Source organism: Lygodium microphyllum, chromosome 7, assembly GCF_053477565.2.
Source record: "Lygodium microphyllum isolate KBCC chromosome 7, Lygodium_microphyllum_v1.1.10, whole genome shotgun sequence".
NCBI lineage: Eukaryota > Viridiplantae > Streptophyta > Polypodiopsida > Schizaeales > Lygodiaceae > Lygodium > Lygodium microphyllum.
Genome location: NC_141141.1, coordinates 90,879,681 through 90,950,354, shown reverse-complemented (window position 1 = coordinate 90,950,354; position 70,674 = coordinate 90,879,681). Strand labels below are relative to the sequence as shown.

At 41.6% G+C, this 70,674-nt stretch overlaps 1 protein-coding gene across 3 annotated transcripts; it reads left to right on the top strand.

Annotated features, from left to right (window-relative positions):
• Window positions 1-22,900: 22,900 nt before the first annotated feature.
• Window positions 22,901-59,291, top strand: LOC148033686 (cilia- and flagella-associated protein 73-like). Of its 3 annotated transcripts, none has more exons than XM_087682347.1 (6): window positions 22,901-23,246; window positions 36,851-36,944; window positions 37,040-37,108; window positions 44,741-44,901; window positions 57,634-57,886; window positions 58,023-58,931. In XM_087682347.1, the coding sequence occupies exons 1-6, from the start codon at window positions 23,110-23,112 to the stop codon at window positions 58,104-58,106; spliced, it is 798 nt and encodes a 265-aa protein (XP_087538473.1). In that variant the 5' UTR covers window positions 22,901-23,109; the 3' UTR covers window positions 58,107-58,931. The 3 variants fall into 3 exon arrangements, with proteins under 3 accessions (XP_087538473.1, XP_087538472.1, XP_087538474.1); XM_087682346.1 differs by lacking the exon at window positions 58,023-58,931 and adding an exon at window positions 58,948-59,291 and having other exon boundaries at window positions 22,902-23,246; XM_087682348.1 differs by having other exon boundaries at window positions 22,902-23,246; window positions 58,031-58,931.
• The last annotated feature ends 11,383 nt before the right edge of the window (window positions 59,292-70,674 follow it).

Sequence of the window (70,674 nt, the reverse complement as noted above, 5' to 3'; positions counted from 1 at the left end):
TCTAAGGACGCAAGAGCGGACGAACAACGAAAACTACATGACCTCCCTAAGAGATTTACAAGGTTCAAAAAGGACGATAGGGTAGTGAACCTGCTGGGTGCTAAATGTGAAGGGCAAACAAGTGAACCCATTGAGGGACCCACCAAGGTCAATGAGGTGAACCTAGCCCAGGAAGGGGAGAAACCTTGACCTGTCTTTATTGCTGATGACCTGACGGAGGAGTAGGAGACACATCTCATTGTCCTCTTATGAGAGTATATAGACGTATTCGCTTGGTCCTTGGAAGAACTCAAGGGGGTAGATCCAAGTCTAGTGACTCACAACATACCCATGACGCCAGATGCAATGTCGGCCAAGCAGCGACCGTACCCCATGAATCCAAAACACGCTCATGTGGTCAAGGAAGAGATCGACAAGCTGATGAGAGTGGGATTCATCTACGAAATTGAGCACACAGACTGGGTATCACCCATAGTCATTGTAATGAAGAAGAACTGTAAGGGTATGCATCAATTACAACAAGGTGAATGCTACAACTAAGAGGGACAATTACCCATTGCCATACACCGAGCACATGCTTGAGAGAGTGGCAGGCAAGGAGGCCTACAGTTTTCTAGATGGCTTCTCTGGATATAATCAAGTACAGGTGCATCCTAATGATAGGCATAAGACTGCATTTGCTATTGAGTGGGGTGTCTTTGCCTACATAGTCATGCCTTTCGAGTTGACAAATGCTCCAGCCACCTTTCAACACCTTATGTGCACTATATTTAAAGACATGCTCAAGAAAAAGTTGGAGGTCTTCGTAGATGACTTGTGTGTTCACTTGACCTGGAGAGAACATTTAGACAGACTGCGAGTGGTCTTTGAACAGTGTCGTCTATATCGCCTCTCTCTGAATCCCTTAAAGTGCCAGTTTTGGGTAAAGCATGGATGTATCCTAGGGCACGTGGTGTCAAAAAACGGCATCACCATGGACTTTTCAAAAGTCAGGGTCATTATTGATCTTCCACCCCTGACCAACTATAAGGGGAGTGTAATGCTTCTTAGGCCATACGGGGTATATCGACGGTTTGTGCTGAATTATGCATTGATTGCTAGACCTTTGTACAATCTATTGATTATATTTGAATGGACTGAAGAGTATCAACACGCATATGAGGAACTAAAAAAAGCTTTGACCACAGCACCGATTCTACGAGCCCCAGATTGGACCATTACCTTCCACGTGCATATTGATGCTTCGAAATTCGCTATAGGGGCAATGTTGTGCAAACCGAGCGAACACAATCTCAACTATCTAGTGAGCTTTGCCAGCAAACAACTCACTGAGACCAAGATGAACTAATCAACAATAGAAAGAGAAGGTCTAGCCATGGTATTTGCTGTGAAGAAATTTCGGCATTATTTGTTGGCCACTCCTTTCACCTTCTTTGTGGATCATCAAGCCTTGCTATATTTAGTAAACAAACCTTGTGTTATAGGCCACATAGCTCAATGGCTCATTCTGCTTTTAGAATTTGACTTCTCCGTGGTTGTACAAAAAGGAAAACAACACTACATAGCCAACCACATGTTGTGCATCCCCACGGGAGAGGTCGTTGGACAAGGCATCGTAGATGATTTGCCAGATGCGCACTTGTTTAGCTTGTCAAGCGAGAGAGAATATTTTCGAGCTGACTTGACGCCATACTAGGCAGATGACATAGTGCAAGTGCTTGAGCATGGACTACTTGAACGACCAATGGAGAAAGCCTGACTTAGATGGCTCATCCTTAAGATCCAACCCTATCAGTTGATAGCAGGTGAGCTATATAGGCTAGGGCAAGATGGCTTGTTGCACAGCTGTATATGCGAATATGAGATGCACAAAGTGCTCTCAGAAGCACATAGTGGAATCGTGGGAGGATACTTTAGCGAAGAAACAACAGCCCGCAAGGTGTTGCAGTCTCAACTGTGGTGGCCCACGCTTTTCTTCGATGTGGCACGATTTGTTAATCACTGTGACAAATGTCAACAAACAAAGGTCCCGATTTGCAAGGATCAAATGGAGCTGACCCTGGTAATTGCACGACAACCCTTGGAGAAGTGGGGAATTGACTTCATAGGACCCATTAGTCCTGTGGCACAATACTCTCAAGCCAAGTATATCATTGTAGCCACTGACTATCTAACGAAATGGGCAGAAGCACGAGCTACGCGAAAGAATGACGCGAGAATGATTGCCAAGTTCCTATGGGAGCAAGTGATCTCACAATTTGGTTGGCCCATCGAATTGGTTAGTGACCAAGGCACACACTTCATTAATGAAGTGATCGCGTATCTTCTATCCACCTTTTTAATTATCCATCAAAAATCCTCACCATACTACCCTAAGGCAAATGGCCAGGCACAATTCACTAATAAAATTCTAGTAAACATCCTGACCAAGGTGGTCTGTGCTTTGCGCAGTGACTGGGATAACAAGCTGATGGCAACCTTGTGGGCTTACCGCACAGCCTACAAAAATGAATGTAGACCGCCAGACACACTTTAGGTTGACCTATGAAATAGAAGCAATTCTACCTGTAGAGTTCTTTGTTCCTAGACTAAGGATTGCACTTCATGAAAGATGGGAAGGGAAGGAAGCATGGACGAAATGCCTAATTGAACTCGAACGCCTCTCGAAAACTCGCCTCCTAGCTACCCATGCGCTCATATGCGAGAAAGCACGACACAAAAGCTGGTTTAACAAGCATGTCAAGCAGTCTGACTTCAAACAAGGTGACTTATTGCTCCTATACTCCGTTAAGGGGCATAAACAAAAAATGAAGTTTAAAGGTCTAGGGCCCTTCAAGGTTCATGTCATTAGCTGAATCGGTAATGTCAATCTCGAGACTTTGGAAGGCAAGGGTATAGGCTTCTTCAATGGCAGTCGCATCAAGAAGTATTATCCCTCCACACACCCCTTGCACGAACCACCTATGTTAGAACCACTAGTCAAAGTACGGGTACCCACAATCACGGGGATTGATGAGGAAAATGAGGAAATCGTAGAACCTATCTACCACCATATCACAATCACTGCCAAGCAAACATGCACTGTCAGCACCTTAGTCGATGAGGGAGCAAACTTCAATGTCTTAACCCATGATCATTGGACCCATATTGGCAAACCACAACTACAGCCCACTACTACCAAACTGAGCCCATATGGGGGGCGATCATACACACTCCTAGGAAAATGCAGGGTTGCAGTTTCTATCGAGTCTGTGAGCATACCAATGACATTTTATGTGTTGCCGAACACTAAAAATGCAGGCATCAAATTGCTACTGGGTCAAATCTTTAAAAAGCAAGGTCACTGCAATGTCGAATATGAGTTGCAACGTATCCACTTAGCCATTGGCAATGTCCGCACAGTGGCGGCTTTCAGCAAGGTCTGCGCGACTCCCCACCAGACCCGCAACGCCACTAGTAAACATGCATTCAGCCAAGTCCAAGGAGGAGGGTTGTGATTTGTTACACCCTCCCAAGCCTCTATGCCAGCAACCTACTGAAACCAAGGTCAATGCCCATGAACACCACTTAAGGTGGGTGCCTAGACATCAGAACCTACTGCCCAAAAGCAATCGGCCATGCCTTCTCAAGGCTAACAACACAACCTCAAGACCTAGAAGGCCGAAACAAAGCTACAAACAACGATGGGTGGTCAAGCCGCAACGGGTTCCTAAGACCCTATTGCAAGCATAATGTTATTATGAGGGTAATGCCTAGATATGGATCCCTAAGTCTAAAGCAGCCAAGAGAACCAAGCAAGTGCTACCTCCACATGTAGTCTATCCCACCATGCAATGGATCAAGGCCTAACGCTGCAAAAGACTCGAGTCACCAAGCACATTGACTCGCAATTGATTATGCACATGAAGACTGACTAGGTCTACCGGCCCAAACTTTAGCCTACTGTTCCCGAACTAGTCTCATGCAACTAAATCAAGACTCAGGAGGCCGCATGCACAAGTAGTGACGCCCCATTCGCAGTCCAATCATCCAAGCCTGCCGGGCAAGCGACCCAACTGCAATCTTAGAAACAACCGAGCTTGCAACTATCTGCTGCCCAACTCTTTAGTTTTGTCAAACCTCAACCACCCGCGGGCCTTAAACCCTCCTATGAGCGAAAATAATTCTTGCACTGGCCGTGGATCTAGCCAAAGACACGGGGGAGGACGTCATTGCTTGCCTCAGACTCTTAGATGCCACATTCATGTCGCTGGCTCTAAGCTACAACCGCTTGGACTTGGACCTATTGCAAGAGCCCTTTGTGATAGAAGTTCGTACAATGCCTTATTCATGGGACACACTAGAATTTGCATTTGTCAAAGCACCCCACTTAGCTACAGAGTTGCTCCACATTGAGATATCTACAGAGCAAGCCATCAAACAGCGGCTCATCATGTCATACAATAAGTGAGCCTCTTCTACTATCACTGATCGAGAATTAGAGGAGTTAAAAAGGCTTGCTGAAACCGAATCCCCATTCTTACGGAGTTGGTACGCCCTTCGATTGCAATGGGAACTCAAGGGATGCCAAATAATGACCAACTCTGAGCAGCGACGAGCCATCAAGCCATCGGAATATGACTCAACTTATGTCACTCCAACCTCGTATAGGGTGTTAACCACTATTCGTGGACCGACCCCTAGAAGAGCACATCAAAGGACACCCTTACTTTGATCGCCTCTTGACAGAGGAAGAGCTACATATTGCTAGTCGCATTGATTCTAGTGACGTCCTGACAGATATCCTTACTCACATCACATACATAGGTACCCAACCCTTCGATCTGGACTGCAATGCTTAGTTGGAGTAAATCCAGACTTCTATGCTTGGCTTATGCAAAAGTAAACACTCGACTGTAAGCTGACAACCTTGGGCCTGCTAGCTTTCAATCTTAGGAAGGATTCTCCCCAAATCCGGAAGGGGAAGGGATAAGGTAAGGTAGGTGAGTCAAATTGGAACCAATCAAAATCAAGCAGACGTATAAACACGTGAGAAAAAAACACACCGCTGTGAAAACCTCAGTCGACATTTAAATGCAGGAAGAAAAGAAACATATTAATTTGTGAGTGAGGAAAAATGTCACCAAAAAGTTGAATTAAAGGGTGGAAAATTCTGAAAGGAAAGTTTATGTTGGAGCTTAAATGTCTTCATTCAACAAACACGAAGCCTTTCTTTTCAACAAACTCTTTCGCAAGCACTAATGGGAATGATGGTTCATGACAGGAACGAAAGATGTCGTAGCAAGATCGCGCTCACCAACTCCCTTTCACGGAGGATGAGAGAATGCAGTACGTCATCAGCTTAGAAACCCGGGCTTATAGTTAGCTGAAATTCTGCAGCATTCACAACCTTGAGAAGGTGGTAGCCAAGGAGCAAGCCACAGGGAGAGTAGTGGAATAGTGTAACCTCTACAAGTACCTAGAGAAGTTTGCATAGGAACCTGACCACACGAAGTGTGTAGAATTTTTTAGAACGTACAACCCCGACCAAGAATGCCGAATGGTGACTATGGGAAGAGGGGACAATGCTCGACAGGTGCAGGTGCCATTAAACCAAGCCTTGGTGGAGAAGGCACTGGGACTAGAAGGTGGAGAAAAAATGTAAGAGAGATGTGTATGCTATGTTGAAGATGAAGAGGGAAGATGTTTTGACAAATGACAGCATCAGTATATATGATATCCTCGATGCTGAGATTAGCATGCATGCAAAGTTGGTGTACTCGCTTTTCTCCAGCCAACGCTATAACTCTCTCATGCACTGGATCAATGTACATGTGCTAAAGAATGTGGTTGCCCGCACCCTGGATGAGGTGGACTAGAATGGCTATGTGCGCAAGACGATAGACCAAGCAACCAAAGCACTAGGCCTAGGCAACAGGCATGCAGGTGGAGAATCCCCAGCCTCTAAAAATACGAAGAGGAAGAAACCTTCCTTGAAAGCCTCCTTCATCAGGTATGAAAGTGTGCTGACGGCCATCATCCATGAGGCTGTAAAAGAAGCCCAACAAGGAAATGAAGGAGTGGATGAGACCCTAGATAGTTTGCTGATCCACCAAGGGGAAGAGCAATCGAGCAATAAGATAGAAACTGAGATAGGGAAGGAGGAGCATGAGGCTCAACCCAGAAGAAAAAAAAACAAAGAAGCCCACTGGAAAGGCAGCTCAGATGAAAAAACAAAATGGGGGAAGGAAAAAGGAAAAAGAAGATGTAGAGAGAGGCAAAAGGGAATCCCTAAGAGAGGCAGCGGAGAGGAAAAAGAAGGAGAAGGAAGAAGCTAAAAAGTTGGCAAAGAAATCAAGGAAAACAAAAGAAGAGAGAGAAAGAAGAGCTATGGACGGTCCATAGAACAACAGAGCCAACTCGATGGCCTAGGGGCTTTAAGTTCACCTAGGGAAGATAGGCCCGTCTCAAGTGCTCAAGTACCCGAAGCCATTCCGCCCATGGTCATCGAAGGCAAGAGTAAGGATCCCATCCATCCCATCCCGCCCCTCTTGGTGCTTGCCAGCGAAGCAACCACTATCACCCCAAGCATCCCGGCCAGCACTGATGTGAACAATTTTGTGGCCTGGATACAGTACTTTTTCAATAAGGAACTAGCACAAGGAAAGAGCAGGGAGACCACGGCCATTGGGCAAAAAGGCTAACCACCACAGATGTCGAGTCTAGGCACGAAATGCCAAAAGATGGAAGCTTCGACCACCCCAATCCCTACCACTATGACGCCACTAGCAAACCATGACGAATATGTTGATGAATTGCTCTCTCAATTAGAGAAGGCAAGGGAGGAAAGAAGGATAGCAATGGCCAAATTGGAAGTGGAAAAGGAGTCAGTAGCAGCCTTCCAGCTCAAAAAGGTGAGGCAAAAGGCTACGCAACAAAAGGAAATCCTTGACCTGAAACGGGAACTAAAAGCCAAAGAAGAAAAGGAGCAAAGCTGGCGGCGACAACTCATAGATGAAAATCAAGAGCTAGAGAAAATACAGGGAGAGTATAAGCTTCTAATAATGTAACACGAGGATTTGGAAACAAAAATAGGTCGGATCGAACGGGGCATGAAAGAGTTTGCTGCAGAGGAAGAAGGAAGGAAGCGAAAAGAGGAACAACACCATCGAGAAATGGAAACCATGACTGAAAAGCTAAGCCCTGAAAGAGAGGAGCAGGAGAGAATGAGCAAGGAATTGGAAGACTAGAAGCGGAGGCTCATGGCCCTAGTGCAAAGACATGGAGAAGGTATGGAGTAAATGAAAAGGAGAGCCGAAGAGTGGGCAGGCCAAAATGAATGGAGTGAAGACCTTGGCGCATCACCTGGCTCTCTTGGAAAAAGAGAAAGTTCTAGCAGAAGGTAGAGCAGAGGCAGCCCAAGTGGCTTTCAATACTCAACAACGAATCTTCTTGAATACCTTGATGGATGCCACTCATGCGGAGGAAGGGGAGTCCTTGGAGGCAGTAAAGAAGAAGTTGAGCATAGTGCACAGAGCTCTGCGAGCAGAGCTACACATGCCCTCCCAACACATTGCAATTGGGATGAACCCTTATGAACAACGTAGGTACCTGCTATGAGCCGGCCTAACCCCCCAGGAAATTGATGCTTTGGGGTTCGTAGAAGAAGTGATGCTCTAGGGTTCGTAGGTACCTGCTATCGGCCGGCCTAACCCCCCAAGAAATTGATGCTTTGCGGATTTGAAGAAGAAGTGATCCCACAACCCCCTTCACCCCATTTTGAAGGGCAGGGGCAGCTACTAGCAGACGCATCTACGAAAAGAAAAACCACCCTGAGGGAGAAGAGAAGGAAATTGGTGAAAGAAGCCAGATGAAGATTGAGGGCTAACCCTATGGCACAACCGTCTATACCCCTCCCACCATGCCCAAATGACCTATTGGCCAATTTTCATGTGAAACTCATAATTTGGAAGAGACAAGAAAAGGAGAAGCAACCCTTCAACTTTAGCTTCCTCATCCCCAATGCCCTATGTAGAGTCCTTCCCCCTAAAATAGTGGACGAGGTGATCAACGTTGGAAGCTAGCTAAGCCAACAGTGGCTGAAAGAAAGAGAGAAGAATCCCACCCGCTAGGGCACTGAGGATGCGGAATATTAGCAAAATAAAGTTTTTGAAGTGTCTTGGTCCATGCCCAGATACGTGTGCGAGCCATTGTTGCGGAGACGCATCTGCAACGACAACATGTTCGCATGGATGGCCTTCTGTAACACTCTCCCTTCTGAGAGGAACAACCCCACCTACATGGCGTACCCTCATAGAGTAGGAGTAGACTTCAATGCAAACACCCATGGCCGTTACGACTTCCTTGTCATATATAACCCTTGTACTACCACTTTAGCCCAAGCCCTCACCTTCACCTCCGACAGCTTAGATGCCACCATGACACGCTTTATTACTGACTTCCCCTGTCCAGATCCCGCCTTTATTACCACTTGCAACTATCTTAGGCTATTAAAAATCCTACTTAGGCAGAACCTCACCCCGACAGAACGTGGCCTCCCCCCACTCTTTTTTGATCCTAACGCCATTGATAGCTACACGATGACCGGCCTAATGATGCAAGCCAGCCTCCTCCCTTCCTTCTGCCTTGTTGTTCTTGAAGAAATGAGTGACAGCTAGTTCACCCGCTGCAGCCATCCATTCCTCTCCACCACCCCTCTCCAAGTCTACTTGAACCTTAAGAATTTCATGCAAAACTGGAAAATTTTTAGTCACTCCATTAAATCTCCTTCACCACCACCTTCTCAGGATGAGGACTAACAATTACCTACTACCGAACCCTATACCTCAGCAAGGCCTTTTATAAAAAAAGTGACATATCCGCATGCAAGTCGCAGCACATAGCTCATAGTCACTACACTTAGGGGTCCTCAAGTTAGGCACGTTCGGTGACCTCGGTCGGCCGCGGTCCCATTCCTAACCCCCTAGCCCTTTTTGCCTCCCCACTTCATGCTTAGGGCATCCCAAGGGGGGCAGGACACACCTAAGGAGATAACACTCGCCTATGGTTAGACGTGTCACCCTAAGCTACACACACCGCACCTCCCCTTACACGAACATGGTTCTCAAGTGTGGGACATCACCCAGGCTTACCTAGGGTTAGACCCAACTCCCTGTTCCAACAGCACGAGCACCAAGCACTACAGGGTGAGGTAGACACTCCCCTTAAGTCGAGCACTTTCTCCTCCTAAGTACAATAAGATGCTGCAAAGCACCAACTTCAGAGGCCCCCATCATCCACTCGACACACCTTTAATTCTCCAGCCAAATCATTCTCGAAGCTTCCCAATCAAATGAGTCCCCTAGCCGTGGCCCAAAATCCACCCTTCCACAAGAGAGACCTTGAAGTGCCATGGGACTGGCACCCGTCTCGGAGGGGGGTAATGTTAACCTCAGTTCAAGATGGTAGAAAAATGAAGCAAAAAGTGAAAAAAGAACAAAAAAAGAGCAAAGAGGCAAATGTGGCCCCTAAAATCTAAGCTAAGGCGAAAGCACAATTTTAAATAGAAGACACCTCAAAAACTCTAAAAACTCTTGTAAAAGAGCGCCAAGCTTCCTCTTGTGCCATTTGTAAAGGAATAGATGGGTGTAGGATTAAGGCATGAGGCAAGAAAAGGGAAATAAGAAAAAGGACCTTGCCACAAAGGCCGGTCATGTAAAAAAGGATGGGCACCCATGGAATTTTAGGGCTTGTATATAAAGTTCAAAAAGTGAATGGAACCTCATTCTTTGGTGTGTGGCTAACAAGAGGCCTCTTTTCTTCCCTTCTTCTCTTCTCTTTGCTTGTGGGTGTGCTCTTGAGAGAGGGAGTGTGAGAGTGTGAGGGAGTGAGTGTGTAGGAGTGAGGGATCAAGAGGGTGAAGCTCTTCACCATCTCTACTTCTCTTCTTCTCTTCTCTTCTCTTTGCTCGCGTGTGCACGACTATGGTGGATGGAGCTTGATGGAGGAGGCTTGAGGGTGCTTGAGCTAGCATCAAGGATTGTGAAGCTATCGGTGTGTGCGAAGGAGGAGGCAACTCATTTTGGCATCGAGGTAAGCTCACTACATTCGTAGGTTTGAAGGCACGACGGCTATGTGAGAGGTAGCCATTAGAGCTCGCTTGGAATGGTTGAAACAATAAGCGGTCCGTGGGTCTTGGCGGCTAAGCGAGAGCTCCCACATGGAGCTTCCCTTTATTCAAATGTCATTGAAAGAATAAAGAATAAAGTGATAGTGATGAGCACCTTCCCCCCCCCCCCCCCCCTCCCCCTCCATAATGTGCAGGCAAAAAGGGTACTGTCAGTGTAGTAATACACGTGCAGCTAGACAGAGGTGCCTTTAGCCCCAACACACATCTTAGGGCACTGTGGCCTTATATGACCATGCTACCCACAATAATGACAAGTGAGAGAGGACTTAGGACCATGAGACTTACTGCATGATTGCCCATGAGACTTAGACTTGTCCTTGTTGGTGGGATCTGAATCTCTACCACGATTATTATTCCCATTAACACCTTGTCTATCTCTCATTGTACATCAAAAGTATGGGTTGCATCAACATTCTTCCTGTTTACTTTCTTTGTAAGCAAAGGACCCTCTACATCCTTGAGTTGAAAGCCACCCTCAAGAGGGTTTGCACTCATAGCACTGTGTAAAATGTATTCCAAGTGTTAGGCAATATAATAAGCAAAAAAAGAGACTTTACATTCTCCTCAAGCTTGAAGCGATGCGAAGTAAGCTGACTTAAATGGGATGAAACTCATTTAAGTGAGAAGACATAGACATTCCTTCCTTCATAACAAGGTTCATGAGTTTCCTAAGTCAATACAGCTAAGTTGTATGACTTTGCTTATCATAGAGATCACAAATATTTTTTCATAATGTATATGCACCACCAATCTTAATGACATTGAATTGCACATGCTTTGACAATGACAAACTAATAGTAGACTTGCAAAGCTCATCAAGCTCTTCCCAAGCTGCTACATCATAAAGTTCTACCTTTATGAATTCCAAAAGCATGGTCACACTATATCAACATTGTAATTATCACATAAAATCACCATCATGGATAATAGTGCCAACTTACTTTTCACATTGAAGTGCTCAGCGATCCATGCTTTTGTTGCTGCATGTATTTCAATGTTGCACTGCTCTTTTACATACAAAAACAATAGGTATTGAGAACTCAAGTGAAGCAAAGGGGGTGGTATTAATGCTTGCACTCAAGCATGAAGTTTCCCACAACATGTGTCAATTCCAATGACTCCCTACATGCAATACAAATGCCACGCACACGGATGGTCCTATCTTGTCTACAATATGTGGCATAGGAAAGAGGGTGAACCTCTTTCCCTTCTTCACGTGAGTGATCACCTGGTTGGCAAAGTCCATATGGATCTTTTCGTACTTATTATAACCGACCTCTAGCTTGTCATACAATAATTGTCAAGTGAAGTAAACAAAGAGGATTAAACTCGGGGGAAAAAACATCACAAAAGATGACTACTAAACATAATTCAACCTACGACATGAAAATAGTCTACTATCAAACATTATTTGACCTATCATGAGTGAAAAACAATTTACTCCCAAATAACATTTAGGAAACAAACCACATGTGCACGAAGATTGCACTGTGCAACCTTACACTTCAACCTTGATGATGCAAATGTATGCAAACCGTAATGGCAATGTTATGAGCAATGCATTGCTAAATTAACAATTATTCCATTGTTGAAGCGTAAATAGAGACATGACCAATGAAAATCAAAGAATGTTTAAGAAGAAGACAATTTCTTACTCATTTTGAGATCTTTATGGGGTAGCAAGGTTTCTTATTGAATGCACTTTGAACTTGTTGTTGTAGGGTCTAGAGAAATAGTCAGAAATAGGTGGTCTCCATGTTTGTCAACATGAAGTGATTGATGTTTAGTGAGGATAGAACATTAATGGGGTGTTGAAGAATTGGTATCATTTACTTTGCAAAGTATACATATGGATGGAAACGTATGTGCAAAGTTTGTTTCATTGAATGGCATAATGGAAAAGTGAAGATGTAAGTACATCATGTGGATTCAAAAGAAGGGGTTATTTAAGTGTCATTTTTACACAATTCACACATAAAAGGGTCCCATATAAAGGGGTTACTCATAGATTGAAAAGAAAAGGGGTGTGTTTCATTTAGAGAAATTTCATGGATAAGAGTATTTTTAAAATAGGCCTTGAGAATGCACATGATATAGAGGGTTTACATGTTGTGAACCCCTCGAGACAAATACATCAAGTCTTTTGACATGAAACATGATGTCCATTGAATGAAAATCAACAGATAAGTTACACCATAAGTCTATCCATCTAGGTTTTGCTATCTATGCGCAATTGTATATAGCATCCAAAATTGTAATGCCTCTCCATAATGCAGAATGATTCAAGAAAATATAGCATTCAAGATTCCTTTCTAAGTGCACCATTGCATGGAGCACTTCTTGTACATTATAATTTTTGAATTGCAAATTGAATATAAAGGTGCTCCGACGATGGTTCTACAGACGATTTACAAGTGATACGATTTTAAAGCACATGTCAATATATATACTATGTAATTGAGTAAGGGGAGTATGTGATGAGTAGCTCACTTTATCAAGATTCAAAGAAAATTGATAATTTTATATCGAGACTCCTAGCATTGAAGGGTAGAAACAAATTACATTTGTGACAATAAGTACAAATCACACTAAAATCGAAGCTTCAAAGATAATAAACACAGACTAACATGATGTATACACATGAATAATCCACTATCAATGCATATATGCATTTAAATGTAACTACTAAAAATCATTATCTTCCCTCATAAGGTTGACATACTCCATCAAGTTGTTTCTAGCCAATTGTTCCTCCCTACACTACGTCTCCACAATAATCTCATTACCCTAGTCAAAGTAGTATAGATGGGCATTATTTGTAGAAATTACATGGGACAACATACACAATTTGAGCAAGGAGTAGAGAACACACAACGAACATGAGAAGAATAGAGAAGACTGCTTTAATTTCAAACAAACTGATACAAAGATGGCTCTGTCCACCTAAGCGCTTCCATTGTGAAGCTTAGATTGCGATTGAGATAGACGATAGGCGAAGAGCTTAGGGTAGTTGGAAGAACTCTGAGATAGATTGACGGTGGCTCTAGAGGGGTATTCCTTTTATAGCCTAAGAAGGTGGTCTTGTTAGCAAGTTTGACCATATTGTGAATGTTCCCTAGTCGACCAAGGAATATCCCTTTCCCGTCGGACCCCACAATAGGGATCTCTGATAACTCTCACACCCTACAACTTGATGCATTGTGCCTCAAGTTGCTACTAGCATAACTACTCTATCTAACCCAAAGGCTAGATCCACAAAGATCACAATTTTGCCATTTGGTCACATAGACCTCATTTGACATACAAGTCAGGACCCACCCAATGTCCATGCTCACACATGGCTTCTCCTCATAGTAGGGACCTTACAACTTCGAGCACCATGGATCATTGGTGGCACCTTATGAGGGTGGGGCATTGAGCATATCTAACACCCCCCCCTCAATGTCCACCCATAGGTGAACTACATTCTCAACCCAATGTTAAGTCTTTGAAGATGGATTCTAAGGAGATCCTTATGAGGGTGGGGCATTGAGCATATCTAACACCCCCCCCTCAATGTCCACCCACAGGTAAACTACATTCTCAACCCAATGTCAAGTCTTTGAAGATTAATTCTAAGGAGATCCTTCGTGTAAGATCTTTGGTGAAAATATATACTCCATTCTCCTTCGTTGGATAGTAGGCCAACTCTACTATCCCATCCTCAATCAAGTCACACACATAGTGATACTGGATCTCAATATGTTTGGTGCGTGCATGAAAAACTAGATTTATGGCAATGGCGATGCAGCTTTGATTGTCACATCTTAGCATTGTTGGATCTTCATCCTGTACTCTCATGTACCATAGGATTCTCCTTAACCATTTTGCTTCACATGCCGCAAAGCAAGCTGCCTTCTTGTACTTTGCTTCAACAGAAGACAATGCCATAGTTGGTTGCTTTTAACTGATCCAAGAGAAATTTCTTGAACCTAAAGAGAAACAATACACAGAAACTAATTTTTGGGAATCACTTTTACCTGCCCAATCTGAGTCACAGTTTCCCATAAGAGCACCTCGTCAAGAGTTCCCATAGTCAAGAGTTCCTTCAAGTATCATTTGAGCACCTACATCCTAGCTTTCCATTGACTTTCTCGTGGTTTGTTTGAGAACCTGATTGAAACACCAAAAGCAAAACTAATATCTAGCTTGGTGTTACACAAGTAGATGAGGCTGCCAATCAACCTCCTATATCTCTCAATGCCTGCTAGTTCTAATCTATCCTTAATGGATAACTTCACATTGACCTCCATAGGTGTAGTTATCTCCTTACACTCGGTCATGCCAAATGCTTTTAAGATCTCCCATGCATATTCTTTTGAGAGATGAAGATTTTGCTAGGCTCTTGCTAGACTTCAATCCCCAAACAATAATGCAACTGCCATTTCAAACAAAGAGCTCAAAGCCTTTCGAGTTTGATGGATCATATCTTCATAGTCACCTGTAGTAAGGTCATCCATATATAGGACAATCACTACATATTTTTCACTATCCATGTAAACATACACGTTAGCATTTGAGGCTTATCTTTTGAAATTCAAACCTAGAAAAAAAATGTATATCCCCCTGGGTACTGTGCTCTAGGGGCTTGTTTCAGCCCATACAATGCCTTCCTTAGCTTACTCAACATGTTCGTAGAATGGGGGGCCTCAAACCCTAGTGGTTGAGCCACATACACCACCTCCTTGAGATCACCATTCAAGAATGTTGATTTGACATCCATTTGGTAAACTGGCTACTTCTTATGAGCAACCACTACAAGTACTGTGCAAATAGTGGTCATTCTTACAATTGGAGCAAATGATTCTTGAAAATGAAATCCGTCAACTTGTGAAAATCCATATGCAACTAATCTATCTTTGTACTTTTCTAAGTTGCCATCAGCCTTGTACTTTACCTTTGAGATCCACTTGATGCCAATAATCTTCCTCTTTTCTGGCCGATCCACTAGCTACCAAGTGTCATTCTTCATGATGCTATCATACTCAGCTTACATAGCTGCTCTCCATGCTGGTAATGCAGCAAGCACTTACAATTTTAAGCAATGGCCACAAGTCAAGATTTTGAATGGTCTTACTAAGGTAAAGCTAGGATTGATTTAGCCTATCAAAAGCAAGCCCCACCATGATCCTTATGGAAAATTTCATATAGTTATAGTTGCACCCTTCATTGGTAGTGAGCTCATCACATTGAAACCCTAAACTAGTTGTGGAAGATTGAATATAGTTGTAGTTGCACCTTTCATTGATAGGGAGCTCGTCACGTTGAAAAGGTGTTATCTCCCATGACAAAAGAGGGAAACCTATGTCACCAAAAATCAACTCTTTGATATGGAGATCCCCAAGTTTAAAGGGAGTGTTGATTGGTCTCCTTTAGCTATGGCAAAGCTTGAAGAAAGTGGAGTTCTGCAACACTCATGTCATGAGCAGAACCAATACCATCAATGTTAACATCAAGAAAATGCATGCTAGCATCCATCATTCCTTTTACAGTCATCCTATAGTAATCATATTGATTACACCAATCAACACTACTCTCAAGTGGAGGAGGGTCTAGCTTCAAGTGTGCCGCATCAATGACTCCATAGCAATTAAGAAAGAAATGGAGCTTGGAGATTTTCCCTTGGCACAAATCACTGTGAACTAGGCGACATACTAGCTTAAATAGAGAAAGTGGAAGCCAAAAAACCTCAGAAAATCTTACATCATTCACATGTGTGAACGACACATAATGATTTTGCTAGCTGATTGATGATCCAACTTTACATACCATGACACAAGAGGTTGTTGGAAGTGATGGTGTTTTGTGGCATGTGCAACTACCCATAGAGAAGTTACTTGTTGTAATATGAAGGCCTTGTGATTGTCACTATGCTTGTCTTCAAAGAAGATTGCATTGTGGATGTGTATCTCGAGAGCTCGCCCAAGAATAGATAACATGGTCAATAAGATTTGCACTAGTGTCAAAAGCATGAAGCTTGTAGATTGTGCCCTAGATGAAAGTTGTGGTTTGACCTCAATTGATTGCATTGTTGTGTCATTGGAAGAGCTAGTAGAGTTGAGGGAAAATGGAAAAATGCTATCCATTGCAAATAGTTTTGAATTTCTGGTTATGGGTGATTAGAATGTAGTGGGAGACACATAGTAAATTCGTGTCATGAATGGAAGAGAGAGAGGTTGTATGGGATGCTTCTTATGGACATTTTGGAGGAGCACTATTCCTATGCATTATTTGTATTGATAGCACTACATGTCACTCTTGTGTGCGTGTGTGCGCACGCGTGCACACCCACGCACACATGCATGCACGTGCACGTGCATGCATGCGCACGCGCACGCACACACGCGCGCGCGCGCACACACACACACACACACACACACACACACACACACACACACACACACACACACACACACACACACACACACACACACACACACACACACACACACACACACACACACACACACAGATATACACCCATATATACACACATAGAAGCACTCACATTGAGTGGTAGATAAGAGAGGCATGCTTCTGAGGACATTCTAGAGGAGCACTATTGCTATGCATTACCTGTACTAACAACACTGCATATCACTCTAATATATATATATATATATATATATATATAGAGAGAGAGAGAGAGAGAGAGAGAGAGAGAGAGAAGTGCTGATGCCAAGTGCCAGAGAGGAGAGGCACAGTGGGCACTATTCATTGGGGAAATTTCTTTGAATGCAACAAAAAACAAAGAGAGTATGTGTTGGCATCTCTTGATTGCAAAATATTTAATTGACAATAAATTATTTGGGTGTGGCTGCATAGCTTTCAAAATCTCCCACGCTAGGTCAAGATAATAACCTAGGTACAATGTGTCTCTTAGACCACATGTCATATTGACAACCATCTCATAAGGGAACTCAAGCTATCCTCTTTTATTTTTTCTCTTCATTGCATGTTCTTTGTTTGGTTTTACCATATATTTGAGCTATACACAATGAATCTTTCAATAGTGATTCTAGGAGAACCTTCAAAAGACAATCAACTAATCATAACTTCTTAGGGATTTTCAATTTAGGCTTTCACAATGAGATTGTATTATGGTAATTATCACACATAGCTTGGAGCCGTTATAAAGCTCATTGAAGTCTATATCTTGCTCATGATATACTTCAATGATCACAGCTTACAACTCATCATATCTTAGCCTCTTATGTGCATACTTTTGTCAATCTCATACATTCACTAGACTAATAATGCACCTAGTTCTCATTAAAACGGGGGACTACTTGTATTTGCACTTATGTGTATAGTGAAATCCAAATTTTTGGGAATGGCACAATCCTCTACTACATCAAGAGGAGATATATTTTTCTACCTCACCTTTGAGGATCGACTTGATGGTTTTAACCATTCTCTTTGGATATTTATGTTGAAGAATTTGTTAATTGCAAGGGCCTTTAGGATATGCTTATGAGGCAAGAGCCTCGTCTAAGAACCACAATTGCATCCAACTCTTCTACATTGACCATCATTCTTATTAGGTGGATGTATGAATGTCCAAGTAGTAGCATGGACTTTGGCATCGATACCCCAATCATCACCTCCAAGTGAATAGTAATGGTGATGGAATTCCCATGATGCCCAAACCATGTCAATGATTGCTTTGATAGTAAAGAGATCTATTATTTCCCATTTGTGTTTGATACATGAGGTTGATTATGTGAGTATGAATGAGGGGGATGACATTTTCAAGCATCTCATAAGGATTAAAGACCTAAAAAAGAAACTTGTTAACATGGATGAAATTGTTGATGAAAAGAAGTTGATTTCCACCACCCTCAACTCCTTGCCTCCTTATCAAATTTTTCACATCTTAAATCTTTCCATGAGAGGTGATAGATAACCCCTCTCCTTTGACGAACTTGTGGGTTTGTTATTATAGAAGGAACACACAAGGAAGAATCATTCAAAGGGAGACTTTAGCATTGAAGGATCAACCTTTCTTTTAAAATGTAAAGTGCCCTTGTCACAAATAATTCTAAAAAGAAAAAAAGGAAGTGTCACTACCCCATCACTATTGCCATAAGCCTAGGCACTAAATTGAAAAGTGCTAAAAAAGACTTACCAAATTGAAGACAAGGAAATAGAAGTAAAAAAGAGAGAGACTAACATTGTTGCCATCCATTCTACTTCGAAGGAGGGCAAGAAGCAAATTTAGTCCATGACGAGTGGGCATTCTAAGAGTTCCACAAATTAGCACTAAAGGGGAATTGCTAAATTAGTGGTGATAATTTGTGAAATTAGTAATAAATAAAGTATGCTAGGTAGTTGTGTAAAACTAGCACGGTTACCTATCATTAAAATAAAGTGGTTTTAGGTGTGCAAATAATAACTATTGTAAAAGAATTCTTTTGTATCAAATCTCCTTTGCATGGATTATTCTAGCCAATATGACACCTACGAGTATATTTGGAATTTGTATCAGTGACACATAGGAAGGTGCAATGACATCACATTTTTTACTCATGTAAAAGAAGGTTCTCCTATAAAAGGACCAATGTCTAATAGAAGAATGTGTGTGCACACCTACAATCTCGTGCCTAATCTTGTACATTCACTTCTTTTTTCTCTCTCCTCCCCCATTGCACCGATAATCATTATTCATCAAAGCCTTTCATTATCCTTCTAACATCATCATTCCCCACCTTTGCTCACCCTCTTCCTCCATTCTTTTGTAAAGTTGATCATATTTGTTGGTATAACCTCCTCATATATCTTTTAGAATGCTTATCATTATTATTCAATCACATAGGCATCTTGTCTTTTCCTCATCACCATAGAAAACTCCAAAGACCCTTGAAAGCTCTAAAGACGAGTAATTGGAAATCAAATACTACTAAAAATCAATAAGGATGGTATCAAAGCTACATCACCTCCTAGAAACCCTTCAAGAAGCCAACTATAGCATGTTGCTCCTACAAGCTACTCATTAATTCCAAATATGATATATTAGTTGAATGAATGGCTACATTTGATCATTCAAATTTGAGTCACAAAGCTTACTAGGATAAGGGAGACTAGAATCTTTATTATTAACTAAGTAAGTTGATATATAATTTTCTTAATAAGTAGTTTTGTAGAGGCACACAATAACAAAAGGGAGAGCAATAGATCTTGTCAAGTTCCATAGTAAAGGGTGAAGCAATAGATCTCTCCAGGTTTGAGAGCAAACAAGTAGATGCTTTTCTCAAGATGGCATTGGAAAATATCAATGTTACTCAAGGGGCATCTTGATAAATCTAAGGACCACTAGCCTTAGATTATTTAGAAGAAAAGCATCAACATCACCTAAGCATAGGCGACTATATAACTCATGTACATATCAAGGTTATCTAAGGAAAGGCCTAATTAGCTAAGTAGCTTGTGCTTGCAAGGTTATGGTAATAAAAGAGGCTATTTAGTTAGAAAGGTTGCTATGAGTCTTACAAGGCAAAAAGGAAAGTTAAGGGGATATTGAGGACAATACACATTCTTCAATTGACTCTAGCAATCCTAGCAAGTTAAATCAACAAAACCTAAACTAAACCAATACCTAAAAATTCTAGACAACTTCTAGAACCCAATATGGGATTAGATCACCATATACGATAACAAAGAATTAAAGTGACTTACAAGGAAACTAAAATAAGAGATAATTCAGAAACAACAAGGTTCTTACAATTCAATAAGGAAACCTAAACATGATCTTAAACCTTGTTAAGAGTACACCTTAGGAGATGTATGCTAAGCCCAAGTCACAAAGTTGTTACTTAGGGACCTTAAGGTTGTCTTTAAGAACAATATGATTATCCTTATTATAGTACAACTACAAAGAAGATGGAACATGTCTCACTAAAAGGATCTTGAGACCCCAAAAGTGTCGAAGAAGATGAAGTTAAAATGGGGAAATTAAATAAGAGATGACAAAATCCCCAAGCATGACTCAATGAGGGCCCTTGAAGCAAGGTCATAAATGTTAGAAAATTTTTAATTGAGTTGATCCTTAATCTAAACACAAATGTTAGAAGCATTTTAATTGAGATGATCCTTAATCCAAGTGCAAGAATCTTGGTAAAAAGGATACTTAAGGAGTTCATAGATGATATTATGCATTCCTTGTGAATAGCAAAAATGTGATGTTGTTTTGATTAGCATCTATTGCTTGTGTGAATGCATTATGGTGAAATGTTTGAAATTATGAAGCTATTTCACCTTGGAGGTAGATAAATGCTTTCAAAGGATTGTTTTGTACATTAGCTTGGTTGTTATTGGTGGTTGCTTGTTTTGGTCAAAGATATTACTACTAGAGTTTGTGCATTCAAGCTCAAATTGGATGATTTAGTGATGTATCTCCTCAAGGTTCTCACTACGGCTCTCTCACAAAGAGACAATTCTACCTAGAGCACTAATATGGATGATTGGGCAAGAGGTTACCTTGACAATTAATAGTTGAGAAAACTAAAGACATTCGTTCCATACGTGAGAGTGGATAGATTGTGCTACTAACAACCCTATCCTAAGGATAGGTGGACTTAATTGGTTATTTAGAGTTCAAGATGATTGATTGAGACTGCCTAAGTAGTGGGCTAGAAATCAAATTAACATTGTTTGAGGGGAACAATGTGTGGTAGAGTATGGGTATGGAAAATTAGAAGATTCTGATACTCTTTATGAACCAAGTGCAATGTTGATTACTCCTACTTTAGAGTTGCAAAGCAATGTCTTTAGGATGGTTGTTAGATTATTATTTTAGAAGGACTATAGATGTATAGGGATCCTCAAGTTTATTCTTTTCGATTGAGGCCTCAATATATATTGCGAGATAGACTCAAATACCACTTGGCCAACCAAGTCCATGAATCCTATGGGATCTAGATGGTTCTGCTTGTGGAAAGGTATTTAAGTGACTACTAAACATTACCTCCTCTAGCTAGGCACGTGTACATTACATCATGAAGCTAACAATTTGAACATAATTAGAGAGCTAGTCATGCTTCCTCGAACCAAAGATGTTGTGTACATCTGCAAGGGAGTTGGATCCCTTTCATAGTCATCGGCATGACTACATGAGCTTGAGTTCTACCACGAAAGCCCTTTGCTTGATTAAGATGAGACTACGGTTATTATGTCAAGGGTGATCTTTCAACTTGACTTGGCAATCCTTCTCTAAGTGACCTTGTTTCTTGTAGCAATTGCAAGTTTGGTAGTAATGAAGGTTGTTTATTTTGTTAGAGATCTTAGGACCATTCTTGTAATGAAAAAAAAAAGGTGTTAGGCTTATTGAAGGATTGGGGTGATTGATTCTTTAGATGAATTCCATCTTTCTTGTGAGAATGGTCCTTCAATGAATTAGCAAGAGCCATTGATTTGGAGGAGTTCCCCATGAGGACATCCTTTCTTTGGAAATTGGCCACAAGTTCTCTAACAAAGTGAGATGAACTCAAAATAGTTGCTAATGAAAGCACATCAAGAGTGTGATCAGGAGAAGAGGAAATGGAAGGATTGGAGCTTCTCTAAGATCTTGAGCTTGTTCAATAATGCCTTAGCTAGGAGGGCTTGCCATTTATAGCAAACTAGGTTGCTCACTCGAGTTTGCATTTATCACGTTCTTGGATAGGAAGGGTGAGTGTGAAGTCTGAAGTGTATTACACTTATAAGGAGCATCTCTACATATGCAAGAAGGACCATCATTAGTGGGCTTTGAGTAGATCCACTGGTAGGTGAGTTATACTTGGGATTAATTACTTTTTAAGATTGCATAACAAACAATGCTTCTTAGAGCCACTCATCACCCAAGACTAATGGGGGGAAAGGGCTATGAAATATGTGGCTCAACGAGGAGGCCATCCCACTCAATGCTTGTGGGTTGGGGCTTCAAGCATCCACTAGATTCTTGATATATTCTCCTCTTTATTGTGGTCTCATTGGTTTCCTATTGCAAAATTTCGAACGAATCCCTTAAAAAACGGACCCTTTTGTATACATCAATAGGGTTTAGATATTCTCATGGAAAAAGGTGTTATCCTCTACTTTTGAGAGATTTCAAGTTGTCGTAATGCTCGTAGCTATTGGGTGGTATGGGGATGTTACTAGATGGGGCATGGTGTGCTTGTAGGGCTTATCCCCTTTGCCAAGCTTCATTGCCCCCAATTCTAGCAAAGAGTGGCCCAGCAAAGAGTGGACTTGATCCATTGTCCCCAATTTTAACGAAGGTAGGTTTAGCCAAATCAAGTAGATAGTGCACCAATTTTGTGCTGCTTAGTTGAAAGCGAACAAAGCACTTTGTGAAACCTTGAATTTGGAGCTGGCACAACATTGTGAAGTGTTAGAGAATGGACCCACTAAGGGAACATGGTGGACGAAATGTTTCAACTCAGACACATTTTTGAATTATCCAGCACTTGACAAATCAACCATACGACCCTGTCCTTGAATCTAGTCCAGATTGACATGTCACTCATCTTAGTATTATCCAGCGCTTGACAAATCAGCCATACGACCCTGTCCTTGAATCTACTCCAGATTGACATGTAACTCGTCTTAGTAAGGGGGATTGGGTATCTCTATCCGGCCTTTTAGGCATGACTATTAAGGCTCCAGGTATTCGGAGCCGTGTGAACGCATCTCATGGGTGAGGGATTTAGAAAGGATTCGGAAAGCAGATGATATATGTTGTATCTGGATATCAACTCACGTGAGAGAATGGATGTCTAATGATGAGAAGGGCGAGCGCAGAGAGTTCTCTCTCTCTCTCTCTCTCTCTCTCTGTTTGTCGGTTGATCCATCGATGCGCGTAAACCCGTAAAGAAGAAGAAGACGACGACGACGACGAAGAAGAAGCAGCAGAACAAGAAGAGGAGATGGCGGGGACGGGTCCTCTGCACATGACATCCGGCATGCTCGACAAAGCGCTGCCCGCCACACGCCTTCTCGAGAAATGCCGTCTCATGTTCCAAGTCCAAGAGGCTCTAGAAAATCAGAAAATCGAATTCGCCAAGTACTTCTCCCTTCCTGTGAATCCTTTTCCTTCATTTTTGGGTTTCGCATCAGCACGTCCCAATTTTATCTTGCTTTATTTCAGCCGTACCTCCTCGGAGACCTTTCTGATGATGCATTAGGGATTCAGAATGCTCCCCTAAATGCTCTTGTCTTTTACTTGTCATATGGAACGTAGGAATTAAACAACGGCGGAGTATGTCTTTTCTGTATCCACGAATCAGGAGAAGCGTTTTTGACAATGTACATTCTCATTCCTGTTGTCACGTAAGAACGAAGCTTAGTCCTAGGTCCAAAAGCTGTAGACTGAGGATTAAATGCAAAGGTGGATGCTTACTAATGCCAGAGTTTATTTGATAGGAAATATGGCCATATTCGAGTCTAAAGAGAAGGGTTGTAATGTTAGAGTATGTGTCTGGCGAGATGCCATTTTGAAACCATTCTTTACCAAGCTTTTGTGGCTGACCTACTAGGCACTCAGTGGTATAAAGGCTGACAGGTGCCATTTTGAAACTATTCTTTTACTTGACTTTTAGAGTGGCTGACCTACTAGGCACTCAGTGGTATAAAGGCTGACAGGTGCCATTTTGAAACTATTCTTTACTTGACTTTTACAGTGACTGAAGGGGGTCATTTGAGAGATTGTTGTAGTTGGGCACTGGTTGAGGATGTACATTGAAGTGTTAATAGCCTTGACCTAAAAGTTGTGTGAAGAGGTTTGCTTCAAATAACATAGAGCATGCCATATTCATCACAGTCTCGTATCCTCTATGACTTAATTCTAAGAGAGGGAGTTGTTAGAGGTGAGCTAGTGGGAAATGCTACGCTTTTGCAAAAACTTGGTAAACTCGTGGAAGATAAACTCACCACCACTATCACTTCTCATACAACCTACACGATGACCGGTCTGGTTATGTACCAACATGACCCATGATGAGAAGTAGGTGAATGTGCCAGGTTGATGCTTTAGAAAATGCACACCCATGTGTCTAGGAAAATCATCCACTATCAAAAAGAAGTATAGTGCACCATTCAAAGTGACAATGGATGCTGGCCCACAAAGATCAAGGTGAATCAATCTCATAGGCACCTCAGCTCTATGTGTAGTTTGATGAGGGAATGGAGTGTGGTGTTGTTTTCCAAGTTGACAAGCTGGACCAACATCCTTGGATAGTTTAAGGTGTGGAAGGCCATCAATCATTTGACGGCGTGATAGCTCAAAGAGCGAGTCATACCCAAAGTGTCTGAAGTGATAATGCCAAAGGCACTCCTTGTTTGTAGGCTTTAGTGTGGTGGGTAAAGCCTAGAAGTGGTGAAAATCTAAGTCCTCGACTGTCAACTAGCAAAGAAACTAAGTCATCATGTAGAGGCCATTAGGCCGCGTGTGTCATGAGCAATCACTAAACTACTTTGAGAGTCTATGACCTCGATTGTGGTCATAGTAAAGAAAATTGTTTGCCTCAATCGACAAAGATGTTGAATGGACAAAAGGTTCAACCTAACTTGAGAGATATACTATATTATTCAGCGAAGTGAGATCTCAGCCCTTGTTCGTATCAAACTTGATGTGACCTAGACCATGGATCTTGATTGAGGAGTTGTTCCAAGGAAGTGCTGCCAGTGGTGCCAAAGAAGGCATTTGGGGTTGCAATGGAATAGAGGCTAGGCAACATGCAAAGGTGGCCTCTTAAACCTAAGTAGAAGAGGGTGGGGAAAGATGTAGCTTATGTGGAGCCACGGGTGGCAACATCCCTATGCCTCTCGGTGGAGTGGATTGTGGAGCCAAAGGAGTGTAAGGAGTTGAAAAGCCTCTATCTCTCAAAGGAGTGGAGTGCCGAGTAGGCAATACCCAACAACCACTGCATCTCACAAGAGCAGATTACAAGTGGAAGCCACTAGACTCAAAAATAGGCAGAGAAAACCTTTGTAGGGCATTGTAGTAGTCTCTAGGAGGACTTATCGCCTCATGAGGTCTTAGAGCCTCCTTTTGCTTGCAACAAGGACTTAGTGTGCAATGCATGCATCTTATTGCTTGGAGCATAAAACTTTGATAACCGATGCAAAACAAATTTTGTGGCCCAAAATGATGAGGTGGCATAAAGAGTGCTAGGGGATAGATGCACACACCTTGGCGGGCTAGGGAGTAAAGGTTGATGAGACGATATGTGTAGTGGAATTACCGTTCCTCCGCAGGAGGAGCACCTAGTAGTATGCCTTTCCCTCCGTGGAGAAGCCATAGCACTAGTAAGGCAAACCTATAAAAGGATGGTGGGAGGGAGAAGAAGATAAGGGTATCTCTTGATGATGCATCAGAAATAAGTGATATTGAATCTAAGAGTGTTTCTGATCCTACAACCTTTCTTTGCCTTCCCTAATGAAGAGGATCTTTAGCTCTTTGAGCACCTCTGCTTTGATACCATGTAAAAAGATGGGATGGTATGCACTAATACCATATCAAGAGATGGTAGGTTTTGTGGGGAGAAACATAGTGTGTATGGCAAACACTGAGACAAAGAAACTTAGAGACACTACAGAAAATGATGAATGAAGAAAAATGAATATTGAATCATGTTGATACAATGGAGCTGAGCTCTAAGCTGACTGCGCTGTCCTAGTTGATCAAGCGCAACACCTAAAGGGAATCTGCACTTTGAAGGGAGCGAAATGCAGTCCTCTGCGTAGTTGGATATCAAAGAAGATGTTGTAGGAGGAAGGACCTAGGGGTTGTTGGAGTGAAGAAGATGATAACCAGCAAGTACCCCAGAAAAACACAGATCCGGCCAAGAGGAAATAGTGACCAGCAACTACAGTCAGCTCCAGGTGATTGTCAAACAGTAGGGTGGCCTGCTGGGATGTAAAATGCAGGTGTTGCTGATGATGGCAAGAGCATCCAGATGATCTTTGAGAGCAGAGCAGCCATTCTGGGCAGCAAATGCAGGAGAAATCTACATTGAAGATGAAAATGCAGGTGGGCAGCAACCTTTCACAATGTGGCAGGCTAGGCGATAGCCAGCTGATGATGGTAACAGTTCTAAAAGGCAGTGGGTGGCAGCAAACAACAGATAGCTTGAATCGGCAGCACTGGAGCCACTCTTGCCAGAAGCATCCACACTAGGCATAGGAGAGATGGAGAGAGCTGATGTGAAAAAGAATTAGGATGATGAATGAAAACGTGTGTCTAATGATGAATGTCTTGTGCCCTATTTATAGAAGGCATTGAACCGTCTAGGGTAGCACCAAGAATATGGGGTGGCTAGCCTTTTTTGGGGCTGTAAGTGGAAGCCAAATGGGAATTAAGGAAATCTAATGCACTTAATGATTGGGGTGTCTCAACACAATGTAGCCCATAGGAAGTTCCACATCAGAGAGCATAGCTGGACCATGCATGGCGAAGAGAAACACCAATAGGAAGCGAGCTGTCACCAAAAGAACCTAGTTGACACCTAGGGCCCTGCCTACCAAGGAGAGGCAGACCATGCTTCAGTAGGCCAGCTTTTTCCGGGATGGAATCCAGCATCGAGAAGAAATGTTGGGTTGCTATGATGTCAAGTCCCAATGGAAACCCTTGAGGTGGTAGGGCAATAGAAGGTGATGGTGACAGTCTAGAAATGAAGGGTGGCAACTAGCCAGCATGGGGCAGTAGCCAAGTGTAAGAAGAAGGAGATGATGATGTTGAATTGGTGGTGGGATGTGAGACAAAAGTGGGAGTCCATGCGAAGTCCCCTTTCATACAACATTTTGAGCTGATTGTCCTACTAAAAATTCTCAAGTGGTATCTAAAACAAAAAAATGTTTTTTGGGGTTGATTTAAGAGCTAGAAGAATGCCCAAAATGTATGATAAGATTTTAGGTAGCTTAGCCGCCCTTCTCAAGCCCAAAAAGGGTGATTGAAGAGAGTGAAAACAAGGCACTATCCACAAAAGGTCCCATCCCAAAGAGACCAAGGCATTAGGTGAAGAGTGTTGCTCTGCAGTACCTAAGGGCCTACCAAGGTTGCAAAGGTGATGGATATCTTCTTTTGAGTCACCCAAGAGTGACCCTAGTGAAATCAAGACATTAGACCGAGGGTGTTGCAATGGATTGCCCAAGGGCCTGTAATAGTTGCAACATTGAGGAAGACTGCTATGGGGCTTAACCTTTTTTTTTGGATGTTTGTTTGTTTGACCAGGGTCAATATTTTATGCAAAAGTGAGACCCAAAGTACAAAAACCAAGGCATTCCTTTATTGAGCAAGTAAAATTAAAGGCCTCAATTACTAAGAAATTATCATGCACACTTCAGGTCCGAAAAGAATTATTAAAGAAAAGAGATTTTTATTGGTGCTAGGACAAATGCTCAAAAAATCTCCTATAAAAGGACAGGTCGTGGGCGGTCATCCCTATTCACTATTTCATTAGTGCCATCCCTCATGCTTGCCATTGCCAACATTTGATGGCACCTTTCCAGCCATCGCCAACAGCCCAGGTTGCTGTGTTTGTCAGCCTTGTGAGTGACCATCAGCCTGCTGTCGCCATCATTATCTTGCTGCTTGGTGGGAAGATTAACATCATGAAAACTTCAATCCCATCACTCATGATGAATACATGGATGTCCTAAGATGGATTTGTAGAACAATTAAAAGAATCAAGCCTTTCTTTTGCATAAAATTCTTTTTGTTATACTCCATTACCTTCGGCACATCTACCCAGGACCCCAATCTATAGTGTGGAGAGAGTTGCACAATGGTTAGGGGTATATGCTAGTGAGAATCCAAAATTTCTAGCTGCTAGAAGAGGACACATTGATTTGGGGACGTGAGCTATTTGATTTCCTCGTTACCACCATGTTTAGTGGAAAGTATGCAAAGCTCATGTTTTGTTAGTCCTTCCTTTGTTACTTTGGTTACCCCACCATGAAGGATCACTTCAATATAATGGAGGAGATTCATGATGAGTTAGCATCCCTTGGGAAGATCATCTAGTCTCAAAGGACATGGCTGTGACACTCTTGCACATTTTCTAGAATGATGAATAAATGTGACCGTCGATACATTTTTCTAAATATACCATTGAGGACTTGATGTGGGCAAGTGGTCCCTCCATTTGTTTGGGTGGGCTGAATTAGAGCCTAAAATACTCCTTTCCTAGGGCTACCACTCTAGTGATCTTTGCTAGGGTGCTAATAAGAGCTACTTGAATGGAGTCCTTCAAAATGCCATTGGGGGGTGACCTCCAACTAGTCTAAGCTAGAGAAGATGTCTCAAGGGCCATCACTCTATCTCTAAGGCCACACTTTGTGTCTCAAGCAAAGAGTATTGGCAAGGAGGAAGAAGAGATGGTGGGAGTGTAGGCTCAGATGGAAGAGGCAGTGGGGATTGTCAAGATTTTGTAAGTAGAGATGGTGAAAGTGGGGGTAAGAGTTCAGGGTAGTCGAGCAAGGTGGTGGACCAAGTTGAGGGAATGACATGCTTTTTGTGTTCAAGTCTATCAGCTCAACTCCTTGAGACATGGAGGTCGGAGGCTTCTTTGTATCATTATCATTCTTCTATACACCCTTCCTTTATTGAGCATTCATTATATTATGTTATTCTGTGTGATGTACACTGTCATGAGGACATGTATTTTTGAGACCTCACTTAACATGTGGATTAATTTTTAATCACATGGTTGAGTAAATGTTGCACATGTGAGGTGTAATTGGGGTTAGAGTAAATTTACGAGCCCGGGACCTGAGGAAATCACGGGATGTCAAAGGCAAAAGTTGCTATAAGTTATGCCGCACAGGTACTTGGTGGTATTTGGTGCTAGTTGTTGGCCTAGGTCATTCATTTGGCCATAAGTGTCAGTTGTTTGGTGACACTAGAGAAGTTGTGTTTAATGGTTCCTAACACCAATTTGATGGTCAAAGATGACATAGAGACACTCGGAAATGAATGTTGCCTAGTCAATTTAATTATTGGCCAATCGGATTATTTTTTAGGGCTTTGAAATAATTATTAGATTAATTTTTAGTATTTAAAGACTGAAAATTAATATTTAATTACGGATAATGCTGGAAAAACCTTTTGGGAAGGCTGCTACTTGTCAAAAATGCCCATGCAAGACTGAACGTCTTTAGAGGTTGGAGAGAGGCATTTTTTGGTATTCGACATGCAAGAGAGAGGGAAGAGATGCTACTTGTTTGATTTGCAGCCATTGGAGGACCTTTTGAGGTAGCTAGGGGCAGGAGAAGACTAATCATCAGCAGGTGACAACATCTACAAGTTCTTGAGAGAGGGCAGCAATAGTAAATGACTGATTTTCTTCAGTTCTTTGCATCTACAAGCTGTTCTGGCACGACAGCAGCTGCATTTAATTGATTTTCAATCATTCTTCGAGACAAAACTCTGAATTTTCTCTCTCTACAGCTTTCTCTCTCATCTTCCAGCCATTTCACAGCTTTGCTTTGAAGATCTCAGCATTTGGACCCTTGAAGGCTGAGAAATTACAAATTTCTTTGCTGTAAACCCTAATTTACAGCATTGGAGGACCTTTTGAGGCAGCCAGGGACAGGAGAAGACCAATCATCAGCAGGTGACAGCATCTGCAAGTTGTTGAGAGAGGGCAGCAACAGTAAATGACTGATTTTCTTCAGTTCTTTGCATCTACAAGCTGTTGTGGCACGGCAGCAGCTGCATTTAACTGATTTTGAATCATTCTTCGAGACAAAACTCTGAATTTTCTCTCTCTACAGCTTTCTCTCTCATCTTCCAGCCATTTCACAGCTTTGCTCTGAAGATCTCAGCATTTGGACCCTTGGAGGCTGAGAAATTACAAATTTCTTTGCTGTAAACCCTAATTTAGAGTAGAAATTAGGGTTTAGCAATAGCCTTGGGAAGCGTGCTAAAAATTGGAAGCTCGAAGACTTGGATTCAACAGGGTTGAAGGTGAATTTTAGCTAAATTCAAGTGGAGGACTAGCCAGCCATTGAATTTGGGGCATTTTCATCGTCTATGAAGTGGGTGAAGGCCAATTAAGTGCTCGAATCAAGGGGAAAAATAGATTGACTTGGGGTTACTTTGGACAGCAAGGGGAGTTTGGATTGCAAAGGGGATCAGGAGAATCCCATTGTAAATTAACTTTTTCTTCAATAAAGCTAAAAAAATACCGAAAGGGGTATCAAATTTGGGGCCAATCGGGTGTGCATTGTCCAAGATCAGTAGGTAAATTTGTATTTTTAGATTTGCATTAATTGTTTTCTACTGTAATTAAGTTGTAATCAAGGATTTACCACCCCTCCACGGAGGAACTATACACTGTGCTGTTGTAAGCAAACTCAACGAAAGGCAAATACTGCTCCCACTGTGTCTTGTGGTATGAAACATAGCACCTCAAAAGATCTAACATTGGAATTTGCTTCCTCAAACTGACCATTTGTCTACGGATGGAAGGATGATGAGAATTTCAGGGTGGTACCCATATTCTTAAACAAGTCCTTTTAAAATAAACTGGTCATCCGGAGGTCTCTATCACTAATGATCGACTCTGGCATACCATATACTTAAAGATGTGCTACAAAAACAATCGTGTCATATGATCAGCCTTAATTTTCATCCTTATCGGAATGTAATGGGCCTGTTTGCTAAACCTGCAAATGATAGTCCATATCCCATCATTCCCTGTAGGTGTCTTAGGAGGCTCAAAAATAAGGTCCCTTGCAATGCTCTGCCAAGGCCTGGTTTGGAATAGGAAAGGGTTGCAACAAAACCAGCATCTTTTGCCTATCATGCTTTACCTTCTGCCATACGATGTATGTCTTAACAAGTGTTCTATATCATGCCTCAAAGCTGGCCAATAAAAGAAAAGCTCCACTGCCTTGACCGTGGCATCAATGCCTCTATGTTCTGTATACGGAGGAGCATGACTTTCAGTGATAACTCTAGGCCTTAATTGCTTTGTAACACAGAGTCATCCATGCATCATCAGAAATCCATCTCTTAGTACTAAGTGTCCATGCCTTTGGCCATTGCAAATCTGATCATAAGCATTAGCAAAGTCTGAATCAACAATATATTGCTCTTACATGGCATCCAACTTAGTGTGATAAACCATGTTGACAGCTAAAATTTGTGGCTTACGTGACAGCTCATCAGCCACAACATTCTTTTTACCATCAATATGTACAATCTAAAAATGAAACATAGAGAGAAAATTTGCCCATCTCTCATGCTTCTCTGACAACTTTGTTTGCATCAGAAAGTACCTCAAAGTTTGATGGTCTGTCTACATTGTAAAATCCACCGGAGGTTGAAAAGCTCGATGAAATACTGGTACTAGAGTAGATTTTGGCACACAAAGAGAGGAAGATCAAGGGTAAGGGTTCTAGAAGGTACTTGGTGAAGTTTCAAAATTATTCACCAATGGATGCCAAATGGATGGAGGAGGATGACTTGGCAGACCATCCTCAGTTGTTGCAGCTTTATCTTGATGCTTTCTAGTTAGAGCCGACTTTAGTTCCCGACTTTAGTTCAGGCTTAATTAGGTTCAGCAGAGCAGAGGTCAAGAGTATTACCTGATGCTTGCGAGGGAGCTAGCACCTCCGCTCCTTTAGTAATGGACAGCTCTAGAAGTAGTGGATCTTGAATGTATTCAGCATACATTCAGGGTATTGTAGCTAAAAAGTATGTTTGCCAGGGGATCACTATTCAGTGTACTAGTCACTATGTTTGGTATGCAGATGGGTATGGTTTTCATTGCAGCTCTGAAACTGTACATTTGCATCCGTTATGCTCGGTGTATAATCAGTTATGCTTGGTGTCACGAGGACGTGAAAATTTGATGCTTTGCTTATGTTTAATTGATATTTGATTAAAGGATTAATCAAATGTGCAATTAAAAGATGCACATGTGAGGTGCAAGCTACTTTTTCACAGTTGAAGGCCGAAGGACCCTGTGAAAAGATGGGCGTCAAAGGCAAAAGTTGTAACAAGTTACACTTGTTAGATTCTAGGTGAATTTTGGTGTCAGTTTGCTCCTAGGACCATTAATTGGCCATTAAGTGTCAATGGTGACACTAGAGACTAGGCATTAATTAATGGATTAATGCTTGTCCAAGGGTCAATTAATGCATGGGACCACTTTGGGTTGCAAATGGCCTAGCCAATTAATTTTTTGGATGGGCAAGGTCAATTTTCTGGGCATGGATTAAGAGTTGAATTAATTTTCAGAATTAATTAATTCTGAAAATTAATTAAATGGTTGGAAATTGCTGAAAATTGATTAAGAAAGCTGCCACTTGGCAAAACTTTCCCATGCAAGTGGGGGAAAGGCTAAATAGGGCTGAAGGGAGAGAGAAATCTCGTTTTTTCATTTTGGAGTTGTTGGAAAGAGGTGTTGGACTGTTGCTGCCAGTTTTGGGGCCATTCCCAACCATTGGAGACCATTTTGGTGATGGAGATTGCATATTCTTGACCTTGGGAAGGTGGCAATTGCTGCTGATGCACTTTCTCCTGAAGATCACAGTCTCTGATGCTCCTATTGTTGTTGGTGCATCCATTTGGGGCTGGTACGATGGGGTAGCAACTGATTTTGATCAGTTCTTCGCGACAAATCTCAAAATTTTCTCTCTTTACGGCATTTTCTCATCTCCTGCAGCCTATGCTCAGCCATTCTCAGCAATTCTCAGCCATTTGGAGGAGATTTCAGCCATTTTTTGTGGGCCGATCTGTAATTTCTGCAGTAAACCCTAATTTACAGCAGAAATTAGGGTTTAGCAGCCACCTTGGGATCCGTGCTAGAGATTGAATGCTCAAGGGATTGAAATCAACAGCTGATAATTGAAGATTATCAAGGGAATTTAGGAGCCAGCCCATCCCAAATTGATTTGGGCAGCATTTGGCCAGCAAGGGTCAAATTGGAGAAGAAGTCCTGGGTGAATCAAGGGGCAAATGACCTAAAGGCTTGCTGGTCATTTATGACAGCAAGAGCAATTGGTTAGCAAGAGGAGATTGAAGAATCCCGAGTTGTACTCCTTCCAATTGAATGAAAGCTAAAGAAATACCACAAGGGGCGCCAATTTTGGGGCCAACAGGGTGTCTATTGTCTAAGAATGTTATGGTAAAGTGTGTATCTCATTTTATGTGCATTTATTTATTGCTGTAATTAACTCTTAAATCAGATTATCACCACCCATTCCAAGAAGGAAGGCTGGTTTCACTTGGTATGGCATTGGTTACGCTTGGTGTTGCATCAGTTAATGATCATCAGGGGCTGATTATCGAATGTTGGTTTTCATCGTATGATCATTAATATTCAGTGGTATTCAGCTCAGTTTTTTATCAGCTTGAGAACTATTTATGGTCACTTTTTGGATCAGTTTTGATCAAATTTTACATTGATTGCTAGTCAGTTTTTGCAATGAGTTTGTGATCAGTTTTTGGGGGTCACATTTGCAACAGTTTGTGATTAGTTCTCAGATCAGCAAGTGATCAGTTTATGATCAAATTAAGCTCCGTTTTCAATGGTTTACATCTAATTCCAAGGACAACAGCATATGTTATGATGCCATTGATGTTTTAGCCATGGTTTATGCTTGGTTATGCTATGCTATGGTTTGGTTTTGCCACATGAGTTGAGCTCATGAGAAATGAATATGCCACATGATAATTTGGCAATGTTTTTGAGATTCTTTGTGAGTTTTCTGTTATGTTGGCTGATAATTTTCAGCGTATGTTGGGCATATGGAATGGTTGAATAGCAGTGTGCAGTGTTGTGTTGACTATGATGCCCTATAAAAAATTCTAGTGTAGTACTTTGCTTTTGATGCATTTGGCAATGCAATCGAGGACGATTGCAAGGATTTCAAGGGGGAGGACTGTCATGAGGACATGTATTTTTGAAACCTCGCTTAACATGTGGATTAATTTTTAATCACATGGTTAAGTAAATGTTGCACATGTGAGGTGTAATTGGGGTTAGAGTAAATTTATGAGCTTGGGACTCGAGAAAATCACGGGATGTTAAAGGCAAAAAATGCTATAAGTTATGCTGCAGAGGTACTTGGTGGTATTTGGTGCCAATTGTTGGCCTAGGTCATTCATTTGGCCATAAGTGTTAGTCAATGCCATTAGAGAAGTGGTGTTTAATGGTGCCTAACACGAATTTGATGGTCAAAGATTACACAAAGACACTCGAGAATGGAAGTTTCCTAGCCAATTTAATTATTGGCCAGTCAGATTATTTTTTAGGGCACTGAAATAATTATTAGATTAATTTTCAGTATTTAAAGACTGAAAATTAATATTTAATTATGGATAATGCTGGAAAAACCTTTTGGGAAAGCTGCCACTTGTCAAAAATGCCTATGTAAGACTGAACAATGTCTTTAGAGGCTAGAGAGAGGCATTTTTAGGTATTCAACTTGCAAGAGAGAGGGAGGAGATGCTACTTGTTTGATTTGCAGCCATTGGAGGACCTTCTGAGGCAGCCAGGGGCAGGAGAAGACCAATCAATAGTAGGTGACAGCATCTACAAGCTGTTGAGACAGGGCCGTAGCAGTAAATGACTGATTTTCTTCAGTTCTTTGCATCTATAAGCTGTTGTAGCAAGGCAGTAGTTGCATTTGACTGATTTTCAATCATTCTTCGCGACAAAACTCTAAATTTTCTCTCTCTACAGCTTTCTCTTTCATCTCCCAGCCATTTCATAGTCTTGCTTTGAAAATCTCAGCATTTGGATTCTTGGAAGCTGAGAAATTGCAAATTTCTCTACCGTAAACCCTAATTTACAGCATAAATTAGGGTTTAGCAACAGTCTTGGGAAGTGTGCCAGAAATTGGAAGCTCCAAGACTTGGATTCAGCAGGGCTGAAGGTGAATTTTAGCTGAATTCAAGTGGAGGACTAGCCAACCATTGAATTTGGGGCATTTCCATTTCCATCATCTATGAAGTGGGTGAAGGCCAATTATGTGCTCGAATCAAGGGGCAAAATAGATTGAAGACTTGCTGGTCACTTTGGACAACAAGGGGAGTTTGGATTGCAAAGGGAATCGGGAGAATCCCATTGTAAATCAACTTTTTCTTCAATAAAGCTAAAGAAATACCGAAAGGGGCGCCAATTTCGGGGCTAATCGGATGTGCATTGTCCAAGATTAGTAGGTAAATTTGTATTCTCAGATTTGCAATAATTGTTTTCTGCTGCAATTAAGTTGTAATCAGGGATTTACAACCCATCCACGGAAGGAAGGCTGGTTACATACACTCTGTGCCTTCCCTATTGCCTTAGCATTCTCTCACACTAAAGGGGTTTTTGCCAAAGTTGATGACGTTAGACGATGGATGCGGGGTGGAAGACGCAAAGGATTTTGTAGTTTGTAGCTCTTGGAGTAGGCTGTTGACATGCTTTTCCACTTACATTGATGCTGGGATTGGTCCAGGGGGATCTAGGTTTGATGTTTTGTCCCCCTGCACTTTGCTGCCTTGACTGTTGACATGTAGTTGGATCAATGGACTTATTAGAGTGCATTATGATGAGCCATCAAGCAAGTTTTTCCCAAATCTGTCTAGTTCTTCAATATATTGTGTTATTGTGTGTGCTGCACACTATGTGCCTTCTTTATTGCCTCAGCATCTTCTTACACTGAAGGGGTTCATGCCAAAGTTGATGACACTGATGACGGGTGCCGGGTGGAAGTGGTAAAATCTGTCCAGTTCTTCTCTTCACGACTTTCTAAAATCAAAATTCAACTTTACTACCATGTTTCTCTTGTTTATGGTCCATTCTTGTTAAGCGAGAGCCTGTGTTTTATTCCAGCTGCTGACATCTTCACCCTTGCTGCTGTTGAAGCTTCCCATCTATTGTTGGCCTGTTTTGGTGGAGTCACTTGGCTCAGGGAGCTGCTGTCCTTGCATTTTCTGCAGCTTCTCCTTCTAGCTGGTGCCACTCAGCCTGCCATTGTGTCTCCAGCTCCTCCTCCCCTCTCGCCCTGCTCCTGGTGGTTCCGCCCCCTTTCTTACTGTGTTTGGACCTGATCAGCCTCCCAGCCTAGATTGGAGCTGCTGCCAACATCTCAGCCCCTACATTTTGCTCATCCTGCTTGCATTTGGTTTCTCCTCACCATCATCATCATCGAGCCATCATCCTTCTCATCTTAGATTGGTGGTTGTTGCACTTGGGATTTGTCTTTGGTGGATAATACATTCAAACACATCCCTTAGCCCACTCCTACAAGAGTCATCGGCTACTAAAATCCTCTGCCTTTGAACACTGTGAACATCCATTTATTCATTTGGTTTTATCCTCTTCTCCCTATTTTGGCGCTCTGCACTTTTTTCTGAGTTATTGTGTTCTAGACATGTTTGTACATTTTGTGTTTTGAACTCTAGCTTACACACCCTCCTACTTTGCAGATTATGTTCATTGCTTTCAATTCATATGTACATATTCCAGCCTCCTATAGTTTCCCTATTATTCGCATCAAATTATTCTCTTAAAGGAAAATGGAATGAACTTATTGGTAGATTATACTTAGTTCGTGGTATGCATTTCAAAGAGACATTGACATCATCTTTATGAATTGAGTGGATGTATATAGATTATGGCGATGCTATTTTTGCTCCAACCTGATTCACATTTCTATTTATGTGTGTAGGAAAGAGGAAGAGTTAAAGACACGGGAGGAAAATCTAAGGCTCAAGGATCGTGAATTACAGGATTCCTTGATTGGGTTTTCAAAGTTCTTACAGGTGTAAATGTATTGTTCTGAAAATCCACATTTTGATGTTAATGAAAAGAAGAGTCTCTAACAATGCCATTTTGCAAAATTTTTATATATGTTTAGGAAAACAATTCAAAAAGACTTCGAGCAGAAAAAAAAGCACTAGATGAAGTCCGGATACGACAAGAGAAAGTAAGCCTTTCTATTCATAAATGCAACATTGTTATTAATATCACTTAAAATTTGCTGTTCCAAGGTGTTCCATTGTAAGCGAAGCTGTAATATACTTAAAAGAAAGATGTTTATGAATCCACTCTTCTTTTTTTGTGCACTATTAGAGTGCCATTTCTGATGCAAAATAGCTTTCTAGAGAAGATGTCATCATATTTATAGTATTAAGAGGAATGTTTAAAGGCATATTTATTACCTCTATCAACTTCACGTTCATGTGAATAAAAGAAGTATTGCCAAGTGCTCATTGCTTGCATAGTTCACATACTAGCCTAAGCTTTTGTTTGATCTTGCATGTATTGCACATCATTATAGTGACACACCTTCTATTCATTTCGCAAGTGGGAACTTTTATGACACATGAATGTTTTATGATCAGCCATAGGTGGGCTTTTGGAACAATGCCATCTGCTTTTTTTTTTCTAGAGAAAAAGAAATCTATTGAAAAACACATAGGAGAAAATCCCAAGTATATCACTAGTACAATGCTTGTGTGAACACTATAATACTAGACCATTAGAGGGGCAGCATGGAAAAAGGTGCTAGAGTCCTAGGTCCATAGGAAGGCCTCCCCCCCCGGCCGCCGCCTCCGCCGCCGCCGCCGCCGCCGCCTCCTCCTCCTCCTCCTCCTCCTCCTCCTCCTCCTCCTCCTCCTCCTCCTCCTCCTCCTCCTCCTCCTCCTCCTCCTCCTCCTCCTCCTCCTCCTCCTCCTCTTAGAGATGCCGTGCATTTTCTCCATCTCTTGTAGAGAGCATGGATGTTCTCTATCCAAATACTCTCAAAGCAGTCTCTACTTTGGTATGATAGTGTCTTTGGGCTTGCTGTGCTTGTGAGTAATCTAGCATGGGGTTCTTGCTCAGATGCTATCCAATGATGAGAAAATAAAAGCTCCCTTAGACATTCTTATATCCATATGTTGGGCCTTTGTCCATGAGCCAAGTTACAACCCCTAGGTCATGACCATGGTCTTTGTTGCACTGAGAAAGATCATTGTAAGAGCTCTTCTCCATACCTTGTGAGCTCTAGGATAGTCCTATAGGCAATGTCCCTTGGTCTCCTTTGGCTCACCACATCTCATGCCTGCCATTGGGTCCTTGTTGCATCCAAGCCAAGTACCTTGCACTTAGTGTGTTTCAATGTCCCACAAGCAAACTACCCCACTTTTGGTTGGTTCGATCTCTATAAATAGAGAGTGTGCTAGGTCACTTGCATCCCTTGCATCCTCAATCTTTGCATTTCAATGGCTATCGTCTTCTTCAATTGGTTGTGCCTTCCATGACCAGCTACAACTGCCCTTCATTATCCAATGGATTGCATTTGTTCCTAGCTTCTGCATCCAACCCCTATTTGGTGTTGCCAGTTGATCCAATCCTTGTCACTATCAATGCCAACTTGTTTTTTTGTTGTTCCAGCTGATGCTTGACTGTTGAGCATATGCGGTATGTAGTTTTTGAGTTTTCAGCACTTTCCTACATTATTCTTTACTCCAAATAGTGGTTAACGCACTCAAGATCCATCTCAGGTGTACGAAACATATTGATCTCTCTCTCAACTCACTCCCAAAAGAGTCATCGGTGGTTGGATTGCTCTGCCCTTGAGCATTGTGTACATCCACGCATTTACATTGAGCATTCATTCATTCATTAGATTCTACTTTTTTGTGTTTTTTGCATTTTTGTGTTTTGCCTTTTGTGACTACATTTTTGTCCAAGTTAGTGTGGCTTAGTCGTGTCTGTGTTGGGCTAAAAAATGCATCATAAACTAATTAGCTCTTTATAAACAGCCCCAAAACTCACTTATCACCAAAAGTTTTACTAAACGTTGCGCATTCCTAGAGTGTGTGTGTGTCCCATAAGCCAAACCCTAATTTGGAAGGATCCACACTTCTATAAATGGATAGGCTACCCACCACTCAGGTCACTTCTGTTTTGTAGATTGTTGGTACTAGTCTTTGCTATCCACACCTTGTATATAGAGGATATCTCAGTTTGAGCTGCTGTCTACCGCTGTTTTCAGTTGGTGTCTTTTGTTAGACGCTCCCTACTTGTTGGCGACTACCGATCAGCCATCTTCTTCTCCAGGTCAGGCTGCCTTTGCTGCTGTATGACCAGTCTGAGCCTGCATTTATGGTTTGCAGCCTGTTGCCAGCCTGTGATATTATCATCAGCACTTGTGTTTGATATTTGGTCTGCCACATCATCAGCTACAGCCTGTGTTTTGCAGTTAATTTCTGTCACCTGGTTGCCACGTCATCATCCCTAGCTGCATTTACAGATTTGTGCTGTTCTGCTCTGTTCAACATTGCCCCAAGCCTCCTTGGATCTTTGTTTGCTGTTGCTAGACATCTTCAGAGGCTGTTTACTACTCTTCGGGATCTATCAGAGTATGACACATCCTCCAACTCATCCTATGTGCCTTGGTCTTAGAGACATGAGTATTCAAGGTATAGTGTTCACCTTTGCATAGTATGTTTGTAGCATTGAGAAATTCGTTTACTCATTATTCATTCATTATCATGTTTAGTGTTCTTTGTCTCTAAGTTACCCTAACCCTACCGAGTTCTTTTATCAATTAGAGGCCATTTTTGGGCCCCGTTTTAGACCCGCAAGGTTGCAAACATCAATCTTGGGGTATATGGCGATTTCGGTTATGTTGACCAAAAGTGGGTGCATAGATTATAGATTCGAAGTTTTGAGGTGTTTGCTAGAAAGCTAACATAAATTTTATTTGCAAACAGGTTGCAGATTATATGTACTGTTGAGTAGTCAGTGAAAGAGGCTACTTGGTGTGTTGTTGTACACTAGGTTGTAGAAGACGTGTTGTTTTGTATCAATTTTGTGATAATGGCAGAGAATAGGGGAACCCCCATCATTGCAAAATTGGACAAGAACAACTACCCATCATGGAAGTTTTGTGGCAAACTTTTTTATTGGAAATGCCTCTATGAGTTTGTTTCAAGTGAAAAAAATGAGCTAGAGCTAAGTAATCCGACAATAGAAGAAATAACGACGTGGAAAAAATGGAATGCAAAAGACAAAAAGGTGATGCATTGGCTATTTGTAATTATTGATAATACTATGTCGAGACATATTAGAAATGCAGAAACTTCATATGCAACTTGAATAATCTTTGAGAACTTGTTTTCAATAAATAAAAAAGCATGGAAGATTCAACTCAAGTAAAAGTTGAATATTTTAAAGAAATGAAAGATGTGTGTAAATGAGCATGTTTTAAAGATGAGAAGCATTGCAAACGCCATAGCAGCTATTGATGCAATACTTGATTATGATGATTTGGTTTCATCTACTTTAGGTGGCCTTAATAACAAGAAAACTTGAAAATCATTTATCACTTTTGTGTTAGTATGGAAGCCATTTCTAGCTTTTGATGAATTGATCTCTCCCATGATTATTAAAGAGATCAACATGTAAGGTGAATCATTTAAAAGAATTGGTAAACAAGTCCAATGTACTTAAGTTCAAGAAGGGGACTTGACAGATCCTCTATAAAAAGTCGTAGTATGGGACATGTTGGTGATAACCAACAAAACAGGTTAAATCAACAACTCAGTGAAATGTAGGTTTCAGAAGGCCATGGAAACTTTAGAGGCAAGGGAAGCTCTAGAGGAAGAGGTGGATGACAGGACAGAGATTCTAACAAATAGGTCAAATCAACAACTCAGTGAAATGTAGGTTTTAGAAGGCTATGGAAACTTTAGAGGCAAGGGAAGCTCTAGAGGAAGAGGTGGATGACAGAACAGAGATTCTAACAATTCGGGTATTATTTGTCATTATTGTGGAAACACAAGTTATATTGCATCTCAATGTTATGCTAAGAAGGATAATATTCAGAGTGGTAAATTGCTGCATGAAAACAATGCATCATTGTTGCTTCTCCTTTCCCCCATTCACATAGACATCTTGGGGAGAGAGGGGGTGTTTTTCCTTCCAACCATCCGATGGTGAGAGGGAGCAGAAGTATCATTATCTGTATCATCTGGATGATTATGATTGTAAAAGGGTACTTAAGGCAAGTGAACAATTCCCTTGTGAGGGCACTATCTAAGTGACACTGCATGAGAATGATGTTTTGCATTGATCTTTGCATTACCCTATGCATTAGCATTCTATTTTCGTAAACATGTAACTGTGTGCATTTATCCTTGTTCAATTAGAGAGTGGTCGACTTTGAATTCAACATATTCGCGACAGCTCACATGATAGTCTACTAGATAGTCTCTCTTATCAGCTTCTACATATACCCCGCATATTTTCCTCTTTACCGGCACCCACCGGTGGTCAAGCTAGCTTGTTTATTTTGCTTTGTATTTGATTTGGCCATTCCTTTCATTTTTTCATTGGGGCACAATTGCTTAATAGGACGCAAACCATTACTTTTATTAAAAAAATACAAATAAACAAAAAGAAAAAGTTCAAAGTGATTCCATCCACCTTTGTAGGTCTTGGTAGGCCACCAAGCATCCCTTGTCCGATGCCTTGGCCTCTCTAGGGTGATCCTTGAGGCTCCCTTGGTAAGATAACCATTGCATCTGTAATCTTGGTAGGTAGGTAGTCAATGGGCACCCTTTTCCCAATGCCTTGCTACTTTGGGATGGGACACCTTAGTGTAAATAAAAATGGGCTTGAGCTATCTTGTGAGTGCCTTCCTAGTTCCAGTTTTGAGCATAAGAGGGGATGTTGAGCTAAATAATGCATTGTGAATTGATTAACTCTTTATTACAGTCCCAAAACTCATGTATCACCAAAAGTTTCATTAAATGATGCGCATTCCTAGAGAGTCTTTGAGTTACCCTAACTTTATTAAGTTCTTTTATCAATCTATGCTTTGTTATACAATTGTATTTCTTATTTGGAGACAAGTATTTCTTCATAATTTATACATTCTATGTTTTCTCAGTGCAAACCCTAGCACATCTCCACATGGTATTTGAGCGGGTGCTCTTCTAAAGAGTTACATGAGGCTATCGTGGAGTGCTTGGTTTATCCTTGACTACACTATACGTTGCATGCTAGCCTATGATGGCTCAAAGCACTCCATCTTGGGATCCTTTGATATTCTTTGAGGCCAGTCCTTCAATGGAGGCTATGTCAAGGTATTATAGTCTTGATTTAGAGGACAAGTCTCCATCTATACTAACTTTGCTTCTAGGGATCACTCACCAAAGCCCAACTCTTTCTCATTTCATATTTCTTCACGAGGTACATCTCAGTTGGGTGCATCTTAGTTTCACTTTGTGTGTTTAAAGCTCTAATAAGAACACTCTTAGGCATACCTAATCCTCATATTTTATCACCTTGTGGAGAGGCCCAAACCCCTCCCAGAAAAGGCAATGAAATCTCCCTTTTATATCACAATATATGTTACATTTGCAAATAAAGCACTCCTCACACTCAATTTCCTGGTGGCATAACTAGCAAATGCATGCATTCTTAGGTGTGTGTGTGTGTGTATCATCCTATCTCAATCTTGAGCTGGTGTGATTATGTCCATATCAATCCAATAATACTAAGTAACCCACAGGAGAGGTGGACATCCATATATGCTGGCCTTGCAATGAATTCCTCTTCCAACATGTGTAAGAAATAGCATTGATATTGTGTCATCTTCATGCCAAGGGGCTCTAGGTGATGCACCCTTGTACAATCAGTATCAATCTTCACAATGTCTAACTTAATAACCTTATTATGCTTTGTATAAGTGAGATCTAAGTATGGGCAATCTAGACTATATTGTTGTGGTGGGAGTGCATCCATATCTATTCCATGTGTTTGGAACCATGACGACATCTTTGCATACCAACAATGTATCTCTCCACTCTTCACTAATTCTTTTGAGGAAGTCAATACCAATCATAGATATCTGTATCTAGGGAGCTCCCAGATCCTTTACTCATTGAATAATGTATTTGTGACTATAGGTACTGCTCCAATCTTTGCTCTAATATTCTCATGAGGTATTGATGGTTTGGTTCGTATCATTCAAGCAATCATCATCACTAGTGGATCTCAATACTCTTCCACGTTCTTTTGCAAAGAGCTGGGCCCCATATTGGGGATCCGCATGCAATGTTGGGATAGCCAATGTATCAAACAACCACAATTTAGTCCGAGGTTCCTAGAGTTGAGCATATGCAAATTTCCCTTCAAGTGCTCCAAGTGTTGCATAACCTCTATCCAACCTAGTAGCTATTGAATCTGGCAATGAAAATGTCGTTCATGTAAATGTGACCTCAAATATATATAGAATCTAGTATACTCAACCATATCCCCTCCAAGAGTAAATTGATGCCTTGCTCGGATCACTCAAGCTTATGTGGTGTTAAACACCATCACCTTGGTCTTTCGAAGGTTCATTGCCAATCCTCTATCCATGCAAAATGCTTGCAATGTATTTGTGTGTCTTGGCAAGTCCTTGGGAGAGTCTACAATCAATATGACATCATCCACATACAACAAGATGGATGTCAATATGCCAACCAGCTTGCACATGGTGCCCTTCATCTATCCACATAATATGTGAGAGAGAGAGAGAGAAGAAAGAAAGTTATATTAATATCTACAAAAGGCCAAATTGACCTAGGAGACCAAAATGTTCCCAAATAGCTTACATCCAATGCTATGACTATCTAAATGGAAAATAAAGAGTGAACAATACATAGCTGATAAATACAAAATGATGTCTAAGCTAGATACAGTGTGGAACTGCTCAAGAAGCACTCTCATCTCAGGATATCTCTCATTGGTCTGTCTAGCATAGAGGCTGAAGTGGCGAGGTAGGGTCCCTATGTGACATTGTAGTATCCTCGGTATCTGCTGATGGTGCCTCTTGCGAGGGCGTGGACCAGTTGGACATTGGCGGCGGGCTCTGCATCTCTCCGTGATAGTGTCTAAGATGGTTCCCATATTGGTCGCGGACGAGAGAGAGAGAGAGAGAGAGAGAGAGAGAGAGAGAGAGAGGGGGGATTTACGAAAAAAAAAGAGAGAGAGAGGGGCCTCCTTACCACAATAAAGTTTTTATATGAAGACTTATTATTGGGGATCCCCCCACAAGGGATATGCTTGTATGGTAATGAGATCTTCAATGGTAGATATGTCTTCTGTACATGCGATGATACTCATTTGGGATCTCATTACCTAAGTATGGACTTCAACGACACATCAACAGAATGCTGTCCACAGCCACTTTATAGGCATAACATCCTTGCCTATTTCGTTTTCTGCATTCGACTGGTCTTTGGCACATCTGACGAACACACAATGCATTTATTTTTGATTCAGCCTCAGGTATCCGTGATTATGCTGGGTATGTCTAAAAGTTGTTATTATTGGAAATTACTTCCATGGTTCCGGGGACCCAGGTTGTGCTCGCTTCGTGATCCCCTACTTCTATACTTGTAGTTTTGTGTTTCTTGTATCCTTTTAGCTCCATGTGTGTTTGCTACTTGTCTTTCAGTGTGCTTGGTTGGCCAAAAGGCCTTTTGTAAATATTTCAATTCATTTATTCAATCACAGAGAGAGAGAGAGAGAGAGAGAGAGAGAGAGAGAGATTCCTTTTCTGATGGCCAAACAACAGGAAGCTGAAATCAGAGAACTTGAAACGAAATTAGAAGAGTTACAACAAGAAAGGGCAACTGCAAAGACTTCATTAGAAAGGATGCTAGCGTATCAAAAATATTTAGAAGTTGTAGTTGATGTTACACAAGAGTATCATGAAATCAATGACTTACTCCTGAGGTCAGATAATTATCATAATTTCCTGAAAAATACATTGAAAGTAGACTTTTGAAACTGCATTTTGTATTCAGAATAATATGCTATTACCAATATTTTGAGATAAACTTTTCCATCAATTCGAAGTGATATTAAAGGTTGGTAGCTACTAGCTATATTTCATGTGGCTTTTATGCATCCTCTTGGTGTTTATTTGTTTTTTACACATCCACTTATGCTAGTTATTGTGTTCAAATAAAAAGCATAACTTCGGTTTGGATATGGTTCACGAATCATTCATGAGAAGATGAAATCTTATAGAGCATGTTTGTATACTTTCTTTGGTTAAACCTATGTTTCGAATCAAAAAGTGACTTAGACAAAGACGACTGATATGTATCAGGAATAGTTGGAAGACACATCTAGCTGGTATCTATCCTTGTCATCAAAGTTGAAGCTTACGTGAACAAATTGTTACAAAGAGCACATGAAAAACACCTGAATGGCAAGGAATGGAAGCTAACATGAACATGTTCGGCTTGTATGCCATTCTTAAGGGATTCTTAATAATAACCTCACAATTTGTTGTGTTCATATTCTGAGGTTGGGCAAGGCATATACACCCTGGTCACATCATTGTACGGCTTAGTTTCATTCTTCAGAGAGAGAGGAGAGCTCAGCACGTTTGCCATGGCATCTTGTCATGCACCGGTTTTATCCCATTTATAATAATTAGTGATTCTTTACCTTGTTCATTCTATCTCTTTTGTTTCTTTCCATCCTTTGCATTATCATGCTTATTTTTTATTGATTTGAGCCATCCAAATATGATATCACTAAGTTGGAGGTGTTTCTTGCTGATCTCATGGCTTAGTTACATCCATTGTATATCCAAGTCATTCACAGCATCCATAAACATAGCTAAAACTGACCCTGCAACTGAATTTGGAATGGAGAAACTAAGCTGTCCTTTCCACGGACACTAGACTAGTGAATGACAACCAACCGGTTTGTTTTAATCAAAGTAAGATCTAAGGAGCACAACCTCCGAGCATGGCAGTACACAATTCCTTCAGCATGTACATGTGCTTTTGTCTTCAGTCCTCAACCTCAAGTTAAGAAAGGGCAGAGATGTAGGCTGCTGCAAACAGCAACGTTAGGATAAACAGCCATTGGTCATGTTGGTGAACCAAAGGAAACACTTATAGGGCTCTGAACATGCCTACACATTGTGTATAACACAAACATGCGAGCAGAAATTATGGAGAGAGATTTGTTTGAAGTCCATGGTCCAGGGATTAAGCATAAGGGTTGCACAATCTTCCCTTGCAATCAAAAATAAGAAATTAGGAGTATCTGATGAGATAGAAGTGAGAGGAAGAGAAAAATGGTCACCTAACATTGACAGAAAACCACCCTTTTGTTCTCTTGATGGCATTTCAGCCACAGAATTAGTTTGTGAATGTTCAAGATGAAGAGGGGAATAAAGAGCTAGAGCTTTTAACATTTCTTTTGTCCTGATTAAGTTCTAAAAACAATTATGTAAATGTAATGTTCCTAAGTATTTTTGACTCAACCCTGTCAATTAATCATGTTAAGAGTATGCATGTCCAACTTTGTGTCTGGGCATAGTTAGTATAATTTGATATCTCATCAATATTCAACCTGAATATACTAACTGACCTGATACTCAAGTCCGCTCTATATGGAGTGAGATCTAAATATGGGCAATCCGAACGTACTACAGTGGTGGAAGTGCATCCATCTGTAATCCATGTGTTTCAAACCATCACAATAATTTTTCATACTAGCAATGTGTCTCTCCACTCTCTGCTAATTATCTGGAGGAAGTCAACACCAAGCGCAGATATCCATACCTAGGGAGTTCCCATATCCTCTATAAACAAGTCACTGACTGAAATAAGGCCTCAATAATCATTGGTGCTCCTCCTATCTCTGCTCTTATAATCTCTTGGGGTACCAATGGTTTGCTCCATATCATGCAAGCAAGCATCATCACTAGTGGCCTCGCAATACTCTTCTAGGTCTTTTTGCAACACGTGGACCCCATATTAGGGATCCGTATGACAAGGCTCGGGAAACCAATGTATCAAACAATCATAATTTTGTCTGATTTTCCTGGAATTGAAGATATGCACATTTCCCCTTGAATGCTCCAAGTGTTGATATTCACCCTTGCAGCAGCTGAATCTCACAGTGAAAATGTAGGCCTTGTGAATGTGACCCCCAGATATGCACAAGATCTAGCATACTCATCATATTTCCTCTTGGAGTAAAGTGATGCCTCGCTCTCAAGTCACCCAAGTTTGTGTGGTATTGGATACCATATTACCATCACCTTGGTCTTCCCAAGGTTCACTATCAATCCTCTCCATGCAAAATGCTTGCAATGCATCCAAGGGTCTCTGCAAGCCCTCATGAAGTCTGCAATGGGTACCACATTATCCACATACAACAAGTTGGGTATCAATATGCACCCGATCCCTCTAACCTATCCACATAATTTGAGAGCTCATCAACATAAACACTAAATAGAGTAGGTGAGAGCGGACATCCTTGCTTCACCCTAATTGTATTGTCCATGATGTTGGAAAGCCCCCCTGGAGCATGTGTCCTCCCTATCATTGACTCATACAAGTCATAAGATTCCCACTCTAGATCTTCTCTAGTGCCAATATCCTATAGCTTCTACATGAGCCTAGCAATGGGCATCATGTCAAATGCTTTATGGAAATATGCAAAGTAATAATAGATCCTCTTCCCATGTTTCCTACCCTCCTCTATAATAGCCACAAGGGTTAATATAGGATCAAGCATACTGAACTCTCTCCTGAAACCTTTTTGAATTGCCCCATGCTTTACGACCACGTCTCTCTACCCATGTCGGAGCTCATGCTCTAGAATGCAACCATATATCTTAGCCAAGTATTGGCCAGTGATCATCCTATAGTTCTCTAGTATCATAGGACCCATAGTAACTGAAACTAGCTTTCCTTCTTGGATAAGGTGGTAAATAACCTGATTAAGCACTAATTACAACAAGCATAAAATTCACATAGACCAAAAATGCACACTTTACCACTTTAATCTTGGACATTGGACACTCTGTTGGTTGGCACCCCTTGCAGTATTTCTTTATCTTATGTTGCAAATGGAAGGAGTACAACTGAGATCCTTTGATCTCCTTTGCTAATCCAAGTGTCTCTTATTGTCAAAACTAACCAGCAAGCCTCCAAACCAATTTGCCCCTTGGTTTGCTTGGGGATTGACCTTCACCCTGCTCCTTGAAAGACAAATTTAGCCCCAAATCTGATATTGGCTGGCCGGCCTCTTGAACTCCCTCAAAGTCCTCAATATCAGCTAATGGAATTCAAGTCCTAGGCCCTTAATTGTGAGCATGCATCCTAAGTGTTAGCGGTTATCAGAGTCTGGTCTGGTCGGATTGACACGTGGCAGTCCAGTCGCACTGATCAGTCGGCTACATTTAATGCAGCCGACCTGCTTTTTTGGGCGCATTATTTCTGGCTATTTATAGCCGATGTTCTGCACAGTCTTCCATACTTCTGTTTTGCAGATTATAGGTTGGAGATCGTGCAGACTGCAGCGTACTTCGAGGTGAACAACAGGTTGCATCGTCGAGGTGGAGACACGCAGTCCCGCGCACTGCGCCCGTGTACATATCTGCATATCTTTGTATACAACAGATCTTCATCTTCCACTGTCTCTTTCTCTCTCTCTCTCTTCTCTCTGCGTTCACTCTCTCTCTCAGTCTTGGTCCCTCACTTCCGCATCGCTGCACTCTGACATGGTATCAGAGCAGTGAAGAAGGACTGACTGAGTGAAGAACCTACCTGAAGAGGAGATTCCATCACAACACAAGGCTGCGTTTCCAGCGTTCGAGGGCAAGCGGGAGGGCTGCGCATCGGAACAAGGCTGAAGCGATCGTGGGCGCGCGGAAAAGGAGTCCAATTGGTGGATTTGCTATTGTTTAATGCTGTTTAAAGAGGAGGAAGGCTGAGTTTTCAGCTTTCAAGTGCAGGTTTTACTTTTTTCATTGCCTCCGGCGGGTGAAGAAGGTTCGGGACGCGGAAGAAAGAGCCCTAGCAGGCTGTGTTTTCACAGTCAGAGGGGGCTGCTTTTGCGTTTGTGAAGGCATTACAGGTGAAGATGTCTACAGAGATTGAATTGGAGTTCCAGACGATCATGGATCGGAAGGTGCCTGTCTTACTGGCTCTTCATGCAGATCAAAAGTTCGATGGCGACAATTACCGCATCTGGCGCATGATGATGTTGGCCATCCTTGAGTCTTACGATTTGGTGGAGCTTGTACAAGAGGAGATTGACCGGCTCTCGGTGAGAGATGAGTCCAAACTCTCTTCCGATGCTCGTGCAAAGTTGGCCAAGGCACAGTCTCACTGGGACAAACTAAATGCCTGGATTCGTTCTTTTCTTTTTCTGTCTTGTACTACAGCCGTGATAGCCCACATCGAGCATTTGATGGTGGCTCGGGAGATATGGCTGGAGCTTGATCAGATGTATAACCGGATGACCCTTATGAAGCGGGTTTCTTTGGAGGTGCAGATGCGGACCTTGTCCATGAACAAGTCTTCTTCATTGTGGGAGCACATCAACAAGCTTAGACAGCTTCAGATGCAAGTTCAGAATGCAGGGAAGCCGATTTCCTCCAAAGACATGGCGATCACACTCTTGTCTTAGTTGCCGCCACGATTCGGTGCTTTTTACTCCGCCCTTATTGCTTCGGGGTGTGAGTCTACTCTTCGATGGGAAGAGTTGGTTCCTATGGTCTTGGACCAAGAGGAACAACTGAAGGGACAGCATGCTTCCAAATCGGAAGCCTTGACAGGTCAAGCCTCTCAGAAGAAGGGGAAGGATCAAAAGAAGAAGAAGGAGGACAACAAGTCAAAGAAGGATAAGGACAAAGAATCCACATGCCATATTTGTGGAAAGACCGGCCATTGGAAGAATGATTGCCCCGACAAAGACAAGAAGGACACCAACAAGACAGACACGAAGGATTCTGGAGCGGTGGCTGCACCCTCATTAGCTGCGTTTCTTCATCTAGCAGTCATTGAGGACTCTACACCGAAGGCTTCTGATGCTGCGATGACAGCTCTCCAGGCTCGAGAGTGGATCGTTGACAGTGGTGCCTCCCGGCACATGACTCCTTCATCAGTTGGTGTTGCCCAGTTGCGACCTTCGCGTGGGCAGATTCTCATTGGAGATAGCTCTTCGGTGTCTATTGCAGGACGGGGTGAGATGCAGCTTATTCCAGATGGACGTGGTGGTACCCGTACCTCAGAGGTCTTGCTTGTGCCAGGTTTAGGATATCATCTACTTTCGGTTCATAAGATTTGTTCACTTGGACTTTTGGTGGAGTTTGACAGTGATTCGGTGCGAGTCCTTGATCGTGCGTCAAGGAAGGTTTTCTCATCAGGATATGAGGAGAACGGCATCTACAAATTAACGTCTTCTACCGCTCTCCCTGCTCTTCTTCTTACCTCTCAGACACAATCAGAGCTATGGCATGCTCGGTTTGGTCACCTCAACTATGATTATCTTCGGAGGGCGTCACGTGGACAGCTTGTTCGAGGGTTGCCGGACATAGTGGTGAGCCAACAGCCATGCGTCTCCTGCATTCGTGGGAAGCAGCATAGGAATGCGATTCCCAACAAAGCTTCGTGGCGGTCTACTTCCCCGATGGAGCTTGTATCTACGGATCTTTGTGGCCCTATGAGGAACGAGTCCTTGAAAGGGAGCTCGTACGTCATGTTGATCGTAGATGACTACAGCAAGATGACTTGGGCCTATTTCTTGGTGTTGAAGTCAGAGGCTTTCTTCCACTTCAAGGATTGGCTTCTCTTTGAGGAGAACCGATCGGACCGGCGCTTGAAAGCAATCCGACAAGGGTGGTGAATTTGTTTCTAATGAGTTTGCTCGTTTTTGTGCAGATAAAGGTATTCACCAGGAGTTTGCTAACACCAACACTCCTCAAGAAAATGGCATTCTTGAACGGAAGAACCGAAGTGTGATCGAGATGGCGCGCACCATGATGGAGCACTGATAGACACCTCAGTTTATGTGGGCCGAGGCTGTGGCTACTGCAGTCCATATCCTCAACCGATCCCCCACTTCGGCCGTTGATGGGATGATACCTTTTGAGGCTTACTTTGGGACTAAGCCCGATGTTTCTTATTTCAGGGTTTTTGGGTGTGATGCTTATGTTCACATTCCCAAGACTCATCATGATAAATTTGAAGCGGCTTCCCGAAGATAGGTGTTTGTTGGCTACAGCTCTCAGTCCCAAGGCTATCATTTGTATGATCCCGTCAAGCGGGATGTGTACACTAGTCCAGATGTGCAGTTCGTGGAGGTTCCGGCCATAGCAGCGGGTGAGAAGCATCCCGTTCTTGGAGATCCAGGGGAGAGTTGGGCTCCCGAGACAGTTCCTTTGGAGCCAGCACCTTTTGATTCAGATTCTATTTCCGATACAGAGTCTACTGTTCCACCGGTCACCCCCGAGGAGTTACCACCGGTGGATATCCCAGAGTCTTCAGCTGATGGAGACGACGAGGAGAGGACCGGCCTCCTTCTCGTTGGGCCCGTGACACACTCCGTGATTCAGGGATCGAAGGGGTCCCTGAGGAGTGGGGACCGCAGGATGGTCCGCGGCGGTCATGGAGGCACCAGGCACATTCTACGGAGCTTGTTTGCTCTAAGTATTGTTTGATGGCCCGTGTTATGCAGGATCGAGAGCCCACCTCCGTGAAGAAGGCTTTACAGTCCGCACCATGGAAGAAAGCTATGGAAGCTGAGTTGGAGGCTATTGAGCGGAATGGCACTTGGTATCTCGTGCCTCGCCCCTCGAATAAGAAGGTGATTGGCGTCAAATGGGTTTTCAAGACCAAGTACCTTAGCGATGGTTCTTTGGACAAGCACAAGGCTCGCCTTGTTGCTAAAGGTTTTGCACAGCGCCCAAGGATTGATTGTCATGATACTTTTGCCCCCACTTCTGGTATGGCTACTATTCAAGCTGTTCTTGCCTTGGCTAGCCATAGGAGATGGCCTGTCTACCAGTTGGATGTGAAGTCGGCCTTCCTCAATGGTGATTTGAAGGAGGAGATCTATGTAGAGCAGACTCCTGGCTTTGGATCTTCAGATGGGCAAGTCTACAGGTTAAAGAAGGCCTTGTATGGCCTCAAGCAGGCTCCGCGTGCATGGAACGAGAAGATTGACTCGTTCCTTCAATCACAGTTGGGATATCGGCGCTCCAAGGCCGATCCGCAGCTTTATGTATACACTTCCGAGGCTGGTTGTGTGCTTTTTGTGTTGTATGTTGACGATTTGATTGTCACCGGTGATCATGCACAGAAGGTCAAAGAGACGAAGGCAGCTTTACATCAGGCGTTCGAGATGATGGACTTTGGTCTACTCCACTTTTTCTTGGGCCATGAGATTTATCAGTCTCCGAGGGGGATTTTCATCTCTCAGCAGAGATATATACAGGAGCTCTTGGTTTCTTTTGCAATGGAGGATTGTCGGACCATTTCTACTCCTATGGATCCGAACTGGAAGGCCACTTCACATTCAAATTCTCCCTTGGCAGCTGCTTCCCGCTATCGTCAGTTGATTGGATCATTGATTTGGCTCCTCAACACTCATGTTGATCTTTGTTTTGCTGTTGGTCTCTTGGCGGGGTTCATGAGTGAACCTTAAACGGTGCATTGGCAGGCTGCCCAGAGGATACTTCGGTATTTGAGGGGGACATCTGACTTAGGGCTTCATTATCCAGCAGGCACAGGTGGTTTAGATCTTGTACTTGCAGGTTGGAGCGACTCGGATTGGGTTGGCGATGTGGACCACAGGCGGTCTACTACAGGCTACTCTTTTGCCTTGGATGCAAGTGTTATCTCTTGGAGTAGCAAGAAGCAGCCTACGGTAGCCCTTTCGTCTACCGAGGCGGAGTATCGGGCCGCGTCTTCCACCACATGTGAGGCTGTGTGGCTTCGGAGATTGTTGGAGGAGCTTGGCTGCCCCCAGACTCGTCCTACTTTGCTGCAATGCGACAATGAGAGTTGCATTGCCTTGGCACGGAATCCTGTTTTCTATGCCCGGACGAAGCACATCGAGATCCAATACCACTTCATCAGGGAGAAGCTTCTGGATGAGACCATAGCTGTGGACTACTGCAAGACGAAGGACAATCTTGCAGATTTGTTTACGAAGGCGCTTCCCCAGGCTCTACTTCGGAGACATGCCAGATCCCTCAGGCTTCTGCCCCGCCCAGGCTCTGAGAGGGGGTGTTAGTGATTATCAGAGTCTGGTCTGGTCGGACTGACACGTGGCAGTCTAGTCGGACTGACACGTGGCAGTCTAGTCGGACTGCCAGTCGGACTGATCAGTCGGCTAAATGCAGCCAACCTGCTTTTTTGGGCTCATTATTTCTAGCTATTTATAGCCGATGTTCTGCATAGTCTTCCACACTTCTGTTTTGCAGATTACATGCTGGAGATCGTGCAGACTGCAGCGTACTTCGAGATGAACAGCAGGTTGCATTGTCAAGGTGGAGACACGCAGTCCCGCACACTGCGCCCGTGTACATATCTGCATATCTTTGTATACAACAGATCTTCATCTTCCACTGTCTCTTTCTCTCTCTCTCTTCTCTCTGCGTTCACTCTCTCTCTCAGTCTTGGTCCCACGCTTCCGCATGGGTGCGCTCTAACACTAAGGTGGTTGTCAAAATCCTAATTTCCTCTGTAAATTAGGGTTTACAGTAGAGATTGACTAAAATCTCTTTCTTTGATGGCTAAAACTATTGGAGAATATTGAGATAACTTGAGAGAAGGTTAGGCAATGAGAGAGAATGTTATAGAGAGAGAAATTTCAGAGTTTCATCATGAGAAACACTGAAAAGTTACTGCTGCCCTACTCAAACAGCCATGCAAGTTGTCACCTACAACTTAGAACCACCATAAAGACTATTGCCCTCTCCTATATGCTATCATTTGCATCAGAAGGACCTTGGGCTGCTATCATCTACTCCTAGAGGGCTCCAAATTGTTGTCACATATTGTAGGACTAATCCTTGGTGGCTGCAAATCACATCAGTAGCCTCTTCTTGCTCTCTAATAGCCTCCTCTTCTCTCACAATGGCTAGAATAGACTTGCACTAACCCCTAAAAACGTTTTTCCCACTTGCGTGGGCAAGTTTTGCCAAGTGACAGTCTTCTAATCCCATTTTTTCAACATTATTCAGTTTATTAAATTAATTTTCAAAATATGAATTTTAAAAATTAATTTAATAATTATTCTAGTGCTCAAAAAATTCATTTCAGTAGCCAATAATTAAATTAGCTAAGTCAATTTGTCTTCCAAGTATCCCTGAGTAGTTTTTGACCCTTAGACTAACATTAATTAATTAATTAATGCCTAGTTTCTAATGTCACCATTGACATCAATGGCCAATAAATTGGTCTATCCCTAGATCTGACACGAGATATCACATAGTACATGTCAAGCATAGCTCCTTACAACTTTTTCCTTTAATATCCATTGCATCCTCGGGGTCCTTGGCCGGTTACCATGAAATAACTACCATGTGCATCACATGTGCAAAACAACCTTGCAGATTTGATTAATACCTTAATAAAATGTTATTGGCAAGATTAGAGCATCTCAAAATTTCACTCCTTGTGACACTAACATGGGACGGGTTTTGGGAATCGAGATGGGGGCAAGATTTGCCATCCCTTGTTACAATGAGAGGGGGCTCTAACATGGGGCAAGACTAGGACGGTGTATCGATGGGATGGGATTGGGACAAGAAGCTAGAAAATGGCCATTCCCTATTACTATGATTGAATCTCCACCCTTAAAGAGCAGAATAATGGTGTGCTTTGTTCAACTAGTCAGAAAGCCCTCACATATGGCTCGACTAAAAATGTGCATCAAGAAAGGAGCAAGAATCTCACATGCATGTACAAAATGTTCCCCAACTAGGCCATCATGATTTTTTTCTTTCCCACGCTGCAATCTATGAATTGCATCCATCACTATACCTCTAATAAAGTATGAATTGTTGCGTAGGGTCCTTGTGGGAGAGTCATAGGGGCCTGGCCTTGTATAGTTGTACCATACCCCTAGCACTGTGATCTAGGTATCTTGCCATCTCTCTAGAAACTGCCTTCTTGCTATCTTGCCAAATGCAATTGGTATATCTTTGCCTCTAGTTTGGCCAAATATGATGGTTTCTTTCTTTGCACTAGGCATCAAAGGTACATAGTAAACTAAATAGATTGATGTGATAAATTGTATGAGATGAAAGTACTAGGTGGGGCTTTATTATATAGGCCTAGGGATTGACCCCAAATCCTAACTTTAAACTTACACACACAAAGAGGTGTTCAACATGTAGCTCGAAGATAACTAACAAATCTAGCTTTGGATCTTGGGTGACTAAACGACACAAAACAAAAGGAAAGGAAACATGGGAAGATTTTACCTCAAAAGAGGTATCCCATACAAAAGATTCTAGAAAGGAGATATATATAAGATAAAAAGATATTTGCAACTGGAACTAGAACATGATGCATTCTATAGACAAGCCCAGGGACCCATAGTAGAGCATGGTTCAAAGATGCATGTGCATGGCACAGAGGCTGACCAAAAGCTAGTGTGGCTTAGAGGCACATGGCCTTACGCTTCATCTCCTTGTTTGTGACCTCACCTATCTCAATATCTGGGTAACCTTCATTGAGCAAGCAGTCCAGGAGCAAGATGCCACCTCAAGAGCCATTTGCTAAACAAGACATTAGCAATACTCCCCGGCAGTTAGCTTCTATTCCATCATCATAGTAGGGTCCCCTCAGTATCTCCCCATTGCCCCATCCATTCCCTTTAGGCTATTTTTCATATTTCCCATCCCACAAGTTCCCATCCCTCACTATCTCCTCCAATGGTCCCTCGAACCCCCTATCCCTTTCAAAGGGGAATTTCAATATCAATCATGCAGCTTGGTCTCCCTAGAGGTCTTTCAAGATTTTTGAGCTCTTTTCCATCCCGTTCATCTTACAAGTTCCATCCCATCCCCACCATCTCCTTTGGTGGTTGACCCCTATCCCCTTTTTGGATATCAGTGATGCAACTATTGATTCCCTAGCCCTTATTTTAGTTTCAGAGGGGGATTCCAAGATCTTGAGCAGCTCTTAAGGCTTTCCACTCCCACGAGGCTTTTCCATCATGTACCAATTCCTTTCCCTCTTCCCTGACCCACCCTTCCTTTTTGTTAGCGTGCTGATCTCATGCCCTTTGGTCCTTGGTGACAGTTGAGTGTATTGGGTTCTTGATGACTCCTCACTTGTCTCCTAATTGGTCAAGTGATTTGGCTCATGCCATCTTATGTGTGACCCATTTGAGGCATCTCTATGCCTATCAGTATCCCACCCATTTCCTTAGGCTTTCCTCTCAAGGGGGGGTCATATTCCTTGGCTGGATTTTTTCTTCAACAAATGACATCAACATTGCTCTCTTGTGGTACTCTTGGATCCTTTGCAGTCTTTTGGGGCTTTCTTCAGAGGTTGTTCATGGTGTCCTGGCTCTCAAGATCTAAGAGGGGTTGTTAGCCATGCTATTTTGTGTCTCTTCCCATGTCCATCTCCTGGTCATGAGCCTCAGCCTGAGTCAAATGAGGACATTTGGAGTTCTAGCATAGGCCATGTCCATCAGTTCATTCATCCCCAGCATGTCTAATCTCTGGCACCCCCTTCGGTACCTTCCCTAGGTCTGTCTGCCCAACATGTATGGTGCCCACTTTTAACTTTTGCTGGCAACTTTTTCCTTTTGTGGATTTTCACCTTGTTGGTCAGTCATTCCTTTTGGGCTACTGTAAGGCTTTTTGGGCCTTTTCCCTTAGGTTGACCTTGACCCTTCTAGTTTTTTTTGCCTGCTGGCCAATCCTTGTAGCAGCTAGCCAGCTCATCTTTGAGGCAGGCATGCACATCCCTTGCTGGGCTGTCCATATATGGAGCAGGCTGCACTTTTCGCTGCTAGTTGGACATATTTTAGGTCAGCCATCATCTCAGGCAGGGTTTCAGTAGGTCCACCCATCCTATAGGGCTGCATTCATCCAGATCAGTCTGTTTCTGAACTTGCAGCCTATATTAGGCCATTCCCTATGCTATTTCCACCATCATTTGGTCATCCCTATTTAGTGTTTTGTTCATCCAGCCAGTTTTTTCTGGATCCTGTTCCTCATTGTCAGCTCTTCTGCATCTCCTGCTGCTCCATCTTGGCACCCTCACTTCCTTGCCCTCTTCTGGCACTCATGTAGGGGCCACTCTTCATTGCATCAGTCTCGTATGCAGTCCTGTTCATTCACCATGACGCAGGTTTCTGCATGTTCTTCTCTGTGTTCATCTTCTCTGACTGACTCTCTTAGTGCACTTTCCACTTCTGCATGCATGCTCATAGTGCTCTGTTCTTATAAAGTAAGTTTTGAAATATGGATATTGTATTGTGGTAGTTATTCACAAATTTGCATTGTAATGCAGCCATTTTTTGTAAGGATTTAAGCATGCATAAAACTTCACCACTACCTAAGCATTCAAATACTGCTGCATAAACTGCATAGAAGTGTCAAGAAACAGCTTATATTTGGCATAGCAACAATTTGCATTGATTATTGTGATAATGTTTGACAGTTTTCTTCATGAGCAGGCATTCAACTCTCACCTCAACAAATGATGACCTCAAAAGACAAATAGAGGAATTTTCAGAAACCTTAGAAAAACTCCGTGCAGATTTGCTCATTTATTGCAAATCTAGCCATGATGAGATTCTCAACCTCGAGAATGATGTGAGCTCTGCCAAGCAAGCTTATGAAAAGAAAAAAAGAGAGACTGCTGAGATGCAATTGCATATGGATTCAGTGCTTCAAGTTGCAGCATCAAAGACTCTTGCACATGGGCAGGTAAATATTATAATGAATCTCACACAGAGAAGCAAATGCTGCATTTGGACATTCAAAGCTTGCTAATGGGGGGGTAAAGAAATCCATAGACTTGTAGATTAGTAGAGTTGGTTTTAATAAAATTCTTTGCTCTTAGGAATTCAGTCATATCCTGGGCATGAAGGTCCATAGCCTAGCATCAAATGTTCAAGGAAGTTCGACACACTTCAAAAGCCTTTAGCAGTTAAAGTTACTTTATGGCCAGATAAACACAAAAAAAGTGCAGTATGACAGATGGAGCTTTCTTTCCATGAGATAACACACAACACACAAGGGCCTCCCCTCCAAATATTAGCCAAAAGAGTGGGCAAGGGCAATGTTGTCATTGTTCCTACGCACAGTTAGGACAGCTTGCAAGCCAATTGAAGAATGGCATAAAATCGGGACCCACTTCAGCAGTGACCCTACCAACCAACTTGGGTCATCAAGAAAAAGACCAACCGAGTGTTTCAGCAAGCAATAGCACAGATATACATGAGTAGATCATGTGACCTAGGTATCCAACCGAGTGATGTACTTATCAGGATTTGGACACACAAGCCACTAGGCCATCGCCTTTGAATTCATGTATGTAATAGGCAAGCACCATGTACTTTAAGTTCGTGTAATAAGCCATGTTTTAAACTTTGAACATAAATTAGTAGACGTGCATGGCCTCTAAGAATCATTTTTCAAGGGTTTATTAGTGGGCAAGATAAATGTTAGCATTGTTTCTTATGCATAGATAGGATAGCTTGCAAGCCAAATAAACAAAAGACTTTGATCACACTACCAATCAATCCATGTTACCAAGAGAAGTACCAACCAAGGGTCTGAGCAGCAAGAGCCCAAATGAATTTACATGGATAGAACATTTGTCCAACAATGTGATGTGCCTAGCAAGACTTGAGCCCACCTCACGACTACACAAGTTTAAACCACTATGCCATCACATTAGTATTCATGTTGCATAAGGGTCGAGTACCATGAGCTTAAATTTGGTGTAGCAAGACATGTGTTCAACTTTGAATATAACTTCGCAGGTGTGTATGGCTGCTGAGAATCTTTTTTCAAGAGTTTGCCAGTGCTCTAGAATCAACCATCCTGAACATACCAGCCCTCTTAAACAGCTTGATGTTGTGGGTGACTACATCACAGATATAAACCAGATAATAAGGACCTATAAAGGATCTACTTTTCGTAGTATGACCTGATGAGTTCAACTGTCTGCTTATCCTGTTTCAGTATTACACACTCATTTGCTAAGATGCCAACTGTAGTTATGAAATAATACTCGTTTGTTATGCCATTGATTTATTTTGACTGAAGAATAAAAAGATTTGAAAAATGCTGAATTACATGTGACCTTATGCTAGGTTTTGTACAACAAGCTCATTGTGAAACAAGTTCGCTTTTATCCTGCTATACCTCTTGAATTGTAAAACATCTTTTAGCAAGTCTCTAATGGCAGATAGATAGTTATTATCAATATTCGATATGTTTGCTTTGCAATGGACATGTGAAGTATTACACAATTTTCCAAAGGTATTGAGTACATATAGTTTTCTAGAGAGCCCGATGTACATATATAACTGTATGTGTGTCTAGATATGTCACAGAGAGAGAGAGAGAGAGAGAGAGAGAGATGGTTTGGGCATGATAGCCTGGAGCCATCCTGCATCTTGTAATCTTGTAATTTTGTACCTTTTCGTAATTAATACAATTACCTATAATAGGGCGTGGGAGAGAGAGAGATGTGTGTCCAAAGACCCCGTGCAGGCCTGATATGAAAGTGCTCTTTCCTTTCTTATGCTTCTGGGGTTGTTGGCATATATGGACCATGAGGAACACATTCATTTTTTATGCTTATCCGGCATGCAAAGTCATATATCCTGCTTGAAAGGACTTCTTCATTGGCAACTTGACTCGATTGAGTTAACAGATATTCTCCCTAGACAGGATTTTCTTGCTTGGCACAATGCAGTTTCTTCTGCCCCCCTTTAGTCACTCTGCTTCCCTTGTACCTTGACTATGATGTTTTAGATTTTACACATGATGGCCTAGAACCATCCTATATCTTGTAACCATGTAATCTTGTACCTTTTTTGTAATTAATACTCTCTCTCTCTCTCTCTATATATATATATATATAGATAGATAGAGAGAGAGAGAGAGAGAGAGAGAGAGAGAGAGAGAGAGAGAGTCTGGGCTGTACACAGGCAACTACAGTTCAGGGTTGCCACTTCTATCATATGGTTCTCTGAGATCGACGCCTCCTGGTCTAGCGTTTGCAGGCCCTGCTTTCAAATCCATCAGATCAGGACTGTGTTGTGGTGGCATTCTTCTTCCTGGCACACTTCTGCCTCTTTACACTCTGCCATTCTTCAGATTGCTGCAGGTCCTTTTAGGCCACAAGTGCAGCCTTTTTCAAGAGTGTCTAGGCTCCTTTTTGGTGTTCACAGTAAACAGCAGCATGCACACTTGCATTTCTTATTTTACAGTGGGTCACAAGCTGGGTCTTGTAGTCCACCTATAATGCATAACCATGTGGTGCTGATATGGAGTTTCTTGATCAGCACATTGATGCTGGTATAGAAAAAGATATTGTGGATTTGGATGAAGAGTCCTGGGCTGAGGATTTTCAGGATGATGTAGAAGCAGAAGAAGTCAGCAAATGCCACAGGCTGGCAGTCAGTCCTTCAGGCTCAGGCATTCCATAGCCCCTCAGTTGGAGGGATCTCTTATCTTTGTCAACTGGAGAGGAATGGGGGGTCTTAACATATGATTTCTTGAGCTAATAGCTTGATCATGTTCATGAAGGGAAAGCAACTAGTTTGCCAGAAGAACATGGAGTGGCAGTTTTGGGCATAAATATTGTGCTGCAGCAAATTGTGACCTTCCGTGAGAGGGTTGCCATCTTCTATTTTCACAGGCCGAACTCCTCTACTGCATGCATTTGGCATGGTAGTGGCCGTGCTTTCACATTATAATTTGCATAATGATGTTGCTAAGGGAGTGATATAGGCTTCCATGTTTAGGAAATGTGTGCTTTAAATGACTTGGTCAAGTTGTTTGGTACGAATACCAAAGCTAGAAAGTTTGAGTTAAACAGTGTTGAGCATGGCAAATTTGTTCATTAATGGCTATGCATCGAAGATTAAGAGCATTCTTGAAGCTCTTGGGTCTGTTATAAGTGTATGATGATGATGATGATATAGTGGCTGCATGTTTGGATGGTCTAGGCGAGGAGTACAAGCAATTCCGAACCTCCATCAATACAAGAGATCCCATATTTGATTTTGTAGATCTAATATCTATGTTGATATAAGAAGAGAAGAACTTGGGTATTGATGCATCCTTGTGACAAAGTGAGAACAATTCACAGGTGCTCTACTCTAATATAAGCAAAGGCAGAGGTTGCAACAGTAGAGGCCGTGGTGGTGGCCAATATGGAAAAAATAAGGGGTAGTCTTATGCCTCATGCTACGAACGATTTCGTGTGTTGTTGTGGTTGGTATGGCAAGTACCATAAGGTTATTTGGGCAATGCAACCTGTAGTAGCGTAGGCTGCCATTGTGGCAGTAGTGAGACCAATGGCAGTGGAAGGCTTATAGTACCTGAGCTATCTCCTTGCCAAGCTAGGTGTGGAGTCCACCTATGACAACAAATAAACAAAGTCTGTAACTATTAAAGTAACAACCAGCTAGCCTTTGTAAATTTGAAGGTGGTCCATGGTGTTTGGAAATATTTGGGAGGGTCTACATTGAAGCTGCCATAGCCACCATAACTGACACGGTACAATTGGGGGATAGGCAATAGCTAGTAGTGGGCTATGCAACCATAGAATGAGGATAGAAGTAGAGGACCAAAGCCTCTCTTATCATTATTGCATAATTTGGCATGCTCGATCTAAGACATCCTCAACAGTACGATTTAGTGGTCCATTGAGATGATTTTCTAGGTGATGTTGCTCAGCACTCTTTTGAATAACACGAGGTTTACTACCTAGACTCTCTCGAGTCTACTTCGCAATGGAAAGTGTTGGCCGTTCCACGAGGATCGACCTGAATTTCGGGCTCTAAGTAAACGAAGGTAACCTATTCAGATTTGTTGGTCTTTGAGCAATGATTGTGCTAGATTGCCCGAATTGAAGCCGACTTATATTGCACTTGGTTCAAGGAGAGTGAGAAACGAGGGGGAGTATGGGTAGATCGACCACTCTCCCCATAGGGCAAAGTGTCACTCCATTCCTCTAAAACAATACTGAGTCAAGGTTCTAATTGATTCTATGTAGTCAACATTCCCTATGCTATAGTGCGTTGAATTGTAAAGAAGCTCTCAGCTTATTGAGACCACTTTGCCTTAGGGCGGATTCGTTAGGAATCTTGCCCTCCTGCTTCCCTTGTTTGGATAGTTTTGATTATCTACTTACCTGACACATTTATGTTGTACACAGAAAATCAGCTTCCTTAATTAGTCCCTTTAGTCATAGCGTTCGTTCACATAACTTAAGTCACAACATACAAACAATGAAAACAATTCTTTGGAAACACACTTCTATATTTATAAGAGAATCTTATACAAGTGTCCACCTTCTGCCCATAAGGAAGAATGACCCGAAGGCCTTTATTTTTCCAAGATTTTCGCCCCTAACTAGTACCGGGACCCTCAAGAAGGCCAACCTGAGTTAAGCAAGGGTTTAGACGATTTCTAGGAGTCTTAGAGTTTACTGGTTAGAGCCCCCCTTGGCACCCTCAACTCCTCTTGCCCAAGGATCTTTCTACGGAGCGATCTCTTGCCATCAAGATCGGTTCAAATTCTCCAAGGCGGTAAAACCAATCCCCCTTGGTAAAGGGATCCGCAACTAGCCTTGTGGGAGGTCTAGTACACTTTTATTTTATCCTCTTCTAAATTTGGTACATTAGGGTTTTAATCAATTTAGTCAAACTTCTTAAGTGCATCAAGTAAACTTGTATGCACCTTTTTGCAAGCACAAGTATTTTTTTAAACTTGTTTTGGTATTTGTTCACAACCTTTCTTGATCTAATTCTTGTTGAAGGTTGGTTGATTGATCTTGTTACGAGTCTCCATTATTTTACCAAATTTCTGTGAATTAGGATATGGTGAAGATTTATCTTAACTCATGGAAGCTAAATTGGAAACCTTAGAACCTTGATTTTTACATTGGAAGCTGTGTAAAATAACAAGGCGAGTAATGTTCCTAGGAATTTCAGGCTTCTATTTCCTCGAAAGAAAATTATATTGATTTTTTTATTACTTCATGAGCTAGGGTTTCATACTTCGATTTGTTATATTGGCAAAGTAAGTCAATTCGAATATCCTAGCTTGTACTAGCTAAATGCGCAATGTAATTTGAACATTATGACTTAATTAATAATAGTGAGATTTTCTCTATTGAAGAGGGTACTTCTATTCAATGAATCTAATGATCTACTTTAATTATATTAATTCACTTTACACGACTCATAAATATTAATTTTTTTTCTAATATTTCTCTATGTTTTCATAATTTGTAAATGCCAAGAAAAACATTCTTGATGCAATTACTTAATTTCTAATTTATTGTGTATTTTTCTAAATTAAAATTTGATTCCATTGATGCACTTTGTTTATATGCAGCTATTCAATACATTGCGACGTGTAATTTTATTTTATCTTTCAAAAATTCAAATATAAATTAATGGTTTTTACTTTACTTTTTTATTGTTAAATTTTTATTTTTTAAACCTATTTGTGAAGCTATAAATTTTTCATTGAATATTTAAAAATCTTTTATTTATGTTCTTAATCTTTGTATTCAATGAATTTAATCTATGAAAGAATGTAGAATGGTGTTGCATGCGATGGTGTGCTATCCACGTTCGTGACCACATTTGTAGCTCTTATGCTCCTTGCTCCAAAGTATCATCTCTTCGGAGCCATTGCGAATATGGAGTCCTTGTACGCTAACTTTTGAGCTTTGTCGGTCTTAATTGGAAGTCTTGAACGACTAGGAGGATTCTTTTGTGAGGCGAAGATCTTATGGAGAGGAGGAGTTGTTCCATGGGTGCTAGAAGCAAGAGGGTGGACGGAGCTTTCCTAAACTAGAGATGTGCTTCTAGTGCAAGGGATCGTCAATGATGATAACCTCTTCTTGCTCTTCTTTTTCTCCTATACTCTGTTATTCTTTTTCCTCCTGCCCCTTTTCTCCGTTCTTTTTCTCTTCCTCTTTCCTTCTAGTTTTCCGTTCTTCTCTTCTTCTTACTCCTATCTTTTCTCCTATCTCTTCCTTCTTCTTCTCTTTCTCATACTCCTATCTTCTTCTCCCTCTCTCTCTCTCTCTCTCTCTCTCTCTCTCTCTCTCTCTCTCTCTCTCTCTCTCTCTCTCTCTCTCTCTCTCTCTCTCTCTCTCTCTCTCTCTCTCTCTCTCTCTCTGAGAGCAATGGGCACACGTAGTAAGAATAGCTAGCCTTTGTCTAAGAGGCTAAAAATGGCATTATTATCGTGTGTTTAATTGATTGATGGCATGGAGTTTGGCGATGCCATAGAAGGTCGTATGTCGTTTGGAAATAACATGCAATTATGATTTGCAAGGATGAATACTAGTCATGCATTTTGATCGCAAGATCAAGAGAAAGTGGCAACAAGTTTAATTCAATGGTGATGAGATTGAGAAGGTGGCGACATTTTGATTCAACGATCACAAAAAAAAAAAAATCGCTTTAAAATATTCTTAAAGTTGAAAACCTTGAAAATTACTCCCCCTTCATACGTGGGGATTTTTTTAAGGGCTAGGATATTACATCCTCACCCTCTTAGAGGAATTGAGATGTCCTAATCTCAAAGTTAAGAAAAAAATTGGATTGCAGGATTTGTGGATATGGATCTATCAATGCTTCTGCTACACTAATCTAACTACATACAACATTGAAAGTTCAAAACTATAATAACTACAAGGGCAAGGTGATTCTTATTACAAGTATGGGGCTTATTACATCGCATGAAGATCTTTCTAAGATTTCTAAATCATCTTCAAGATTTTAGTGGACTTTAGATCTTCATTACGAAAGAAATTGGAGATGTTTACATAGAGTATCTTTGTCCATTCAGGTGGCATCCTCTTCAGGATAGTCTTTCCATTAGATTTGATATTCTCTAAGGATTTTGCTTTTAAGGATATGTTTCCTTACATCAATTATTCTATCAAGTTGAAGCTCAAGGACTCCTTGGCCTGGCATTACAACTTGTTGATCATCAAGAACATGATCAGGATTGGATATATAACCTTTTAAAAGGCTAACATGAAATACATTGTGAATTTTCAAGTGTTTAGGAAGTTGTAACTTGTAAGCATTGAGTTCTAAATACTTGAGAATCTTGTATAGTCCACAATATCTTGGGGTTAGTTTCTTGAATTGCTCCAAGGATAAAGAATTCTTATGATGGACACAAACAAAAACCATGTCTCCTTGAATATTCATTCTTGTCTTCCTAGATCAGCATATGCTCTCTGTCAATTCTTGGTAGCCTAGATATATTGTCTAATAGCCTTAGCTTGTTCATCCATTTATTCTAACATCTTCTTGGAAGCTTCCATCTTTAGGGTAGGGTCAAAAAAGTTTAGTGGAGTTGGGCATTCTTGTCCATACAAAGCTTGGAATGGGGTCATCTAGTCGCTTTGATGATAGGATGCATTGAAAGAAAACTCCACCAAAGGTAGGTATTATATACATCGCTTACATTCCTTGCAGTGGTAAGCTCTAAGTATATCATCGATGACTTAGTGATCTCATTCGGTTTGCCTATTAGGTTGTGGATGATAGGTGGTATTGAAACAAAGTTGGGTACCAATGGCCTTAAATACGCTCTTCTAAAAATAAGAAGTGAAATGAGAATCACGATCATTAATGATCCTTTTAGGCAATCCATATAGCCTAAATATTTCTTTCATAAAGATTCTTGCAATATCTAAAGCCTTGTAGCTAGTTTTAAGTAGCATAAGGTGAGCAACCTTAGTTAACATATCCACAATCAGTAGGATCAAATTGTATCCTCCTTGGACACAGGGTAATCCAACTACAAAATCCATACTGACAAATTCCCACTTCATTTGTGGAATGTCAAGTGCTTGGAGATTTCTTGGCATCTTAACATGCTTAGCCTTTACTTACTGGCAACTTAGTACTTAGTGACACATTCAAGCACATCTTCTTTGAGTTTTTCCTAATGGAAGCTTTTTCTTACAACATTGAGAGTCTTCGCATAGCTTGGATGTCCTGAGAAAGGGGAATCATGGGCTTCCTAAAGTATCTTCTTTTTTTTATATTGACTTCTTGGGATGCACAGTCTTGTCTTAAAGTAGACAAGTCCTCCTTTTGTAGAGAAGTTCAAATACTTAAACTTGGATTCAGATTTTATCTCCTTGGATAGGAGCTCTTTTATCATCTGTTGGTACTTTGGATCCTTACATACTAATTACTGCTAGAGATCTTGTCTTAGAGGGTTCCTCTGAGATAAGGGCGTTGAGAAATACTTTGTGACCTAGGGAATCTGCAACAATGTTTTCCTTATCTTGATCTCAATGTCATTCTTGCAAGACTTCTATCTATCGTCGTTGCCTCATGTTTAGGTCAACTAAGTGAAGATCCATTTGAGACTCTTATGGTTGGTGACTAAAGTAAACTTGTTTCCAAGCAAATAGTCTCTCCATAATTTGAGAGCGTGAATTACATAAAGTAGCTTCAGATCATGGATAGTGTAATTCTTCTCATGAATCTTCAGCTTCCTAGAAGAATAGACTATCAAATGGCCTTCTTGCATAAGTACACAACCTAACACAAGAGAGATTGCATTAGTGACAACTTCAAACTTGGGGCTCAAGTCAAGTAGTTTCAAAATAGAAGCTATGATCCAGTCTTGTTGAAGCTTTTTAAAGCTAGACTATTCAATAGGAGTCCACATAATGGCAATCTTCTTCTTGAGTAAATTAGTTAAGGGTGCAATAATCAAGGCATAGTCCTTAACAAAAATAATGTACCATCCTCTGAAGCCCAAAAAACTTCAGACTTTCTTAATCATTGTTGGGGTATCCATTCTTGCACATCTTTAACTTTGGCAGGATCTACCGCAATCCCTTCGTCAAAGACTATAAATCCAAGGTACTCAACTTGCCTCTTGAAGAATGCACATTTCTTCGTCTTAGCATAAAGCTCCTCATTGTTTCAAGGACAACTCGGAGTTGTTGTTCATGATCCTCATTATTCTTTGAGCAGGTTAGGATGTCATCGAAGAAGACAAGGACAAAGTTATCAAGCTAGGGTCGAATGATGTCTTGCATTAGCCTATTGAAGGTTACAAGCACATTGATTAATCCAAAAAAGACATCATGATAAATTCATAATGGTCATATCTTGTGTTAAATGCAGTTTTGGGATATCTTGTTTTTTTATCCTTATCTGGTAATAACTTGATTTTAGATCATTTTTTGACAAGATCTTTACACCTTGGAGACGGTCAAGTAATTTATCTATCCTTGGAATTGGATACTTGTTCTTGATCGTCGCCTAGTTTTGTCCACAGTAATTGATGCAAAGACAAGGGTTCCATTCTTCTTCTTTTGGAATAGCACCGAGGCTCCCCATGGTGAATTACTTGGCATGATGTGTCCTTGGTCAAAAAGTTGCTTGAGTTGTTCTTTTAACTCATTGGCTTCTAAAATGGACATATAATAGGGTTGCTTTGCTAGTGGAGCAGCTCTTGGTGTTAGCTTAATCTCATGATCAACTTCTCTTAGTGGTTGGAGGAAGTTTTGCCACTCTTTAGGGAGCACATCTTCGTATTCCTTTAACTAGGATGGTTTTTCTTTAGCTTCCTTTCCTTGTTCAATATTATTAAGTTTGATTAGGTAGCTAGACATTCCTTTTCTTAGCTCCTTCACAATCCAAGAAGCTTTTGCCATTTGGGTTCTCCAGCTTCTCCCTGAGTGATCACTAACTCTCTATTTTGATTTAGAAACATGATTTGACCTTTCCCGCAATGAATATGAGCGTCATTGAGGATTAACCAATTCATCCCTAGCAAATACTCCGTAAGCTCCTAGATTCATAACTCTGAACCTCATATTGGAAAGATTGCCTTTTAAGTTACATTCCTCTCTTCTAGTTTGTTGAGCATAAATTACCTCTTTTCCATTTGCTAATTCTACTAACAACTTGGATATAGGTACAATGTCTATTCCTATTCTTTTGCACATTTTGGTGAGATAAATGAGTGGGTGCTTCCACAATTAATCAAAATCTTAAAAGCTTTACCTTGATAGGTTGCGAGAGTTTGGATCACTTAGGATTGGTGATTTGGGCCCTTCTTGAGAGTAGCATGCATTGTTGCTTTTTTCATGCCTGTCTCTAAAGTGGGGTCTTCATCTTCATCTAATCCTTTGTTCCTTCCCTTGAACATTACTCCAAAAAATCTTCCTTTTGTTATTGAAATTGCTTGATTTTGGCCATGAAATTGTCCTTGGCAAATTTATTGGTCTAACTTTGGGCATTATCTTTTGAAGTGGCTGGGATCGTTGTAATGGAAACATCTTAGTGCCTCCTTATTCCGGACCGTCGCAGGTACAAAGCTTTCAACTACACTTGTCTTGGTCTTCTTCTTTTGATTGGTTTGGTATTGCCCTTGGATCCTATTGACATATCCTTGTGGTCCTTTGCATGGAGAACTTTGTCTCCAAAATTTACCACTCTTGGATGTTGTTTGAAGTTCCTAGATAATGGGTCTTACTCGAATTAATGTGTCTTGTAAATCAAATGGGCACATTGGTTGAAGACAGGTATCCAATGGAGGGTTTAATCCATGGCAAAACTTTGACACTTGGTGAATGATGTCCATGGGCAGGGGATACTTTGAAAGGGACACAAATCTAGAATAATAGGCTTTCAAGCTCAATTTAGATTACTTCAAACTAAATATTCATTCATTTTTAATGTGCAATATGCCAGTGAGAGGTATTGCTTGCATACAACTTCCTTTAGCTTTTTCCAAGTGATGGTTGCTTCCAAAACCCCTTGGTCCTTGCATCATTACTTCCACCAAAGTCAAGCTTTTGCCTGCTGATTAGGAGGAGCAGTGCATACAATACAAAATTAATCCTCCATAGATTCAATCCAAATTTTTGCTTCAAACTCGACATCCTTTCCTTTGCTATCAAACTCGAGAACTTTGATTTGCTTGAGAAAGAATTTCTTAGCTTGTGCTTTAGCTAGGGTAAGCATGGACACGAAAGGCGTAATGCCCTAGTTTTGTTAACATTTGCAATTTTGGACACACATTTTGTATCCATACAACTTTCACCTATCTCTAAGGTTTTCAATAATTGAATCCACGAGTTTTAAGTTTGCAACATAAGTCTAGTATAAAAGTGTACAATCTTGCAAGAAATTCAAGACTATTTTTATTAGTCATGGCTTGCATTAGGGCTAACCTAATTTCTTTATTACATCAAATAGAGTGATTAAGCTAGGAAAATTTTTGGGTTACAACAGTCCTAATTGTGAAATTTAGATACATCAGTAATTTTGTAGGTTGGAGACTTATAAAATATATTTAGGACTTTGTATTTTTGGGAGAGATTTGAAAAACCATCTTTATAGTAATAATTGCAGCGTGAACACCCTAAAATGATAACACGCTCGACTGGGAGAATGCAAAGCACTTAGTCATAAAGATAATAGTTTTGGCAAAATTTTTCTTTGCCTATGTTGAGGATGCAATTTAGGTGCGATTCTTCTAGATCGAGATGATTTTCTAGGCAATGTCATTTGGTACTCTTTCGAATAACATAGGTTTGCTACCTAGGCTTGAATAACACAAGTTTGGTAATACAAGTTCTCCATGAGAATCGCCCTGAATTTTTGGTTCTAAGTAAACTAAGGTCAAGTACTTAGATTAACTAGCATCGGTCTTTGAGCAATTGCTTGTGCTAGATTTTTCGAATCAAAGTTGACTCGTATTGTAATTGCTTCAAGGAGATTGAGAAACGAGGGGGAGTATGGCTACGCTGATCCCTTTGCCCGTAGAGAAAAGTGTCACTCAGTTTCCGTAAAATGATACAAAGCCAACGTTCTAATTGATTCTATGTGGTCAATGTTCCTATTAGATATGCTTAATGCCCTACCCTCGTAAGGTGCCACCAATGATCCATGATGCTCGAAGTTATAAGGTCCCCATTATGAGGATAAGCCATGTGTGAGCCTGGATATTGATGGGTCCTGACTTGTATGTGAGATGAGGTCTATGTGACTAGATGGCCAAAAGGTGACTCTTGTGAGTCTAGCCTTTGGGTTAGATGATAGAGTAAAAGTTGGTAGCAACTCGAGGCATACAACATCAAGTTGCGGGGTAAGGAAGTTATTAGGGATTCCTATTTTGGGTCTGAGGGCCGCTAAAGTAGCCCTTGACTAGGGGTAGGAAATATTCCTTGGCCAACTAGTAGAGGTGCACATGGAAGGTCAGCAGACACATATGCATATGGAAGGTCAACAGTCACATGTGCACATGAAAGGTCAACAAATACGTGCACATGGAAGGTCGACTGACACATGTACATATGGAAGGTCATCCATCATGACCCCCTTCATAGGCTATAAAAAGTACACTCCATAGCTTTCATGATCCATCCTTTCACCCAATTAGAGTTATTCAAGCTAGCCTTAAGCTCTTTACCTATCTTCTGTCTAGGTCGCCATCTAAGCTTCACATTGGAAGTGCAC

Coding starts and splice junctions, on each gene's coding strand:
- LOC148033686 (XM_087682346.1), top strand. CDS start 23,110: ATGGCGGGGACGGGTCCTCTGCACATGACATCCGGCATGCTCGACAAA. Junction 23,247..36,850: donor CAGAAAATCGAATTCGCCAA/GTACTTCTCCCT, acceptor TTATGTGTGTAG/GAAAGAGGAAGAGTTAAAGA. Junction 57,887..58,947: donor AGACTCTTGCACATGGGCAG/GTAAATATTATA, acceptor ATAACTTCGCAG/GTGTGTATGGCTGCTGAGAA.